At 39.7% G+C, this 72,089-nt stretch overlaps 2 protein-coding genes and 1 long non-coding RNA gene across 7 annotated transcripts in view; 1 reads left to right on the top strand and 2 right to left on the bottom strand.

Moving 5' to 3' along the window:
* The window catches only part of mprip (myosin phosphatase Rho interacting protein), a 78,542-nt gene extending 75,937 nt beyond the window's left edge, over positions 1 to 2,605 (bottom strand). For 2 of the 5 annotated variants that reach the window (XM_061967170.2, XM_061967169.2), the window contains exon 1: positions 1,681 to 2,605. In XM_061967170.2, coding sequence (XP_061823154.1) covers positions 1,681 to 1,803 — 123 coding nt within the window. In that variant the 5' untranslated portion in view covers positions 1,804 to 2,605. The remainder of the gene's footprint in view (positions 1 to 1,680) is intronic. The other 3 variants (XM_061967173.2, XM_061967172.2, XM_061967174.2) reach the window with 2 other exon arrangements.
* A 7,439-nt stretch (positions 2,606 to 10,044) lies between these two features.
* Positions 10,045 to 28,775, bottom strand: LOC133610076 (uncharacterized). The gene is made up of 3 exons (XR_009815834.1): positions 28,640 to 28,775; positions 28,372 to 28,534; positions 10,045 to 10,633 (listed from the first exon to the last, which is right to left on the bottom strand). It is a non-coding gene; the product is annotated as an uncharacterized lncRNA (long non-coding RNA).
* On the top strand, positions 12,494 to 29,691 carry dhrs7cb (dehydrogenase/reductase (SDR family) member 7Cb). The gene is made up of 7 exons (XM_061966134.1): positions 12,494 to 12,657; positions 15,879 to 16,035; positions 18,479 to 18,591; positions 21,555 to 21,765; positions 21,826 to 21,918; positions 28,379 to 28,540; positions 28,824 to 29,691. The coding sequence occupies exons 2-7, from the start codon at positions 15,882 to 15,884 to the stop codon at positions 29,030 to 29,032; spliced, it is 942 nt and encodes a 313-aa protein (XP_061822118.1). The 5' UTR covers positions 12,494 to 12,657; positions 15,879 to 15,881; the 3' UTR covers positions 29,033 to 29,691.
* The last annotated feature ends 42,398 nt before the right edge of the window (positions 29,692 to 72,089 follow it).

Here is a 72,089-nt window from a genome sequence, read left to right on the forward strand (position 1 = left end):
TCACTATTTTTTTCATACAGTGTTGATGTGGAAATGTTTGCCTCGGCATTTTGATGGTGTGGGCGTGTGGCACCGAACCGAGATGATGACATGCGGAGTAAGCACTCTTCATTCTTTAGCAGGTGACTTTTCAAATGATGCTACATATTAGCAGTAATGCTACTTTTTATAGCAACGCTTTTGCCCCACACTTGACAAATTACTGTTGTCTTTTCAACATATTTCCACTTGAAGCCAAACCACCGCCAGACGATGGACCCCCTGCTGTTTTTGGGGGGAATTAATGATTCCTTAATTTGTTACCAGATTCGCACCTTCTTTCGCTCGTATTACCGCTAGCATCACAGCAAACGTTAGCCATGCTGCTACCTCTCTGCTGCGCGAGGGCGTATACTGTGACGTATGACGTATGTAGAAGTTGCGCTTGCTGTCTGTGAGAAGGAGACACAAGAAAGAGTGGGAAGAGCCTGTCGTGTAATGCCAGCAGCTAAAAGCAACTGCGTGAGAACGTGTACTCCGATATCACGATATAGTCATTTTCTATATCGCACAGACACAAACCCGCAATATATCGCGCATATCGATATATCGCCCAGTCCTAGCTCGAAGAAGGCATTGCAAACTCCTTCAAGATAGCAAAAAATAATAAACCAATCAGGATCGCCGGGCGGGATTTCATAGATGTGACGTAGCACCGAAGCGACTGTTTGATTCAAACAACAATGGCACCTAGCCCTCGCTGCGTCGTGTGCTGACATTGATTCTGCTATTGCAACTGTTTTGTCGAATCTATCGAATATTAATTATTTAAAAGATGAACAGAGAACGGTTGTGAAGGCATTTATTGGTGGCAAGGATGTTTTGGCTCTTCTTCCAACCGGGTTTGGATTTCCCAGCGTCGCTCTCATCAGCGTCAGGGGTTTATTACGATGTGAGTGGTTGAAGTAGCACGTCATTCAAGATAATGGACAAGTGGTTTTATCCAATCGCATACAATTGTTTTTTACAAGGCCCCGCCTTCTGAAATACATCTCCTATTGAGAAGTCCCCGATCCTTGTGTGGAGTTCAGCAAACTACAAGGATATGGCGAGAGTCAGGTTAACATCATGAAGCCCTAATGTCAAAAAGCTACAGATACTTTTAAAATATAACCAAGCGTTTACCCTTAGACTAGGAGAGTAGAGAACGCTGACGTTGCCTTTTTGGCACTTGAACCTCCTTTAAGGGCCCATCCTGCATGGCTTCATCATCTGGGATCAATTAGAGGACACACCAAAGACGAAACTAATGACCAGAGAGTGGCTCAAAAACAAGCCTTCCCTGATGGCTGCTGCAACAACAAAAATCTCTCTCCGTTCACTCATTTTGCCGGAAACCCCACTATATTATACCTTACAACGTATGATTGTACAGCGTACGCTCTTGAAACCCTATTGAAATGCAAACACACAAATAAAAACAAGTGATCACTGAACCCCAAATAGGGACGACAATGAAAAGTGTGCCCTAAACTGGATATGTCACATTAAAAAATATAATAAAAATAATAATCTAATATAGATACATAAATCACGCTACAATGTGAATGGCAATGCAATTAAAGAAAATGGTTTTGTCTTCATATAGAGCAATATATTCAAAGTAACAATGTCAAAACAAAGGAGTTAATAGTAAGGTACCTGTGTCAAATCCTGATCCGTCAGCAGATGCAACTCCCTTGGTTTGAAGCAGTTCTGACATTTGCTTTTGTTGAAAAAGTTGGCCTGGAATTTCCTACAGGAGTTTTCTTTAGCGGCAGACATGATCTTTCACCTCGTAGACTGTGTCGGATGTTCTCTGGGTGACTTTAAGCAGCAGTGCGATTGTAATCCTGCTGTTTACTTGTGTCTCTTCGTCTACTCCGACTTGGAAAAAGAACCGTCGCCCCGATGCATTTTCCAAAACAAAATAAAACAAAGTGTTCCTTTCTTAAAACCCCCTCTGTCTGTTTGATTGCACCCGATTCCCTTTCCTCGTGAAATAATTAGCCGCCATTAAGTCAGCCTTCCCATCACTCAATCGGCAAGGACTGCTTCCCCAGTTTATGGCCACACACGCCACCACAAAGCAGGGGGAGATGTGGCTAATATCCTGTTAGCTCCAACGCGATAACGTGATGGCGTAAAGCGCACAAACAATGTTAGCACACTGTTATCGCCCTCAAACTTGCAGGTGGTAATGTCCAGCGGGAGAGCATTGACTTCGGCGTGAAGAAGTGGAATAAAAAAGGCATGGAGTTCAGACAGGAGGCTGTTATCCCAGTCGCAGCAGTTGCTCCATGCTAGGCTAACAGTTAGCCAGCCAGCTCGCACATATGCTAACGCTAAAGAAATCCTCTTCTTGCTGGCGTTTAAAAAAAAAAAAATAATAATAAGACGGACCTAAACACCAAAGTACTCCGGTGCTTTTTTACCCCCCTCCAACAGATGAATACTCTGCATGTGGAGAGAGCACCGCGCGGCCGGTCACTCGTCGCTATTTAAGTGTTTAAAGATTCGCTTCCATAACCAGCAGCGATAGGTTTATTTTCTTCTTTTCCCAAGCCAGCAGCCAGAGGGAGAGGAGCAACCTGGCTGAAGAGAGCGGAATGCCAGGAAGTCTCGCGAGAACTGCTCAACGTCGCCACCCAGAGACCCAGCATGAATACCGGCGTTCCAAAATGAGACGAACATAATTAAAACAATTATAATAGTAATGATGATACAAAAACAAAATCATGAAATGGAATGAGTTTGAAATTAAATGAGTTTATTTCGGTCATAGAATCAACCATTTTGTGTGATCAATGTACATGTTTGATTGAAACTTTTATTAGTAGATTGCACAGTACAGTACATATTCCGTACAATTGACCACTCAATGGTAACACCCGAATAAGTTTTTCAACTTGTTTAAGTCGGGGTCCACGTTAATCAATTCATGGTACAAATATATACTATCATCATAATACAGTCATCACACAAGTTAATCATCAATTATTTACATTCAATTATTTACATTATTTACAATTCGGGGGGTGGAATGTGGAGGGGGTCGGGGCGGTTGGGTAGGTTTGGTTGATATCAGCACTTCAGTCATCAACAATTGCATCATCTGAGAAATGGACATTGAAACAGTGTAGGTTTGACTTGGTAGGATATGTACAGCGAGCAGTGAACATAGTGAGTTCAGAAAGCATAAGAACAAGTATAAACATTTGATTATTTACAGTTGCCCGCCTTCCGCCCGATTGTAGCTGAGATGGGCTCCAGCGCCCCCCGCGACCCCGGAGGGAATAAGCGGTAGAAAATGGATGAATGGATATTTACAGTTGATTATTTACAATCAGGGGAAGTGGGATGTGGTGGGGGGAGGGTGTTAGTCTAGGGTTGTAGTTGCCTGGAGTTGTTCTTTTAGTGCGGTTTTGAAGGAGGATAGAGATGCACTTTCTTTTACACCTGTTGGGAGTGCATTCCAAATTGATGTGGCATAGAAGGAGAATGAGTGTGATCAGATTATACATATTAAAGGCCTACTGAAATGCGATTTTCTTATTTAAACGGGGATAGCAGGTCCATTCTATGTGTCATACTTGATCATTTCGCGATATTGCCATATTTTTGCTGAAAGGATTTAGTAGAGAACATCGACGATAAAGTTCACAACTTTTGGTCGCTGATAAAAAAGCCTTGCCTGTACCGGAAGTAGCAGACGATATGCGCGTGACGTCACCGGTTGTGGAGCTCCTCACATCCGCACATTGTTTACAATCATGGCCACCAGCAGCGAGAGCGATTCGGACCGAGAAAGCGACGATTTCCCCATTAATTTGAGCGAGGATGAAAGATTTGTGGATGAGGAAATTGAGAGTGAAGGACTTGAGGGCAGTGGGAGCGATTCAGATAGGGAAAATGCTGTGAGAGGCGGGTGGGACCTGATATTCAACAGGGAATGACTAAAACAGTAAATAAACACAAGACATATATATACTCTATTAGCCACAACACAACCAGGCTTATATTTAATATGCCACAAATTAATCCCGCATAACAAACACCTCCCCCCTCCCGTCCATATAACCCGCTAATACAACTCAAACACCTGTACAACACACTCAATCCCACAGCCCAAAGTACCGTTCACCTCCCCAAAGTTCATACAGCACATATATTTCCCCAAAGTCCCCAAAGTTACGTACGTGACATACACATAGCGGCACTCACGTACGGGCAAGTGATCAAATGTTTGGAAGCGTACTGATGGTACCGTGTCTGCATATCCAACTCAAAGTCCTCCTGGTAAGAGTCTCTGTTGTCCCAGTTCTCCACAGGCCAATGGTAAAGATTGACTGTCATCTTTCGGGAATGTAAACAATGAAACACCGGCCGTGTTTGTGTTGCTGAAGTCGGCCGCAATACACCGCTTCCCTCCTACAGCTTTCTTCTTTGCTGTCTCCATTGTTCATTGAACAAATTGCAAAAGATTCACCAACACAGATGTCCAGAATACTGTGGAATTTTGCGATGAAAACAGACTTTAACAATCATACACGTACACACACAAAAAGAAAAAGGAATAGGCTGAAGCCAAGGTTTGTATTCGCCTATCCTATACATTCACTGAAAATTAGATTGCCTGGAACATCAACAATCAAAAATCAATGGGGTGAAAGTAATCGTTGCTATATTTTATAATTTTCCATTATTTCACTTTTCAATGCTTTCTTAAACCTTAACAAAGAACTACATTACTTCAACTCATCACTGAGCTTGTTCCACCATTTAACTCCTAAAACTGAAATACATTTGTATTTTATATTTGTTCTTACTTTACCATCCATCCATTTTCTACCGCTTGTCCCTTTTGGGGTTGCGGGGGGTTGCTGGAGCCTATCTCAGCTGCATTCGGGTGGAAGGCGGGGTACACCCTGGACAAGTCGCCACCTCATCGCAGGGCCAACACATATAGACAGACAACATTCACACACTAGGGCCAATTTAGTGTTGCCAATCAACCTATCCCCAGGTGCATGTTTTTTTGGAGGTGGGAGGAAGCCGGAGTACCCGGAGGGAACCCACGCAGTCACGGGAAGAACATGCAAACTCCACACAGCAAGATCCCGAGCCCGGGATTGAACTCACGACCTTCGTATTGTGAGGCACATGCACTAACCTCTGTTCCACTGTGCTTACTTTACATATTTCAAAAATCAATATCCACCGTAAATTATAGTTTTCTCCTCTCGATTTAAATAACCTAAGAATACAAGCTGGAAGGCTGTTGTTCTTTACTCGAAAACACAAATTCCATTGTTTTTAAAAACACAATATCTCAAAATTTTAACGCATTTTTACTTATGAATAATGGATTGGTAGGTTCATAGTAGCACGCTTTGTGTATTATTCTAATTACCCTTTTTTGAAGTTTAATTATTGGGTCTATGTTTGTTTTATAAACATTTCCCCAAACTTCAACACAACATGTTAAATATGGAATAATAAAACAATAATATAACATATTCAGACATTATTATTCAGCATGTGTTTTAGTTTATAACTAAAACACAATGGATTTGGATATTTTTCCCTTTATGTATTCAATCTGCTGTTTCCAACATAATTTATGATCAATTATTGTTCCCAAGAACTTAGTTTCATATACTCTATCAATTTCCACTTGATTTAATTTTAATTGTGCTTCACAATTTGTCCTTGCACCACTAAACACCATACATTTAGATTTCTTATCATTTAATGATAATTTATTAATATCAAACCATTTTTTTAGCTGAAGCAACTCAACCTCTATTATCGTCAACACTTCCTTCAAGTCTTCTCCTGAACAATGTACATGTGTATCATCTGCAAACAGAATACATTTCAATTTATTAGATACTGAACAAATATCATTTAAATAAAGTATGAATAACTTAGGTCCCAATACCAAGCCTTGTGGAACCCTACAAGTTACTCTTCTTGGCTGTGATTTAGTCTTATTAATTTCCACATATTGAGATCTATTACTTAAATAACTACTTAACCACTGTTGTGAAACACCTCTTCTGCCATAGTTTTCCAATTTTTGCTGAAGTAAGGAATGATCGATTGTGTCAAAAGCTTTACATAAGTCAATAAATACACCAGATAAAAATAATGATGATAGTTGAATTAGCTAACCGTAGTTGTCTCAATGTGGGTTAAATAAAATATATAATTATTATTATTAATAATTAATTATTAATAATAATACATACAATTCAAGTAGTGTAACAGGAATTCAATTGCAATCAAAAAATTAAAGTTTGTTTTGCCTCTTTTATGTTTTTCAGTTCATTTTATGGCAGAAAATGTATTTGTGGAAACTATTTAAAATTATTAATTAATTAATTAATTAAACTTGTCATTATATTAGTGGCTTTTAATATAATGATTAGAATAATCAGTATTATCAGACCGATGCTCGATGGCTGGATGGCGTCCTAATGTGTTAAGAATAAATAAAAATAAATATTACAACCACACAATCTCACAAAATCCAATATAGGGGACTGTGAATACAGTACTGTAATACTGTATATTACAGTATTTTCAATTGTGTGTTATTTATTTGCTGTGCAAAATCTGTGCCCTGTGTACAGCAATAAAAATATGTATGTATACTGTGTATATATATATATATATACATATATATATATATATATATATATATATATATATATATATATATATATACTGTATGTATATATATATATATATATATATATATATATATATATATATATATATATATATATATATATATATATATATACTGTATGTATATATATATATATATATATATATGTATATATATATATATATATATATATATATATATATATATATATATATATATATATATATATATATATATATACACAGTATGCATACATATATTTATTGCTGTACACAGGGCACAGATTTTGCACAGCAAATAAATAACACACAATTGAAAAGACTGTAATATACAGTATTACAGTACTGTATTCACAGTCCCCTATATTGGATTTTGTGAGATTGTGTGGTTGTAATATTTATTTTTATTTATTCTTAACACATTAGGACGCCATCCAGCCATCGAGCATCGGTCTGATAATATTGATTATTCTAATCATTATATTAAAATACTGTATGTATATATATATATGTATATATATATATATATATATATATATATATATATATATATATATATATATATACTGTATGTATATATATATATATATATATATATATATGTATATATATATATATATATATATATATATATATATATATATATATATATATATATATATATATATATATACTGTATGTATGTATATATATATACATATATATATATATATATATATATATATATATATATATATATATATATATATATATATATATATAATTGTATTGATTTCAGCCTTTCATTGTTCACTTTTTGTCTTGTTTGTTGTTGTCCCATGCATGTTGTATGTAAATTTTACACTGCACTCGTGGAAATTCCCCATATTGAGATAAATAAAGTCGATCCTGTATCAATATTCCTGTGTTTCATACATAGAAATAAATACATTCGTTCTTCTTGTACTGCCTATCCTATTCAGTGTTAAAAGCATATCCCAGAAAACTTGGAAGGAGAAGCGGAGTACACCCTGAACTGGTTGCCAGTCAATCTCACGGAACAGATTCCATTCCCAGATTCCTTATTAACAGGGAACAACCATTCCCATTCCCACTTTGGAAAAAGTATTCACCCCACTTGAATTTTTCAGCCTTTTATTGCTTGTATAAATAAATGTGTGGCCAGTTAAATTGAGGTTTGTTGACAATATATATTTTTCTCAAAAAGCACCTTCATGTCAAAGTGAAAATTGATTTTTCTATTTGCTGTCGATGAATTGGAAATACATAATCTAAAATAAGTTCTATATCCTTTAAAGCGGCTCACCTAATTAATCAGATATTCAGGTAGTTGATGCCTGCAGTGTCACAATCAGTGACAGAAACATCTGCATCTGGGAGGTTCAGTCTGTGGTTTATTAGTATTCCTGCTACAATTCCAACGTTAAGACATAAATACATGTTTGGAATTTGTTCGAGTGAGAAAGAAGGTTCTTTGGTCTGATAAGACAACGATTTAGCTTTATGACCATACGACTAATAGACGCTGTTTGGCAAACACAAAACACTGCACATCAATGTTAAGATATGCAAAATGTAGTATGAACACAATGTTTTTTCCCCCAATATCTTTATGGCAAGTTTACCAATATCAAATAACAAATTAATTACTGTATTGCTGAAACATGTACTGTATATATAATAATTAAAAAGTAATGCAACATTTTTGGACGAAAATAACCTTTCTGTTGATACCACTGTTATAACATTTTGAATGTATTACCATCAGGTCAACCTCAAATAATAGTCTTCTTAGTTCTGAATAAACAAATGAGCTGCAGGAATATGTTGTGATTGTGGGGCGGCAAGGCTCAGATGGTCATCCAGATACTGGACGTTTCCTGGTACGACTCCAGCTTCTGCCATGCTAGTCACTGCTGTTGTGTCCTTGGGCTAGACACTTCACCCACCTTGTTCCCAGTGCAACCCGCATGTTCACAATGTTTGTGGCATGCACGACTCCCTTGATAAAAAGATAGTTCCTGGTACGTTTAAAAAAAAAGAAAAGTTAAAACCGATATGCAATTTGAATTTAAATAGTTAATAGGACAAGTTACCGGTACATCAATGTAAAATAGTTGCTTTAACTTGAAAATGTAATTTATAAGATGTAGAAAGCAATGTTTATTTTTCTTACAGGAAAGTTACATGAGTCAATACACAAAGTAAATGAAAAGTTGAATCAACTTGATAACTATCAGAAGAATGTTGAGATAACATCATTGCATTTCACTTAACATTCTTCTATTAGTTATCGGCTTCTTTGTCAGACCAAAGGCATCGCTAAAGTTGAGTTGAATTGCAATTTCAAAGGAACGGGTGAACTTACTAAATATGTTTTACATATATATTCAGTATTAGCTTACTTTACTTTGTGTGTTGTGTGACAACACACAAAGCTAATGCACTAGTGCCAGTGTATCATCACCATCACGTGTTAAAAGCCGTATAAAAGGGGGCAAGATATAATGCTTAAAACACATTGGAAAGTTAGCGCTCTCCAAGGATCTGCGCAAAAGTTGCCAACAGTTCCTTTAATTGACACCGATTTGTAAGAATCTGTTTTCATCCATCCATCCATCCATCCATCTTCTTCCGCTTATCCGAGGTCGGGTCGCGGGGGCAGCAGCTTAAGCAGGGAAGCCCAGACTTCCCTCTCCCCAGCCACTTCGTCCAGCTCCTCCCGGGGGATCCCGAGGCGTTCCCAGGCCAGCCGGGAGAGATAGTCTTCCCAGCGTGTCCTGGTTCTTCCCCGTGGCCTCCTACCGGTCGGACGTGCCCGAAACACCTTCCTAGGGAGGCGTTCGGGTGGCATGCTGACCAGATGCCCGAACCACCTCATCTGGCTCCTCTCGATGTGGAGGAGCAGCGGCTTTACTTTGAGCTCCCCCCGAATGACAGAGCTTCTCACCCTATCTCTAAGGGAGAGCCCCGCCACTCGGCGGAGGAAACTCATTTCGGCCGCTTGTACCCGTGATCTTGTCCTTTCGGTCATGACCCAAAGCTCATGACCATGAACCATCTGTTTTCACTTTAACATCAAAGTAGCCTTTTTTTTTGTGCTAATTTTGGTCAAAAATGCCACATTGAATTGACTATTTTACAGTACAGTATACAGTAAAAGCAATACAAGACTGAAACATCCAAATGGGATGAGTACTTTTGCAAGTCACTGTATCAATGAAAAGGAGTGGGATTAAATAAGTGTAAACTTCTTCTCACTCCTTTTCAAATATGTAAAGAGAAAGAAAAAAAGAAAGTCCATTGCTCATTTTGTTTATTTTTTCTTTTTATTCTCCACTGTTTTCATTTTGTTATAATGGCTGTTAAGGCTATAGCCCTGTATTGGATCAGACTTGCTCTTGTTTTTTTGCATATTTGAAATGAAATATATCAAATCAAATGAATCAATGAATCAATCAAAGTTTAGTTATATAGCCCTTAATCACAAATGTCTCAAAGGGCTGCACAAGCCACAACGACATCCTCGGCTCAGATCCCCCATCAGGGCAAGAAAAAACTCAACCCAATGGGAACAACGAGAGACCTTGGAAGGGACCTCAGAAGTGAGGATCCCCATCTGGATGACCGGTGCAATGGATGTTGAGTGGATACGGTTAATGATGTGAGAGTCCAGTCCATAGTGGGGCGAGCAGTGGATCCTCTTGCAAGTAGACACAGAGACGTCACGGACTGATGCATAAGGAGTGGTCCACCCTGGGTCCCGACTTCATGTGCAAGTCCAGTCCATTGGTAGACCAGCAGGGGATCATCTTGAATGGAGACAAGCGCAAACACGTCACCAACTGATGCAAAGAGGAGTGGTCCATCCTGGGTCCCGACTTGGAACAGCTGGCGCGTCCTCCTCTGTGGAGGCTGATCCGTGGTCACCTGATAACCTCTCCACGCAGGAGAGGGGGGCAGAGCAGAAAAAAGAGACAGCAGATCAACTGGTCTAAAAAGGGGTCTATTTAAAGGCGTACTGAAACCCACTACTACCGACCACGCAGTCTGATAGTTTATATATCAATGATGAAATCTTAACATTGCAACACATGCCAATACGGCCGGGTTAGTTTACTAAAGTGCAATTTTAAATTTCGCGCAACATATCCTGCTGAAAACGTCTCGGTATGATGACGTCAGCGCGTGACGTCGCGGATTGTAGCGGACATTTTGAGACAGCATGGTGGCCAGCTATTAAGTCTCTGCTTTCATCGCAAAATTCCACAGTATTCTGGACATCTGTGTTGGTGATCTTTTGCAATGTGTTCAATGAACAATGGAGACAGCAAAGAAGAAAGCTGTAGGAGGGAAGCGGTGTATTGCGGCCGACTTCAGCAACACAAACACGGCCGGTGTTTCATTGTTTACATTCCCGAAAGATGACAGTCAAGCCTTACCTATGGCCTGTGGAGAACTGGGACAACAGAGACTCTTACCAGGAGGACTTTGAGTTGGATACGCAGACACGGTACCGTGAGTACGCTTCCAAACATTTGATCGCTTGCCCGTACGTGCGTGCCGCTATGTCCATGTCACGTACGCAACTTTGGGGACTTTGGGGAAATATATGTGCTGTATGAACGTTGGAGAGGTGAACGGTACTTTGGGCTGTGGGATTGAGTGTGTTGTGCAGGTGTTTGAGTTGTATTGGCGGGTTATATGGACGGGAGGGGGGGAGGTGTTTGTTATGCAGGATTAATTTGTGGCATATTAAATATAAGCCTGGTTGTGTTGTGGCTAATAGAGTATATATAAGTCTTGTGTTTATTTACTGTTTTAGTCATTCCCAGCTGAATATCAGGTCCCACCCGCCTCTCACAGCATCTTCCCTATCTGAATTGCTCCCACTGCTCTCTAGTCCTTCACTCTCACTTTCCTCATCCACGAATCTTTCATCCTCGCTCAAATGAATGGGGAAATCGTCGCTTTCTCGGTCCGAATCGCTCTCGCTGCTAATGGCCATGATTGTAAACAATGTGCGGATGTGAGGAGCTCCACAACCTGTGACTTCACGCTACTCGTCTGCTACTTCCGGTACAGGCAAGGCTTTTTTATCAGCGACCAAAAGTTTCAAACTTTATCGTCGATGTTCTCTACTAAATCCTTTCAGCAAAAATATGGCAATATCACGAAATGATCAAGTATGACACATAGAATTGACCTGCTATCCCCGTTTAAATAAGAACATCGCATTTCAGTAGTAGCCTTTAAAGGCAAGAGTATACAAATGAGTTTTAAGATGATGATATGGGTAACTTAGAACAGTGATTTCCAACCACCTTGCCGTGGCATATTAGTGTTCTATGAGAGACCATCAGTGTGCCATGGGAAATTATCTAATTTCACTTATTTGTCTATAAGGCCCAATTACGTTTACATCTTTTGTGTTGGATCTTGCATTATTACGCATGGGTACTTAATGTTAATGCCAGAAGTGTATATATCTTGCCAGAATAAGAAAATAAATACACATTAATTATGACAGTAGTGTTCTGTTTATCTAATGGCTTTGGCTTGTTCCTCTCTGAGTCAATATGTCCCTTGGTCATGTTTTTAACAAGTAACAAGTGAACCAGATGATACAACTGGTTCACTTGAAAACAGCTGCAGGTAAACTAATCATGGGAGCGTTCTCCATGCTGGCAACAGTCGAGCATGCTTCAGAGAGCTGCAGTGCACCAGGCAGTATGTGTGTATTCCTGGCCGAATCAGGCGCAGGCTATTATAAGCGACTGGTTTTACTGGACACCCGTGGGCCAGAGAGACAAGCAATGGCTATGTGAATGGACGGTGGATGTAGAGGGAGGAGAAAGGCCGCTGTTACCTAACTAAACCTGGAAAAAAACTGCTGCCAGTCCGGCAGAAGGATTAGCTTCCTCCGACGTGCTGTAAGGGGACCAAGAATAACAAGGATTACAGGTGTGTGTGTTGCCAACGCATGTGCATTCACAAACTGACTAACCCACTGGGCCTAATATTATATCAATCCAAATATGGAGCTGAGGTTGGCATTTGATGTCAGGAGTCGTTATGCGTGTTGGGATGAATTAAAACATTAGTTGGGCTAGTTAAGGAAACTTGATGATTACCAAATTATTGCAATGTTTGCAAAAGTGAGCTTGAGGCTCCTCTTGGGATATCCAATGATTGTATTTAGGCGATGGCACAGGGGCATGGCCAGAATATATTTAGCTGTTCTCCTTACACACACTTGAAATGGTAAGTGCACTGACATGTGGCTCAAAATTGACGCATAGAGCAATATTTAGCAACATTTAGGGACACATTTTCGATGGTACAAGCTATTACCTTATTATGTCTTTCTATCCAGCCTTTTCTAATGATGGCAAATCTAAAGCTTTGCCATGTTCACTATGTTTGACTAAAACACTAAAATATATTTCTAGCTCTAATTTAAATAAGATAAATGTGTACAATATGAAGATAATGTAAAGCTCCAGTAGCTGTAACGAGACAGTAAATTTGATTTAATCATTCCTAAACACATACTGTAGACCAGCAGTGAGACCCCGGAGGCAATATTTCGCCAGAAGCTTGCTTTTATTCGGCCTTAGCATATTTTGAATATAAAATAGTCATTATTAATGAGCTATTGTATAAGGCCTGATATACTAAAGCAGGGGTGTCCAAACTTTTTCCACTGAGGGCCGCACAATGAAAAAATGAAAGCATTCTGGTGCCATTTTGATATATTTAATTTTCAAAACCACATATATTGTACCCATTAGGGCTCCCCTCAATTTTGATGAGTGTCAAAGGTTCTGGGGACTCAAAAGGGTCTGAGTCATTAGTGTTAAAAATAAGTTATATATTAATATTTTTTTACTTTTAACGCCTGAATATCTATGATCAACTTTAGGTCTATCCATCGACATACTGTAAAGTAAAACTTCTTTGTATCTTTAATGCCATTTTTTGTCAAAGAAAACTATATTTTTTAACCCCTCCCCCCATGTTTTAAAGTGGAATATTTGGTATGAAGTAATTATAGCCTTAAATAGGTTCATTATTGTTTTTAAAAAAAAAAGGTCTTGGGTATCCATAGGGCCCCCAGTCATAAACGTGTTGAAAATAAGATAATACATCAGTATATATTATTTTTACTTTCAACACTTAAATCTCTAGATCAACTTCAATTCTAGCTGTCATTTATACGTTTTCCTAATTCTTAGTTTTCTTATGTTTTATGCCCTTTTTGTCAAAGAAAACCTTGTTTTATTTATATGGCAAACACAAAAAACATGCTGTATTTCCCCCCAAAAGTGGAATATTTAACATGAAGTAATTAGAGCCTTGAATAGGTCAATAATTGGTAACATTAATTTTAATTAACTATCATCTTTTGACAGTTTTCAAGTAAAAACTGCCTGCATGGCAGCTTTCTATTATTATAGTCAATACTGCAACATTTTGTCATTACACCGGCTTGCTCTTTTATTCCATGTTTTTTTTCCGGTAATAGTATGTTGAAAATGTGCCGTGGGCCGCAAAAAAACAGCTGTATTTTGGACACCACTGTACTAAAGGTAAATTAAATTGATTTGTTTTGGTGTCTACTATTATATTTTTAATGGTATTGTGTTTTTTATATATTATATTATTATTAATATAATATATCTCCTATGTAAAAATACATATTGCACTATGGATACTTTTAGATTCAGGATGCGCAGTTTTGTGTCTTATTTACGTGCCTCCACTTCGACAGCGTTTTCTCCCTGTCAGCCATTTTGTAAGTTTTACGCTTCCATAGCCAATCACTAGAGGATGCATGTGCATGTACGAGCCAGTCTGCCCCACAACAAGAGGATAGCGACAAAGAAGGAGCTTATTCACTACAGCGCTGACTACAATGGCGGACTCACGCAAAGCACTTTGGGTAAATATTTCCCCCGATATCCGACGTCCCAATTGGGGGTAATGTCACTAATGGGACAAATTCTAAACGGCTCGTTTGGAGGAAGTATGAGCCACGGTTTGATTGAACATTTTCGGGACTTATGCAGATCCCAAATATACAAAAACAGGTACCAGTAGGTAAAAAAAAGTAGGTTTTGCATCATAGGTCCCATTTAAATAGGACGGTCTGCACTCCTTTTGCATTACTTGTTATCATTTGTACACGCGGTCTTAGTAGATCACCCGCAACACTCCCACTATACTTTTTATTTTTATCTTCATACAGTGATTCTCATACTGTGGTACATGTAAGCCAAAGAATCATCACTTGATCAAACTTCAGTGTTTTATTTTCCTATATTCAAACACAGCGTTACAGTTCAAACTGTGTAATGTTGCAGTGGCCAAAAAGGTTAAGTATACTTGTTAAATAAAACCTCGGCCTTGTTATTAATGAAAACTCAGGCCTACTTCGCTACTGTATTTTAATGTTGGTCATTATGGTGGTACTTGTAGAGCCAAGTGTTTTCTGGGGTGGTACTTGGTGAAAAATGTTTGAGAACCTATGTCTTAGTAGATAGTATTGTCTTATTAGATATTGCACTAATTCGCTTTGTCACTTATAACACAGAGTAAATATGTTTATGTTTAGATAGATTAGCACATATTGACCTGTTGGATTGGTTTTAGCATCTGCAATTTACAAAATCCTTCTTTTTTTGTGTGCCCTGTAATGAACGCCTATCTACTGTATGTAATGTAGGTCAAGATATGTTTGGGTATCTGGACATCCATTTATCCATCCATCCATTTTCTATATCGCTTATCCTCATTAGGGTCTGGAGCCTATCTCAGCTGACTTTAGGCGAGAACCTTAGACTGGTCGGTTATCTGACGTAACATCAACAACTAACTGTGTTATAGGTAACTAAACGCATTTATATAATATCTATTAACTTTCTTTCTAGTTGTCTCATTAATAGGTAAATTCAGAATTCATTTAATCTTTACAACATGCTGAGCACCAATACAAAACAAACTGAACAGGACACTCCTGGCCTAGAGGGTATTTTCATGTTACACATCAAAAGGAGTGGTAATGGATGTTGATAGTAGATAAGTGGCACGCCTTCTTAGACCTAAACGGGATCAGAAGTGTACTGTCAGCGCATGTTGTTGTTTCCTTTGCTCACACTGATCCTTTGCTCCCTACTCTGCAGAAAATGGCACTCCCGTCAGTGATGATATTGCCCCTGTTGATTGTTGTGGCGGCAGGGGTGTACTACATCTACAATGAGGTCATGCATTACATGGCCAAGTCTCTGGTGCGAAACAAGGTGGTGGTCATCACTGATGCTGTGTCCGGTGTGGGAAATGGTAAAGTATTTTTATATCATACACTGTAAATAAAAAACAGGCATTGTAAATTCACAGTAAATTACTGGCTAAAAATTGCATTACTTTTTGAGTAAAATTTACTTTAATTGACTGAGAAATATCTTAACAGCAATTTACTGTAACTGCAGAGCTTTTTGATTTTACAGTTAATTACAATAAAGTTACAACCAAATGCTGTAACTTCACAGTTGTAATTTTACAGTTAATTACAATATAATTACCACTGTATATGCTGTAAATTAAACATTGTGGTTTTATAGTTAAATACTCTTTAACAGCATACTGCCACCTACTGTACAAAAGTGTTTATGGAACTCATTAAAAGACAAGTCAGTTTGAATTTACAGTAAGTTGTTGTGATGTTAAAGAGGACTATGATTACAGTATTTTTGCTGTGAAAAAACAGGTAATTGCAGTGAAATATTAGTGTATCAAATTTTTATAGTTATTTCTTGTAATGTCACAGTGCATTTTGATTATTATATATATATATATATATATATATATATATATATATATATATATATATATATATATATATATATATATATATATATATATATATATATATAATACTGTACTGTGAAATAATATTATTAAATGTTGTGGAATCCTGGTAAAATGTTACAGTTTTTTTCAATGATTTATCTCCAATAGCAGTATGTTCAATAAAAAAAAAAGATAATGAGTCATGCAAAGTGGTGATTAGTTTTAGGAAGAGCAGGAAGGACGTAAAAGAAAAAGGGTGAAAAGTTTATAAGCCTTTTTTTAAATTACTGTCCTATATGTCTGTTGATTATAGGACGGTAACGGATAAGTATTAGATAGGGTTATTGTTACATCCTTGTAACTGTTTTGGACATGACGTTTGCTTTTTTTCTGTGAGTGGTAGTTTAGTTTTTGTCCTGCGTTTTTATTTTGTAAGTTTAACTTCCTCGTGCCGTGCACAGGCTTTCACACCTGCTACCTGATTTGCAATCGGGACACATCTGTGCCCGCTTGCCAATCAGTCTGTTATTTCAGGATCAATAGCTATGTGCACATGGACACATGTTTTCGAATTAAAAGCTTAGCCGGAATACAAATGCTTAATGTAAACACGCCATTTGGAATATTCTGACCCGATCACACACGTTCGGATCAAAATTTCATTGAGATCGAGACGGATGGTTTTGAAATGATTCTTACTGTGCTTGTCTTTGATGTAAGCTGTACTTTGGTACTTTGTTGCTCTAAAACCGAGACTAGAAAAAACAAAAGTATCTTCTTAAATGTCATGTGTCGATGTAGCAATAAAAGGCGTGATCCAGTTGTCGTCTTAACGAACTGTTTTATTCACGACCTTACAGCTAGGCTAAGTGCTAACTGCAAGCATCAGGGGCGTACAGAGAATGTCGTTACATGAAGACGCCAACCCATACATATCGCAACATAAATGGCACAGACCACCTCCACTTCAAAAAGAGAGATAAAACAAAAGTAGTGAACAGAAGAAAACAATTGATAAATAAATACCATGATAACGTATGCACAAAGCCATGTTAGTTTACAGTGGAAGTCACTGCTTTTTCAGCACTGGTCCAAAAGATGGTGCCATAGCACAAACGATGAGACACTTTTCCTATTACGGTGCGCATGTCAAAGTAAAGTATTCCGATTTAAGGTGTGATGCATAAAAATTTACATCATAATCGGATCATTTTTTCAGGGTTCATGTACACAGGAACATTCTAATCCGAATTATGATCAGATTAAATTAATTTTGTCCATGTGCATGTGGCTATTGTCTGATGCTGTGTTCTATATACCTGGGAAGTGGGAATTTGGAGCTGCCTTGTCTGAATACAAACAATTTATGGGAAAATATGTACTCTTTGTGCCACCTTCAAACACGGTGGATGAAGAGAAAACACAGACGCTAAGGCTAGCGATGTACAGCGTATATGCCCACATGAAATAAATGTAGTTTACACTACAGTGACGTCACCATATTTTAACGTACAATACATTGTGTATGGCTGATTTACTGCAAAAAAAAGTAATCAGAAATGCAAATAATGGATATTGTAGAAGTGGACATCATTGTTTTCATCTGGAGCAGCCGCACCACTAGAACAAAAGTGGTTCAAAATGGCCACTTGCTGCCTGCAGCTTGATTCCTATTGGCCCGCAACATATTCTACAGATACAATTCACACGGCCCACATCAGAATTCTACACATAAGCTGAAAATGGCTGAAATGACAGTCCAAAAATGTAAACCAAGTATTTGAATGGAAGGCCAGTACCTAAGTCGTTGTTTGCCCCAAAGAACAGTTTCAATGGCGTGGGTGTGTGCTGTGACCGAGTGCGAGAATGACCATTTTTGTATACTGTGCTCTCAGCATTATTGTTTTCTCAATGTCTGACTGTTGTCTTTCAGAGTGTGCTCATCTCTTCCATAAGGGCGGAGCAAGGCTCATCCTGTGTGGGACTAACTGGGATAAGCTGGAGTCTTTGTATGACTCTTTAACAAATGATGCAGACCCGAGTGAGGTGAGGGGAAAAGTAGTTATAATTAGGGACCGCAATGTCCCTTTGGGACAGAGGACCCTATTGTTATTGTAAGGTTTTATTATTATTATTCCGCCGCCTCTTTGAGCTGTAATTTGACCCCCTTAACATGCTTCAAAACTCACCATATTTGACACACACATCAGGCCTGGCAAAAATTGCGATCTAATAAAAAAACCCAACCCCAAAACTCAAAATTGCGCTCTAGCGCCCCCTAGGAAGAAAGCACAGACACAACTGCTCCTAGGAAGAAAACTCAGACAAAACTGCCTGTAACTTCCAGTAGGAATGTCTTAGAGACATGAAACAAAAACCTCTATGTAGGTCTCACTGAGATATATATATATTGACAACCCCCAGCAAAAATCAACAGGAAGTTTGCAATTCCCCCTTCAAAACAAAAGTTTTGTAAAAACCGGTCACCTTTTTTCAAACATTATCTCCTCTGAGCGCGTTTGTCGTGTCGGCATCAAACCAGCACAGGAGAGAGATTGAACCCTTCTGATTAAAAGTTGACCAAAGAGTTTTAATTACTGCTCCGGTTTGGATTTTATGTCCCGTCAAAGTCGGTCCCGTCCATCGTTGCTTGCAGCTTTAATTTAAATTAATTTCAATAAAACCAGGGGCATTGCCAGCATTGACATAAGTAATGTGAAAGTATTGTGTAAGTTAACCGCTCCTGCGCTTGTATGCATCATCATCCTCTCCACTGTCTCCATTTCCACGCTAATCACTGCCGAGCCTGGACAACACAATAGCAGGACATCCTCTGTGACAGTGCTTGATGTCAAGTCAATACAATCCACATATTCACAGGCCACAGGAAGAAAGTAAGCAAGTAAAACGTGTTCATATGATGTGCAGGAAAAGCATAAAATACATTACAACTTAAAAAGTACAAAGAGGCTAAACACGTCTTATTTTGAATATGATTGAATCAGATAACGGTAGTATTATTCCATTTGGAATTTCATTCATGTAATTTAGTTGGATTTGAGGCAGGAAAGTAACAGCTGAAAATGGACTTATTTAATAAAAGGGGCTGTTTGCAAATACTGTAGCTCAAAGTTGCATCTTTCAAACCAAAAAATATATAACGTCACCACCAACTAGCTTATGTTACCATTGGTGGTTTAACAGAACATATACTATTTGAAAATATCTATACTTTTCGCAATTCCTAATTATATTGAAAACATTTTTTTAATAAGCAATTGATCTAATGCCATCTGCAATGGAGGTCAGCTCTGTCAATCACTACACTGCATGGCCTTGTGTGTATGCATAAATTACATGAATTACAAAATAACTTCTCTGTGGCCTTCCATCTTAAAAGTAAATGTGTTTAAACAAATGTGCTACCTTGATGCTAATTTACTTGGACCCCGACAAGTTGAAAAACTTATTCGGGTGTTACCATTTAGTGGTCAATTGTACGGAATATGTACAATATGTATAAACTAACACCCTCCCCGGATTGTTAATAATCAAATGTAAACAATCAAATGTAGATACTTTTCTTATGCCTTCTGATCTCTCTCTCTCTCTCTCTATGTCCACTACTTGCTGTACATATCCTACCAAGTCAGACCTACACTGTTTCAATATCCATTTCTCTGTTCTCAATTGTTGATGACTGATGATAACAACCAAACCTACCCCCCCACACCCTGAATTGTAAATAAAGTAAATAATTCAATGTATACACCCTGATGATTATCTTGTGTGATGACTGTATTATGATGATAGTATATATGATAGTATATATCTGTATCATGAATCAATTTAAGTGGACTCCGACTTAAACAAGTTGAAAAACTTATTCGGGTGTTACCATTTAGTGGTCAATTGTACGGAATATGTACTTCACTGTGCAACCTACTAATAAAAGTCTCAATCAATCAATCAATCAATACTATACTGTGCAATCTACTAATAAAAGTTTCAATCAATCAATCAATACTTTGGATTCACTATATAGATACTACTGGTTAACATTGTTGATTATATGGAGATTTCAACACCTGCAAATTGGACACTCAAACTTGGACTATGGATGCACATTACAATCAAACAGTTGAGTGTAAAATGTACAATACTTACAGGCATACACTTTGCAGGGCTCAACATGACTGACACATTCAGCTAAAAGGCTAGGACTACTTCCTGGCTACAGCAACACAGCGTAGTCTATACAGTATTGCCCCAGAGGTCAGTTCAAAACTTGGGAGTGTAAATATTTTTGCAGCAAATCGCTAAAAACACTAGAGTGCTCCTGTTGTACAGAGGAACTTGGACCGCTGAAAACACATTGGCAGATCCTTGCATTGGCATTTTCAGATTGTCAGCAAACATTAGAGCCAAACCTGTGATTTACATAACTTAGACCTTTCTCAAGTTCTTGTAATGTGATTTATGTAACTAAGGTCTTGCTGTAGCTTGTTTACTTCAGATGCCATCAGTGGTCATATGTTCAACTTCTTTAGTTACACTAGTAGTGTTCCTCAAAGTTCCATTTAAGGTCCTCTCTTTTTTATCATTTGGGCTGTTCAACTAGTGGCCTGTGAGTTCAGTTCAAAAAACTTGTGAGAGACTCACATTTTTGCAGCAGATTCTTAAAAACACTAGAGTGTTACCATAGAGATGATCTTTGACTATCTTTTTTGCGAATGCTCCTTAAAAACAGCAGAGTGCTCCTGCAACTGACTAAATAAATAGACCAAAATCAAATAGGACGCTGGTTGTCCAGAATATACAAAATAAAACACATAGTGAAGGGAAGTCTGGTCCTCGGTCCTCATGGCCTTCTGTAAATGTGGCACCCAAAACAAACTAGTTGAATATCCCTGATCTACAAACATGTTGTGTTGTTTAGGTCCTAATGATTGAGTCTCATGTCCTGGTAGATATACACTTTAAAGTCCCCACACTGTGTGTCTTCACAGACATTTGCCCCCAAACTGATAATCCTGGACTTCAGTGACATGGAAAGCATGGAGGATGTGGTGGCAGAAGTGGTGGACTGTTATGGTTGTGTGGATGTGTTAATTTGTAACAGCAGCATGAAGCTCAAGGCTCCAGTGCAGAGTGTCTCTCTGGAACTGGACAAAAACATCATGGACGCCAACTACTTTGGTCCGACCACTTTGACAAAAGGTGAGTTTGAAGCAACGACCTTTGGTCTAACCAGATTTAAAACAATGAATATCACCACAGGGATTCTTCCAACGATGATTCCGAGGAGATCAGGGCAAATTATTCTGGTCAACAGCATCCAAGGCAGACTGGCTGTGCCTTTCAGAAGTTCATGTGAGTTATCAACAGTACTGAATGCTTTGCAATTGTGACAATTGACGCAACACAAGATAGAATCTGACTGCATCATGAAATCATGAAATTAGTGAGCATACTCTTATCACATTTTGAATGTTATAATCACTTCTTCAATGCGTACATTTGATCAATCTCATAGTACTACAGTATGTCTATACATTACTTTTTAGTACTGTCAAATGATTGATTTTTCACAGTTGTTTTACTTGAAGGCACATCATTTATTTGCTCAAAACTTGGTAACATTTTATTTAAAGTCCAGTCAGGGTTTATTTTGAATTGAGATTTGCCTTACTCATCTTTGCACTGACTTATACATTCACCTGATCAATGACTGTATAAAAAGCCGCGCCAACTTTCAGGTGAACTATCTTCCGTTAAGGAACATTTATCATAAAAATGAAATGCGATAATCCGAACATACACTGTACATGCTTATTGCAATAATCGTTTTTGATGAACCACATTAGTTAATTTGTTATTTTTCACAGTCCTAATTTTTAAATGAAGTAATACAAAATATTTGGTCTTGTGTTTGTTTTTTGTTCCAGACTGAGCCATTGCTACAAGTTTTGGATACGTAGGTTTGAAATTTAGTGGAGACACCAAATTTTGATAAACATTCGTTTCCAAATAACTAAAATAACTGCAAGACCGGAGCCTAATCTAATACCTTTGCGATTTTGGTGATATAGTACAAAATTCACATATTAAAAAGATTTCACAGCAAAGTTTTTATAGACAAAATTCATTAAAGTGCATCCGGAAAATATTCACAGCGCTTCACTTTTTTCACATTTCATTTTTGTCTTCAGAATTTTACAGACAATACTCCATAATGTCAATTAGAATTTTTTTTTTTCATCCATCCATCCATTTTTTACCGCTTGTCCCTAAAAATGTATTAAAAATAAAAAAGTTAAAAAATCACATGTAAATAAGTATTCACAGCCTTTGTTCAATACTTTGTTGATGCACCTTTGGCAGCAATTACAGCCTCAAGTCTTTTTGAATACGATGCCACAAGCTATGCACATCTATCTTGGGGTAGTTCGGCCCAGTCCTCTTTGCAGCACCCCTCAAGCTCCACCAGGTTGGATGGGAAGTTTTGGTTTTCATCCAGGATGTCTCTGTACATCCTGGATGTCAATCAAATACGTTTTAAACCAACGTATTTGATTGACATCACGTGTGCCGTGCTGCTGTGATCGTGACGCTAATGGGAAAAAGGATACGTTTGTTTAAAGTTCCTGCTACAAATATTAGTCTCATCTACAATTCATGTCTGCAGTTGTTTTTATGCTGTAAAGTTCATATTTTATCTCATTATTCAGCTATAAATGTCCCTGCTGTTCAGCAATGTTTGCGAGTGATATCAAGATTCAGTATATGCTGTTGAGCCTACGAGAGATTTATTCATCGAGTTTATTATATTATATTTTCCTAATGCTAACAAATATCACCAAAGATGCTATAATGTGGTCATCCGTGTCACATAAAACATTTGGCTTTCCTGCACAACAGCAACTAAGCTTTTAGTTTCTGGTATGAAAATGGACAACACAAATACGGTGGATTGGACAAACAATCACAATATTTATTATGAGAACTTAACATGACGTTAGTTTATTTGCACAAACAGGTCTTCGTAGCTATATTTAGGCATAGCAACAACAAAAGAACACAAAATATAATGCCATCTCTTGTCCTTTCTTTACGCTTAGTTCTGCTGTCAAACACTACTAATATATTAGTGAATAAACTCGATTGCATCACAGAAAGTTTCTCAAACAAATCAAATGATCGAACAAACATTTTACAAAGTGATCGCTGAAAAAAACGCAAGCACACATCAAAACACATTTATTTAATTTGTTTTAATCAGACCCTTATGTCATCCAGCAGATACAAAATAAAGAAATTGTATTGCTGAATAGAACACTATTCCTAAAGTTTTTATTTCTGACAATTCATAGATATTGAAAAGCATACGCAGGACGGAGATGCAGCGCGATCGCCTCCTTTCCACAGCCATTTCTGCGCAACTGCCAGTTTGCCCGCACATTTTAGACATGCTAAATAAAGACGCAAAACGTCTCCAGCCGAACAGTTTTAGTCTTGATAAATCACACTGCATGTGCTGCATGGTTATATTTGCATTTACTCCTCTCAGTATTGTGGGCGTTCGGACAATCATCATACATCGTACTGCATATTCATGAAGACAGACACACTAAATGGATTGTGCTCCTTATTCTGCTCACTAAAAAATTAATGAATCATTTTTGGCGTGCGATATCGAGTTTGCAAAAGTTCTAATACACATCAGGCCTGTTGTGTTTAGAACAAGTATGCTACTGTGGAATGACAGATTGTCAATATAGAACAACCTACAAAACCCAAAACCAGTGAAGTTGGCACGTTGTGTAATTCGTAAATAAAAACAGAATACAATGATTTGCGAATCCTTTTTAACCTATATTCAATTGAATACACTGCAAATACAAATACATTTTTTTTTTTCAAATAATCATTAACTTAGAATTTAATGACAGCAACACATTGCAAAAAAGTTGGCACAGGGACATTTTTACCACTGTGTTACATGGCCTTTCCTTTTAACAACACTCAGTAAACGTTTGGGAACTGAGAAAACCAATTTTTGAAGCTTTTCAGATGGAATTCTTTCCCATTCTTGCTTGATGTACAGCTTAAGTTGTTCAACAGTCCGGGGTCTCCGTTGTCATATTTTAGGCTTCATAATGCGCCACACATTTTCAATGGGAGTCAGGTCTGGACTACAGGCAGGCCAGTCTAGTACCCACACTCTTTTACTAGTGATGGGTCCGGCAACACCGATGCATCGGCGCATGCGTCGAGCTCATAGAGTAAAACCCTGTGTCGGTGCGCGTACCGCTTTTAGAAAGTCACGTGACCGACCATGAGCTGTTTTGGTCACGTGACCGATACCCGAACTGTGTCGCACTGACGCCTCCTCTGTGCCCTGTGAGCGGCTCTTTTCTACAGCCGGAGAAATAATAACTAAGAAGAGAAATCGTCTAAAATGTAATACGTCGGAAAAACTTTTTTTTTTTTTTTTTTTTTTATAAAAATGTGTACAAAAATAAAATTAAAACAATTCCCAGTCCACAATCATCCACAACATGTTCTCTTAGATTTCCATGTTATGATACATGTTCACATTATTTATTGACAATCTAAAAAAGATAAAAATATATTTTTATTTAAATGAAGATATGAAATAATCCTAAATGAAATACAATGACTTGGTTTATATTATTGTATATACTAGGGCAGGGGTCACCAATGCGGTGCCCGCGGGCACCAGGTAGCCCGTAAGGACCAGATCAGTCGCCCGCTCGCCTGTTCTAAAAATAGCTCAAAGAGCAGCACTTACTAGTGAGCTACCTCTATTTTTTAAATTTTATTTATTTACTAGCAAGCTGGTCTCGCTTTGCTCGACATTTTTAATTCTAAAAGAGACAAAACTCAAATAGAATTTGAAAATCCAAGAAAATATTTTAAAGACTTGGTCTTCACTTGGAATAAGCGGTAGAAAATGGATGGATGGATGGGTCTTCACTTGTTTAAATAAATTAATATATTTTTTACTTTGCTTCTTATTACTTTTAGAAATACAATTTTAGAGAAAAAATACCATCTTAAAAATTATTTTAGGATTTTTAAACAAATATACCTTTTTACCTTTTAAATTTCTTCCTCTTCTTTCCTGACAATTTAAATCAATGTTCAAGTACATTTTTTTTATTTTTTATTGTAAAGAATAATAAATATTTTAGCTTCTGGTTTTTCGACGAAGAATATTTGTGAAATATTTCTTCAAACTTACTATGATTAAAATTAAAAAAAAATATTCTGGCAAATCTAGAAAATCTGTAGAATCAAATTTAAATCTTATTTCAAAGTATTTTGAATTTCTTTTAAAATTGTTGTTCTGGAAAATCTAGAAGAAATACTGATTTGTCTTTGTTAGAAATATAGCTTGGTCCAATTTGTTAAATATTCTGACAAAGTGCAGATTGGATTTGAACCAATTCAAAACATGTCATAAAAATTCTAAAATGTATCTTAAACAGGAAAAATTACTAATGATGTTCCATAAATTATTTTTTTTATTTTTTCAAAAAGATTCAAATTAGCTAGTTTTTCTCTTCTTTTTGTCGGTTGAATTTTGAATTTTAAAGAGTCGAAATTGAAGATAAACTATGTTTCAAAATTTTATTTTAATTTTTTCCGTGTTTTCTCCTCTTTTAAACCGTTCAATTAAGTGTTTTTTTCATCAATTATTCTCTACAAAACCCTTCCGTAAAAGGAAAAAAAAATGTCCGACGGAATGACAGACAGAAATACCCATTTTTTATATATATACACATTTATTTATTTAGCTATTCTTGTTTGAATCACACTTACGTGTAACTTACAAATGACAATATATTTATTTATTTAAGTGTGTATCAAACTGGTAGTCCTTCGCATTAATCAGTACCCAAGAAGTAGTTTTTGGTTTCAAAAAGGTTGGTGACCCCTGTACTAGGGCATAAAATCTGTCAGTTGAGTCGGTCCATAGGTTGCCTGTAGGGATTTTTAATGTCCAGCAGATGTCAGTATTTAGTGACACAGTATCGACACAGTATCAATACAGTTTTGCAATGTTTCGAAACGCTTCATGACGCCTCATCAACCCATCACTATCTTTTACTATGAAGCCATGTTGATGTAACACGTGGCTTAGCATTGTCTTGCTGAAATAAGCAGGGGCGTCCATGGTAACGTTGCTTGGATGGCAACATATGTTGCTCCAAAACCTGTATGTTGTCACAAGGTGTTGTTGACGAACCCCAAGATGCAGAGATGAGGGCAGGCTTGGTACAGGAAAACATGGTTTTAATGTTCAAAAATAAGAAAAGGAAAACACGAACCAGAAACCAGGATGCAGGAACAGGAGTCAGGATCCAGGGAATAGCTTAACGCACACAGCTAGCAACGACAGCATACAGCAAACAACGACATGACACGACATTACTCCAACACCGAGTGGAGGACAAAGCAGGTTTAAATAGTAGCTGGCTGATTGACACCAGGTGTGGCCCGGTGCCAATCAGCCACAGCTGAGGGGAAAAAGCACTCAGGGAGACAATCAGGAAATAACCAAAATAAGAGTGTTGACAGGAAACAAAGACAGGAACTAAAGACAAACGCAGAGGAAAAACTAAGACATAGTCAAACTGTCAGGGACAAGCCTGACATATGTACATTTCAGCATTAATGGTGCCTTCACAGATGTGTAAATTACCCATGCCTTGGGCACTAATACAACCCCATACCATCACAGATGCTGGCTTTTCAACTTCGCGCCTATAACAGTCCGGATGGTTATTTTCCTCTTTGTTCCGGAGGACACGACGTCCACAGTTTCCAAAAACAATTTGAAATGTAGACTCTTCAGACCACAGAACACTTTCCACAGTCCATCTTAGATGAGCTCTGGCCCAGCGAAGTCGGCGGCATTTCTGGGTGTTGTTGATAAATGGCTTTCGCTTTGCATAGTAGAGTTTTAACTTGCACTTACAGATGTAGTGACGAACTGTAGTTACTGAAAGTGGTTTTCTGAAGTGTTCCTGAGGGCATGTGGTGATATCCTTTACAAACTAATGTCGGTTTCTGATGCAGTACCGCCTGATTTTTCCAGATTCTCTGAACCTTTTGATGATATTACGATATTATTCCTTGCAATAGCTTGTTGAGAAATGTTGTTCTTAAACTGTTCGACAATTTGCCCACGCATTTGTTCACAAAGTGGTGACCCTCACCCCATCCTTGTTTGTGAATGACTGAGCATTTCATGGAAGCTGCTTTTATACCCAATCGTGGCGCCCACCTGTTCCCAATTAGCCTGTTCACCTGTGGGATGTTCCAAATAAGTGTTTGATGAGCATTCCTTAACTTTCTCAGTCTTATTTTTTGAAACATGTCGCAGGCATCAAATTCCAAATGAGCTAATATTTGCAAAAAATAACAAAGTTTTCCAGTTCGAACGTTAAGTATCTTGTCTTTGCAATCTATTCAATTGAATAAAGGTTGAAAAGGATTTGCAAATCATATTTACGGTTCACACAACGTGCCAACTTCACCGGTTTTGGGGTTTGTATAAAAGGGTGCATAAGGGTGAAAAGGTCAAAGAGCTATTGTCACTAACTCGCATGCCCTTATGGGTTTTTGAAAAAAGAAAATCTTAAAATTCTGACAGCACACACACAATGTCATCACAATTTCATGTGGCTTTTACAACTGCTCCTGTTTATAGGGTTCTGTAGACGGAAGTCACAAAACAGCGTGTATGCGGTCTTTGTGTTTTGTGCAATAAAGCAAGTGTGTTTGTGCTCTCACCGATCAGATGCAGCCTCCAAACATGCAGCCCAGGCCTTCTTCGACTGCCTCCGGGCCGAGGTGGAGGAGTACGGGATCACCGTGAGCACCATCAGTCACACTTTCATCGACGCAGCAGCCCTGCACGCTCCTGAGTCGCCTTCCCCCAAACCAAACAGCTTCGCTGCATGTGAGTAGAAAAACTGGTTGCTGTGTGAGTCATGCAAGCATATTCATATAGTTGAAGAGGATAGTAATGATAGATAATAATTGCTTTCAAATACATTACACTATGCGGTTGGTTGGGGCCACAAACGCAGTAATAAATGGCATTTGGAGGCTTGGATGGATTAATTTGATGAATCAAACACTAGTAATATTGAAAAGTGAAATGGACCACAAACAACATCTCGTTTAGAGCCACAGAAAGCTTGATTACTGATGTACAATAAATATGTTTTGCTCCTCCACAGTCATTGCCGGCCAGCTGACTCATGGGGTGCGTCCGTCCGTCCTGGCCAATGAGATTATGCGAACAGTGAACAGGAAGAGGAAGGAGGTTGTGCTGGCCCACCCCATCCCCAGGGTGGCCCTCTACCTCCGATCCCTCCTACCCTCTTTCCTCTTTGCTGTGCTGGCTGCTGGAGTCAAGGACTCTGTTGTGGCTGAGCAGATGCAGTAGGAGAGACGCTGAAGAAAAGGACTAAAAAAAAGATGCGGGCGTAGACTTTATGACACTGTATGCAAAAATTGAAACAATTTTAGTTGGGTATGACCATCAGTTGGATAGAGGTTAACATTTAACATTTAACATGGTTAAATATTTCTCATGGTATAGGCTCCAGCGCCCCCCGCAACCCCAAAGGGAATAAGAGGTAGAAAATGGATGGATGGAAATATTTCTCATTAACCACAATTAATTAATATATTATGAATTTATGGCCCTGTTAGTCGGGTATGATTATCGGTTGGATAAAAGAGACATGATGCTTTGGATTTACACTTTTTAACAATTATTCGTATTATAATATAATGATTGTTATACATCAATTAATCGCAATTATTATATAGTACCATTATTGTCAAGTTATGGGTATGTTATCCCCTCTCCTTTATTTTAAAGAGAAAAGTTCATTTTCCAGTTGCCATTTTAGAGCAGCAACACATTTTGCCCCAGTCCTTAATCAATATTAAACATTATGATCCCCCAACACAAAACAAAAGACAGAAATGTAACGGAAATAAATAAATAAATACTGATTTTTTTGGTGATCAAGTTCCTTACTTGTTTGTTTAGTTGTGATCTGACTGTTTTGAATGTATGGGCAGATATTTAGGACATTGGCATTTATGTTTTGTTACCCGGCACAATTTACTGAAATTGGATAAATAATGGGGAAGCGTTCTATTTTAGTTTTCAATTATAATATGATATTTGGGATAAATGTGTAAGTGCCACTTAATTTTGGGCCATTTGTTATGTGAGTCTTGTAGAATTTGCATGTCAGTTGCATCCTATTTGCTCTCTCTCTCTCTATATATATATATACACAAACCCCGTTTCCATATGAGTTGGGAAATTGTGTTGGATGTAAATATTAACGGAATACAATGATTTTCAAATCATTTTCAACCCATATTCAATCGAATGCACTACAAAGACAAGATATTTGATGTTCAAACTCATAAACTTTATTTTTTTTGCAAATAATAATTAACTTAGAATTTCATGGCTGCAACACGTGCCAAAGTAGTTGGGAGAGGGCATGTTCACCACTGTGTTACATGGCCTTTCCTTTTAACAATACTCAGTAAACGTTTGGGAACTGAGGAGACACATTTTTTAAGCTTCTCAGGTGGAATTCTTTCCCATTCTTGCTTGTACAGCTTAAGTTGTGGTATTTTAGGCTTCATAATGCACCACACATTTTCAATGGGAGACAGGTCTGGACTACAGGCAGGCTAAGTTTGATGAGCATTCCTCAACTTTATCAGTATTTATTGCCACCTTTCCCAACTTCTTTGTCACGTGTTGCTGGCATCAAATTCTAAAGTTAATGATTATTTGCAAAAAAAAAAAAATGTTTATCAGTTTGAACATCAAATATGTTGTCTTTGTAGCATATTCAACTGAATATGGGTTGAAAATGATTTGCAAATCATTGTATTCCGTTTATATTTACATCTAACACAATTTCCCAACTCATATGGAAACGGGGTTTGTATATCAACAACCCGTGTATATTGACAAAGTCAACAAGTCTCAGTCCACCGTGTTATACTTCAAGACTTCAAAGTCGACTAAAACAATTTCCCAACTCATATGGAAACGGGGTTTGAATATATATACATATATACATATATACATATATATATATATATATATATATATATATATATATATATATATATATATATATATATATATATATATATATATACACATATACATATATATATATATATATATATATATATATATATATATGTACATGTATATTTTATTTATATATATATAAATTGTATTTATATATAAATAAAATAAACAAAAATATAAATATTGGATTTGTATATATATATATATATACATACATAATTTTTTGTTTTTTTTGTTTTAGAGCAAATAGGATGCAACTGACTTGCAAATTCTATTTGACTCACATAAAACATTTAAATCCAGGCAAGAGTATTATTGTTATTAATACACGCACACACACACACACACACACACACACACACACACACACACACACACACACACACACACACACACACACACACACACACACACACACACACACACACACACACATATATATATAATAACAATAATACTCTTGCCTGGATTTAAATTGCTATCCTCAATATTGTACTGTAATTTGATTTCTCAAGCATGTACTTTTCAGTAACGCCTCTAGATGGCAGCAACACATTGTCCTAATGAAGCTGCCTGCTTTCATTGAGGGGTTTGTTTTATTTGGGAGTAAATGATGATGTTTTTGTCTCATTTTAATCCAAATGCTTAGTTTGCAATGAAATTATTCCAGTTATAAAAATCCTAGCATGTGCAAACATTTACACAGATACTAGATTTCTAAAGATTTATTTGCATTCATGAGTCCACAAAATGCACTGTGATACTATGTTTGATGGCGTCACATTAGTAATATGAAATAACATTAAGGAGATTGATGCTTTACAGGATGTCTGACTGCTGGGATGAGGACGGACGGCACACGTCTTGTGTGTGCTCGTGTGTTTGTGTGTGTGTGCGTGTGTGTGTGTAAGTGTGTGTTCGTTAAGTGTGTATATCTGGACATCAAGTCCAGCTGGTAAGCGAGAGGCTGTCCGACAGGTCAGTGTCCTCTGGGGAGTTCAGCATCCTTTGTCTCCAGGGCCCCCGAACAGGAATGTGTGTCTGATGTCCACATGAATAAATGACATTTCCATGTGTCAGACAGGAAAGATGTCTTAAGAGTACTCAGCTGGACTCTCCAAATTGGCTTTATTTATTTATTTTTGCTTTGTCACATTTGCATGTCACGCATAACCCGCCGGATCATACATGTTTCATTGCAGGATGAGGGTCAGCCCACGCATGAATCACACAAAGTCCACACAAAAGGAAATAAAGAGCATGTTGAATGATATATATATATATATATATATATATATATATATATATATATATATATATATATATATATATATATACATATACAGGTAAAAGCCAGTAAATTAGAATATTTTGAAAAACTTGATTTATTTCAGTAATTGCATTCAAAAGGTGTAACTTGTACATTATATTTATTCATTGCACACAGACTGATGCATTCAAATGTTTATTTCATTTTTTTTGATGATTTGAAGTGGCAACAAATGAAAATCCAAAATTCCGTGTGTCACAAAATTAGAATATTACTTAAGGCTAATACAAAAAAGGGATTTTTAGAAATGTTGGCCAACTGAAAAGTATGAAAATGAAAAATATGTGCATGTACAATACTCAATACTTGGTTGGAGCTCCTTTTGCCTCAATTACTGCGTTAATGCGGCGTGGCATGGAGTCGATGAGTTTCTGGCACTGCTCAGGTGTTATGAGAGCCCAGGTTGCTCTGATAGTGGCTTTCAACTCTTCTGCGTTTTTGGGTCTGGCATTCTGCATCTTCCTTTTCACAATACCCCACAGATTTTTTATGGGGCTAAGGTCAGGGGAGTTGGCGGGCCAATTTAGAACAGAAATACCATGGTCCGTAAACCAGGCACGGGTAGATTTTGCGCTGTGTGCAGGCGCCAAGTCCTGTTGGAACTTGAAAACTCCATCTCCATAGAGCAGGTCAGCAGCAGGAAGCATGAAGTGCTCTAAAACTTGCTGGTAGACGGCTGCGTTGACCCTGGATCTCAGCAAACAGAGTGGACCGACACCAGCAGATGACATGGCACCCCAAACCATCACTGATGGTGGAAACTTTACACTAGACTTCAGGCAACGTGGATCCTGTGCCTCTCCTGTCTTCCTCCAGACTCTGGGACCTCGATTTCCAAAGGGAATGCAAAATTTGCTTTCGTCAGAAAACATGACTTTGGACCACTCAGCAGCAGTCCAGCTGGTGTCGGTCCACTCTGTTTCCTGAGATCCAGGGTCAACGCAGCCGTCTACCAGCAAGTTTTAGAGCACTTCATGCTTCCTGCTGCTGACCTGCTCTATGGAGATGGAGATTTCAAGTTCCAACAGGACTTGGCGCCTGCACACAGCGCAAAATCCACCCGTGCCTGGTTTACGGACCATGGTATTTCTGTTCTAAATTGGCCCGCCAACTCCCCTGACCTTAGCCCCATAGAAAATCTGTGGGGTATTGTGAAAAGTTAGATGCAGAATGCCAGACCCAAAAACGCAGAAGAGTTGAAGGCCACTATCAGAGCAACCTGGGCTCTCATAACACCTGAGCAGTGCCAGAAACTCATCGACTCCATGCCACGCCGCATTAACGCAGTAATTGAGGCAAAAGGAGCTCCAACCAAGTATTGAGTATTGTACATGCTCATATTTTTCATTTTCATACTTTTCAGTTGGCCAACATTTCTAAAAATCCCTTTTTTGTATTAGCCTTAAGTAATATTCTAATTTTGTGACACACGGAATTTTGGATTTTCATTTGTTGCCACTTCAAATCATCAAAATTAAATGAAATAAACATTTGAATGCATCAGTCTGTGTGCAATGAATAAATATAATGTACAAGTTACACCTTTTGAATGCAATTACTGAAATAAATCAAGTTTTTCAAAATATTCTAATTTACTGGCTTTTACCTGTATATATATATATATATATATATATATATATATATATATATATATATATATATATATATATATATATATATCAGACAAATGTATCAGTGCGCAGTGCAGTCATTTACTTGAATTATTTCAGTCTAATCATTTTTCCTAATCTCAGCTCTCTGATGAGCAATATGTCAGTGAGGCCCAAACACGGCAAGAATAATCGTGCGCAAGCAATATTGAAAGTGATGCATCCTGGATGTGCGTCATGACTTATATATGAGAATTGCCTCACAGGCACGTCTGCAGCTCCGAAATGGTCTTTCCATGAGCGAGGTGATCACCCTTATCAATTTTTAAAGCCCAGGTTATTGACACTAACCTGACTTATGGAGGTGATGTAGAGGCCATGGTAATGATTCACTAATCATGCACATACAACACCAGAGGGGCCACTTCTTACTTTAAATTATTACTTGATGGCGGGGTTTATTGCTCCAAGTAGAGAATGCAATTTAATTTAAAAATTACGTAAATTACTTCCGGCAATGCTGAAGTGTGGACACGGAGCTGGAACGCTGTGAAACGACGGGAAACGTGGGAAATTCCTGCAATGTTGAGTTGAGTTTGAGTTTATTTTGAACATGCAAGCATACAACATGATACATCACAATTTCCAGTTTTTCCATTCAACATGTTCGAAAAGGAGTAGTAAGAGGGAGAGTTTATTTATTCCAACCCCCTTTCCTGTACATAGCAGTTGCTAAACCTTTTGTTCACTTCCCGTTCTCAATTTATTCACAATATACTCCATAAGTAATAACAATAACAATAAATAATAGGCTGTGTGAACTGGACTGGTTTGAATCGGTCTTTAAATGTGTGAGTAGTAAGAGTTGTCACTTTGAAAGAAAATTTGTGGCACAGAAAATGTAAAATTTAAAGGACGTTTTTGTAACGTGGAAAATTGTTAGCCCGAATTTCAATCCATCCATCCAGCCATTTTCTACCGCTTGTCCCAATCAGGGTCGCGGGGATGCTGGAGCCAATCTCAGCTGCATTCAGGCGGTAGGCGGGGTACACCCTGGACAAGTCGCCATCTCATCGCAGGGCCAACACAGATAGACTGACAACATTCACACACTAGGGCCCATTTAGTGTTGCCAATCAACCTATCCCCAGGTGCATGTCTTTGGAGGTGGGAGGAAGCCGGAGTACCCGGAGGGAACACACACAGTCACGAGGAGAACATGGAAACACCACACAGAAAGATCCCGAGCGCAGGATCGAACCCAGCACCTTCGTATTGTGAGGCAGACGCACTAACCCCTTTTTCCACCGTGCTGCCCGCCCAAATGTCAAGTTAAAGTTAAAGTTAAAATACCAATGATTGTCACACACACACTAGGTGTGGTGAAATTTGTCCTCTGCATTTGACCCATCCCCTTGTTCACCCCCTGGGAGGTGAGGGGAGCAGTAAGCAGCAGCGGTGGCCGCGCCCGACAATCATTTTTGGTGATTTAACCTCCAATTCCAACCCTTGATGCTGAGTGCCAAGTAGGTAGGTAATGGGTCCCATTTTTATAGTCTTTGGTATGACTCGGCCGGGGTTTGAACTCACAAACTACCGATCTCAGGGCGGACACTCTAACCACAAGGCCACTGAGTAGGTAGAACATCCTAGTAAAACCTGGAAAATTGAGAATTTGGGAAAAATTAGAACTTGGGGAACGTGAAGGTGATAAAAGCGTTGAATGAGGTGAATATGTTGACTCTGGAATGGTTGTAGGAACAGTTGTCTATTACATAGTAAATTCTTGTCACAGAAATTGTCATGATGCCTCATGACATTTGGGCTTCTGTTTACTGTGTTTGGTGTTTATTTCAATTTCTGTGCATTTCATGCTCCTTCTTCCCTTTTTTGTTTCCAAGTCGGTGACTTGACTCCCCTGCCGGACGGCCAATTAGTGAGGGTTACAGCCAGTGTCTCCCTGTATGCGGATGCCGGTTCATTGTTTGCTGCATGCCACAGTGTATTTGCGTTATTCCTGAGTTCCTGCATTACCTCTGTTGCTTTTGCCTGCTGTTCCTAATAAAGGGACCATCTCACCTGCACTTTGTCTCTGCATCCTGGGGTCATGCCAACAATTGCAATGTGCTAACGTGACAGAAACTGTTGTATTAAGGATAATTGGGAATTTTTGTAATGTGAAAAATTTTCTTCCCAAATGTCCTGAATGAGCTGAATGTATTAAAAGGTGCAAGTGGTTGATCAATTAATAAATAAACATTTTAAATAAAAAAGAGGAAGTTTGACACCGAAAATGTGTAGTTACAGAAAAATGAGAACTTTCCGTATATGCCAAGAAAATGCCAAATGTGCTAAACATTTAGATGCTGAACACATAGATTTGGGAATGGCTTGAATGAGGTGACAAATGTGGAAATAGTCGTGAATTTGTGTCACAGAAAATGTGGATTGAAGCAAAAAATTTTGAATTTTTGACCACTCCTCTTGACAAAATTGGTGCAGTTCAGCTAAATGTGTTGGTTTTCTGACATGGACTTGTTTCTTCAGCATTGTCCACATGTTTAAGTCAGGACTTTGGGAAGGCCATTCTAAAACTTTAATTCTAGCCTGATTTAGCCATTCCTTTACCACTTTTGACGTGTGTTTGGGGTCATTGTCCTGTTGGAACACCCAACTGCGCCCAAGACCCAACCTCCGGGCTGATGATTTCAGGTTGTCCTGAAGAATTTGGAGGTAATCCTCCTTTTTCATTGTCCCATTTAAAGCACCAGTTCCATTGGCAGCAAAACAGGCCCAGAGCATAATACTACCACCACCATGCTTAACGGTAGGAATGGTGTTCCTGGGATTAAAGGCCTCACCTTTTCTCCTCCAAACATAATGCTGGGTATTGTGGCCAAACAGCTCAATTTTTGTTTCATCTGACATCACATGGACAAAGATAAGACCTTCTGGAGGAAAGTTCTGTGGTCCAATCACTCTATCACAAAAAAATAGAGTTGTAGAAAGTATTGGAAACTTAATGACATTACGGAAAGTATTATTCCAACTCATGGTTTTTACTCTTTTACATGTTTTTATATTTTTGCTTTCCAGCGTTCCTCAGAGGGAGCCTTTTGTATCAGGGGTTATCGGCCGTGCTGTGGGGGAGTTTTGTGTCAGCGTCCTGGTGGCCGTGGTCTGATGGCTTCTGTGATAGTGTTTACTCACCTGGCTCCTCTGTGCTCAGTCATGCATTCATGTGTTCATGTGTGCATATGTGTGTGTGTGTGTGTGTGTGTGTGTGTGTGTGTGTGTGTGTGTGTGTGTGTGCGATGATGGGGGATCTGGGTCATCAGGGTACTGTTTTTAAGTTTGTAAAGCACTTTGTGTTGCGTTTCTTTTATGTATGAAAAGCGCTTTATAAATAAGTTTGATTGATTGATTGATGTGCAGCAAACAGTGTGCAAGCTATCGGAGTACCCAAGGGGCCTTGATCTTCCCGCTAAAAACTGATAGGAGCAAACAATCAAGCTATGCAATAGAATCTATCCATGTACTTTGTCAACGAAGATTTGTCGAGTGATATCAAGGATTATACCTCGGTCGCCTTCCCAGACATGTCAAACTATCTTGTGCTCCAGACATCATTCTACACCACAAAACAGATGGAAACTTGAAAAAGCATGGAGGTCTACAACTTCTTTGTGTGTGGCTGAGTTAAGGAAACTGGTGTCAAGACTCTCCTGGATAAAATATGCATTGTTTTTGCCAGGGTAAGGTTGCATTTCATGATTTAACTTTGCGTCTAAAGCCATGTTTGTTGCTGTTGTTGCACACGTTGTTTACGAATATGCATGTTTCCCCTGTCTTTATCAAAATATAACTATAGATGTCAACATTGTGTATGTGCTGAAAGCTTCATTTATGATTGCTGCCTTTGGTAAAAGCTTAAATCTTTTAAGTTTTGCTCACATTTGCTTTCTTTTATTTAGGCTCGTCAAATTGGTGCTTTTCGAAACACTCGTAGCAAAAATGTGTTTTAAGAAATACAAATAATATCAAGATAATACTTAAATGGGAAATAATAAACATTAAAATTATATCAAACAAACCTTTTACAAAGTGATCCTTGCAAACTTGTGCGTTTTTCAATTCGATCTGCTCCCTTGGGCTGGGGTGTGTACCACTTTTTTTGTTGTTTTGTTGTTTTTCGTAAAATCTTGCAGTCTTTCGACCTTCTTGATTACCTTAGGAGGAACTCAGAAGCAAGTTTTATCCTAGTCCTGTTTTGAACAATCCCAACAGCCTGAAACAAAGCGGGCATAGGGCATTTTTCTTCAAGAAAGGCAAATGATAAATAAATAAATAAATAAATGGGTTATACTTGTATAGCGCTTTTCTACCTTCAAGGTACTCAAAGCGCTTTGACAGTATTTCCACATTCACCCATTCACACACACACATTCACACACTGATGCCGTCCAGAATGCTATGAGAACAGACGCTTACTCACCCACCAATTCGAGTCTCTCATATTTAATAAACCGGAGGTGAATACAACCGATGGAAGCTTTTTTTAACCTGTAACCTGTTTTGAAAAGGTTTTATCATATTTTTTTTATTCCAAATTATATTGCAAGTATTGAGAATCATGGCGAATCAATATTGGATTTAAATCGAATCGTCACCCCTACAATCAGAATCAAATCGAATCGTGAGTTGTGGTGAGATTCACATCCCTTCCTTGAAGGTTTAATGACAACATTGTCTTGAAAGACGTCACATTCTTTGTTAGCAATAGAAGTTCTCTAATCCCTCAGTCTTGCTTGGTTTGAAAGATTATCCATATTTAATCTGCAAGGGGACGTTCGCCTTAATCTCTCAAACATTCCAGCATGCATTGCTTCTCATGTTTCTTCACCTCAGGCACCGTTTCTCACAGCCATAGAAGAAAACTGCCAACTACAGGTTAGACATTTTTAATGATGGCTATGATAAACCTTTAATGTTTTCTCTTCGTGGACAGAAAAGCTATTGTACTGTTTCTGCTGCTCCCCAAAACCAAGATGGAACATGGAGATCATTATTTTGATGGCGGATGTTGAAAAAAAAAATTAGATCTGTGTACATTTCTGGTAATAAGCTTTATAGTTAGTCAGATTAACAACAAAAGTACTTCGAAATCCACTTATCTCAATGCCCAATGGACTGGCTGACTGATGTTGACATAAGCAGTTGTAGACATATCTGAAATCGAAACGAGTAACCATTGCTTGCACATTTATTTTTGTTAGAGCCATTCCAAGACAGAAAAAGAGTTGCCGAGTTGCTTTGAAGTGTGTTTTGCTGTAAAGTAGTTGCTGTTTTGCAGAGGTGCATTCCCTCTGTTACATTTACTTAAGTCGCTTTTTCGATACATTGTACTTGTCACAGCAGTTTTAATGCAACATAGTTTTTACATTTACTAAGAAACATAACATTTTCTTTGTTACATTGACTTTCATCCTGATCCCTATATTTATTTATATTATCATTGTATTTATTGATGAACTATTGATTACTGCTCGCAAAGACCCGTTCTGTTTCACCAATCCAATGTAAGCACTAGTGACGTTTGATTCTATTACACCAATCAAACGGAGCTTGGCAGTCACATGACTGCACTAAAACCACACTCTGTAAAAAGGAACACGACGTCAGACAAGGTAGCACAATTCTTCAATGTTCATTTACAAACTATGAAGAATATGTGTACGTATGTGTAAATGTGGGTGTTTTTTTGTTTTAGCTGCACATATGCTAACAATAGTCCTGTTATAACATCATAAGTAGGGATGATGTTTGATAAGAAATTATCGAGTTCGAGCCTATTATCGAATCCTCTTATCGAACCGATTCCTTATCGATTCTCTTATCGAGTCCAGATAGGTTGTTGTATATGGAAAAAAACACACAATATTTGGTTTAACAAATGCTCACTTTTATTATATAAGAAAAAAATAAAATCTAATAAATAAATAAATATTGACTCGTTACCCCCCCCAAAAAAATAATAAAAAAAAATAAATATTGACTGTTGTTACGTAAGTATATTAAGTGGGATTTTTCAGAAAAACAAATATATACAGTAACACAAAAACAACCTGTCTCTGTGATCACTATAGGTGTATAAATAATAATATAGCGTTAAATAAAATCAGTCCCTTGGGCACAAAACTCAAAATAATACAGCTCTCCAAAAAGTGCACTTCTGCTGCTATTTGACATAACTGTTTGTTATGATGCTTTATTTCTTTATTGAAAGAAAATTCTATGAAAAGAAAAGTTGTTTGCAAATGTGGTTACAATGCTAAAAAATGAAAAGTCAAAGCTAAAAAAAGAAATACACTTTATTGAGTTAACATTATTTCTTTATAGAGGGAAAGATGTGATGTTATGAGCTAGGGAATATAACAACTACACTACCCAGCATGCAACGGGAGTGACGAGCAAGCGCGGTAGCCCCGAAAAGTGTTGTTGCATGTCGTCACCCGGCAGCTAAGAATGAGGTTATGAGCACGCTGTGAAAGTCATACTTGCCAACCCTCCCGGATTTTCCGGGAGACTCCCGAAATTCAGCGCCTCTCCCGAAAACCTCCCGGGACAAATTTTCTCCTGAAAATCTCCCGAAATTCAGGCGGAGCTGGAGGCCACGCCCCCTCCAGCTTCATGCGGACCTGAGTGACGTGTTGACAGCCTGTTCTCACGTCCGCTTTCCCACAATATAAAGCATGCCTGCCCAATCACGTTATAACTGTAGAATGATCGAGGGCGAGTTCTTGGTTTCTTATGTGGGTTTATTGTTAGGCAGTTTCATTAACGTCCTCCCAGCGCGGTAACAACACACAACAACAGCAGTCAAGTTTTCGTCTACCGTAAAGCAGTTCGTCTGCCGTAAACAGCAATGTTGTGACACTTTTAAACAGGACAATACTGCCATCTACTGTACATGCATATGTGACCCACCCATAATGTGTCACATTTTTGTGTTGATTTATTTATTTTATTTTGTGGTTTGAATTCGTTTTTGGAGCTGTCATTACACATTTATCAGTATTCACATTGGTCAGTAGGGGGCAGTAGGGCGTTTCTTCCCAATTGAATGCTATCACCTGCAGATCGGAAGTGTCTTGTCATACTGATGAGCGCGACCAGTCTGTGAACAATTGAAACGTCCTGTGTGCTTTTTCCTCCTGTATAACAGGTTAGTTTTGGTGAATCAACTCACTGAATAATATCCATGTGATCTTTATAAGTTTAAGTACACATTCTGATGGTGGAGCCTAACTATAAAGTGTTTGTGAGTTGTAGTTTGTATTTGTGAATGAATCCAGTGCACAGCTGCAGTAATCAATACAAAATGGCGACGTGAGTGCGCAATGTTTATATAGGAACTTCTGATCCTAATTCAGACTCCCAAATTAGAGCTCCCGTTTTCTTATTGATTTTATAATGTATATTTGTATAATGTGTGTGTTCTGAAATAGTGACAGAGAATAAAACAAGGATGGACAATTCAATCCTTAACTCAACAATGAGTAGATGAGTGTTGTGTGTGTGTATATGTGTAAATAAATGAACACTGAAATTCAAGTATTTATTTTATTTATTTATATATATACAGTATATATATATATATATATATATATATATATATATATATATATATATATATATATATATATATATATATATATAGATAGCTAGAATTCACTGAAAGTCAAGTATTTCTTATATATATATCTTAACCACGCCCCCGACCACGCCCCCCGCCCCCGCCCCCACCCCCACCCCCACCTCCCGAAATCGGAGGTCTCAAGGTTGGCAAGTATGGTGAAAGTAAACGTGAAGAACTCGGCCAACACGCCTCGTCTGCATTATTTATAATTAGACAGACAACACATATACAGTGTGATTTTGTTTTGTTTACAAGGAAAGAAAAACAAAAGTTCAAAAAAGGGATATCATGTCATATATGTTGTATATATATGTATGTGCTGCGGTTGCTTTAAGAACATTGCGACAGCTGCCGTAAAGGAGGTGCGTTGCTAGCCTGGTTGCTATGTTTCCGATTGGTCGTAAAAGTGTTCGTCATGTGTTTGTACCCTGCTCAAATCTCTCAGTAAAGTTATTCATTGGATTATACCTTTTGTTTTGAACTTTATTACACCTTGGAGCGCTTTTCCGGTTCATTGTTTTTCCTGCTTTCCCTATCTGCGCCTAATGACTGAGCTACGTGACGTCATTTCTTGTGATGTCTCAAAGGGCATTTCTGGTCGGGACGGGATTCGTTCCCAGGGATTCGAATAAAGAACCAACTCTTTTTCTTTACTATAGTGGTCTCGATAACGGGTACCGGTTCTCAAAAAGGGATTAGAGTCCGAGGACTCGGTTCTTTTCTTATCGAACAACCGGGAAAACCGGTTTCGAGTATCATCCCTAATCATAAGTGACTTTAAAATGTGCGTATTTTGTAGTACAACCTTTCTTCTTCTTGTCTCTCATAATGATTGCGAACAATAGGCAAAATTCCAAAAAAAAGTGCAGTTCCCCTTTAACAATTGGTTTTGCACGTTCACGTTAATCAAGTGGTGTCCGAATTCTCCGTAAGGCAAGGGGGAAGGGCCAAGAGTTAGTGCCGCACAACCCTCCAAACAAAGTGAGCTCGGGGGACTTCCCTGGGCTATCGATGGAGAGAGGAGAAATTTCCAACAAATGTAAGTAATAAGCTTAATTATTGATTTTCATAATAATGACATTCATGGTTTTGTTCAGATGTTCATCCGTTGCTACTCCACGTAGACATTGGCCATTCTTAAATTGTTTGTTGTATTTTTTTATCGCTTGTTAAAATGATCAAGTTCCAGTATATTTTGCTAAAATAGCTGTAACTATATTATTAGATTTATCAAGAAGAAAGAAGGAACTGCACAGCTACATAAGCCATGTTTTTAATTGTTTATTGTATGTTTTCATCGCTTGTTGCAACAAGCCAACAACGCGGTTGAAACGTATTGTTTCTGAATACTGTTTTGTTTGTTTTCTGCCTCATCAGTAATGCAACATCAGAATCGGAATCAGAATCAGAAATACTTTATTAATCCCAAAGGGGAAATTAAAATGTTCAGCACAATCCCATTCAAGATCAGACAAACATTACAGGGAGACAGAACAGGATCGCTGACAGGTCTGCCAACTTCCGGCGCCCCTTACAAAAAAGGTGAGATACAGGTATACAATTGGGGGGGGGGGGGGGGATCGGTCTAAGCCTGGGCCCCTCATAGCTATAGCACACATCCCTCTTACATATGTGTAAGAGAGAAACATCAAACATCAAAGAACACAAAGGACATTAGAGACATTAAAAGAGCAGAGCTGATGCAACCAGCCACTTCTACATACAGCTATGAATAAAAAGTAAAAGAAACATATACACTGTGGTGGCCTCTGCGGTGTTCCACGCCATCGTCTGCTGGGGTGGAGGGAGCATGGCCAGATACAGGAGCAGACCCAACAAAGCAACCAAGAGAGCCGACTCCACTCTCGGCCGCCCACTAACTCAACCAGTGTCCAGTCCGCATGGATGGGCGAGGATACGTCCAAGGACACTGAGATGAGATACCTGCTCATTCAGCCAAGACACTCTTAAGCTCAGTGCTAGCTCCGCAGCCCTGTCTCTTCATCCCCATCTCCTCCAGTGTCTCCAAACGGACTCTGGTGTGGCAGAGACCCAGCAGCTGGTCTCCATGGCCAAAAGGCTCCCGGGAGGCAGATCCAGAAGTTCACAAAAAAGCACCGCAGAAGTCACGAAAGTGCCACCCCTTGTCACACAGTCCCAAAGGGTCCCGAACCAAAAGGCAAAAGAATATATATATATATATATATATATATATATATATATATATATATATATATATATATATATATATATATATATATATATATATATATGTCTTAATAAGGTTATCCAAAAAATAGTGCTCGATACCGTAGTAGAGCGCAATATATGTATGTGTGGGAAAAAAATCACAAGACTATTTCATCTCTACAGGCCTGTTTCATGAGGGGGGTACCCTCAATCGTCAGGAGATTTTAATGGGAGCATTCGCATACCATGGTTTATATAGGGCACAGAGTGGGTGGGTACAGGCTGGCCTAGGGGCGTGGTGATTGGCTCATGTGTTACCTAGGAGGTGTTTCCGTCTATGGCGGCATGTTGTTACAATTTCGCTGCGCTTGTTGAGGGATGACAGGTCTGGACGGTAAATAATAAACAGTTTCTCTTTCAAGCATAGGTTGCATCTTTTATTACCACTATTGTAAGGTGTGCTGGATGCAAGAATTTGCCATGTTATTGAATATTCAACATTATTGTCTTTGAGGTCCCAGATGTGTTTGCTGAGTTCTGTGGTATTTCGCAGGTTTTTGTTCCTGAAAGAAGCCTTGTGATTGTTCCATCTGGTTTTGAATTCACCCTCGGTTAATCCTACATATGTGTCGGATGTGTTAATGTCCTTGCGTATTACCTTAGATTGGTAGACAACTGATGTTTGTAAGCACCCCCCGTTGAGGGGGCAATCAGGTTTCTTTCGACAGTTACATGCTTTGTTGGTTTTGGAGTCGCTCTGACTGGGGGTCGACGGCTCATTTGCAATTGTTTTGTTGTGGTTTGAGATGATTTGTCGTATATTGTTCATGCAGCTGTAGCTCAATTTAATGTTGTTCTTGTTGAATACTTTTCTTAGGTTGTTGTCTTTGGGAAAGTGTTTGTCAATCAGATTGAGGAATTTGTGTCCAATGTTCGTTGAGACGTTTTTGCTGTATGGGGGGTTTTACCAGATGATGCCGTTTCGTTTTCTGTTCTTTTTTGGCTGGTTTCCTGGCGTGGGTTCATAATACCAAGAAGAATACCAAGAAGCGCATATGCCAAATTTTCAAAGAGAACGGCCTACGAATCACGATTGAAGCCAACAAGCAAACCGTCAACTTCCTTGACGTCACTTTCAACCTGAGAAATAACAGCTACCAACCATTCACGAAACCCAACACAATACTCCGCTCCAAATTGACATTTGTTGAGCACTGTACGACGATCAGAAATGGAAAAATTCAACATCGACTACTCCACGAAGAACATTCCCATACCCGCGCAGAATGACTACAAGCTAAGGCTCATAGAAAAGACGGAACACTTCCTAAGAAGGATGCGGTGGAAAGCACATTTTTTCCTCCACCCTGAAACAAAAGGAATGCAAAAGGAAACTTACGGATTCAAATCTACCAAGAACCCACCCACAGTTGAGGAACTAAAGGATTTTGAGAACGACATGCTCAAAATGATACAATCAGTCAAATTCAAGCCAATCCGCAACCCACTCCTCACCAAGCTGAAAAATGACGAGGAGCGCATCAAGAAAGCAAACAACCTCATCATAGCTGCCGATAAAACCACAAACTTCTACAGAATGGACATACCAGAACACCACACCTTACTGGACAGAAGCATCACCAAATCATACAAAAAAGCGCAACCCAACACCTTACAGAACATCCACCTGGAAAATAAAAGGATCGCGGCTGAACTGGACATTGAGGACAGGGTGGACGCCACAGCCAACAAGGAAGCCTTCATCACATTGAAGGACCACAAACCCAACTTCGCAAATAACCCAACATGCCGACTAATAAACCCAACTAAATCTGAAATAGGAAAAATCAGCAAAATAATCCTGGACAGAGTCAACACAAAAATCAAGGACAAAACACCACTCAAACAATGGAGAAATACAGCAGCAGTAATCAAATGGTTCAACAACATCCAAGACAAACAACAGCACAACTTTATCTCCTTTGATATCGAGGAATTTTACCCTTCCATCACGCAAGACCTACTGACTCAAGCACTAGACTTCGCCTCAGGCTACGACTCAATCACAGGCAACGAAAGAAACATCATCATCCACGCAAAAAACTCCATTCTCATCCACAACAGTACACCATGGCAAAAAAAGAACAATGCAACATTTGACGTCACTATGGGAAGTTTTGACGGAGCAGAAACGTGTGAACTCGTTGGGAGTTTCCTCCTCTCCCAGCTCGCTAGCCTCAATCTGAACCTTGGTATTTACCGTGATGACGGACTGGCAGTGTGTCGCGCCTCGCCAAGGAGCAGCGAGAATACCAAGAAGCGCATATGCCAAATTTTCAAAGAGAACGGCCTACGGATCACGATTGAAGCCAACAAGCAAACCGTCAACTTCCTTGACGTCACTTTCAACCTGAGAAATAACAGCTACCAACCATTCACGAAACACAACACAACACTCCAATACGTGCACCATGACAGCAACCACCCACCCACCACCACGAAAAGAATACCTACCGGAATCAATAAAAGGCTATCGATGCTGTCATCTAGCAAAGCTGAATTTGACCAAGCAACCCCCCCGTACCAAAAAGCCCTTGATGAAAGCGGATACAATTTCACCCTCACCTATGAACCCACGCCAGGAAACCATCCAAAAAAGAACAGAAAACGAAACGGCATCATCTGGTACAACCCCCCATACAGCAAAAACGTCTCAACGAACATTGGACACAAATTCCTCAATCTGATTGACAAACACTTCCCCAAAGACAACAACCTAAGAAAAGTATTCAACAAGAACAACATTAAATTGAGCTACAGCTGCATGAACAATATACGACAAATCATCTCAAACCACAACAAAACAATTGCAAATGAGCCGTCGACCCCCAGTCAGAGCGACTCCAAAACCAACAAAGCATGTAACTGTCGAAAGAAACCTGATTGCCCCCGCAACGGGGGGTGCTTACAAACATCAGTTGTCTACCAATCTAAGGTAATACGCAAGGACATTAACACATCCGACACATATGTAGGATTAACCGAGGGTGAATTCAAAACCAGATGGAACAATCACAAGGCTTCTTTCAGGAACAAAAACCTGCAAAATACCACAGAACTCAGCAAACACATCTGGGACCTCAAAGACAATAATGTTGAATATTCAATAACATGGCAAATTCTTGCATCCAGCACACCTTACAATAGTGGTAATAAAAGATGCAACCTATGCTTGAAAGAGAAACTGTTTATTATTTACCGTCCAGACCTGTCATCCCTCAACAAGCACAGCGAAATTGTAACAACATGCCGCCATAGACGGAAACACCTCCTAGGTAACACATGAGCCAATCACCACGCCCCTAAGCCAGCCTGTACCCACCCACTCTGTGCCCTATATAAACCATGGTATGCGAATGCTCCCATTAAAATCTCCTGACGATTGAGGGTACCCCCCCTCATGAAACAGGCCTGTAGAGATGAAATAGTCTTGTGATTTTTTTCCCACACATACATATATATATATATATATATATATATATATATATATATATATATATATATATATATATATATATATATATATATATATAATAACACATGAAAACAAGAGGGAAACACAAAAGGATGACACAAGAGCACAGAGCTCCTGCCAACAGTAGCCACTACAGCGGCACCATCTTGGGAAAAAAAATAAAAATAATCACAATTTCACAAACATGATCCATGTTTGTGAAAAGTCTGTACGTTACATTCACCCTTTGCCATCGGGTTGTGTCTGAAAACACACGTGAGACCAAGGTGTAACTGCGCAACTATCTGATGCATTTTTTTCTAAGGGCACACGCGTCAATGATCCATTTCATGAACCACGTCTGTTTTCTTCTTGATGTAGAACAGGGGTGCCCACACTTTTTCTGCAGGCGATCTACACTATATTGCCAAAAGTATTTGGCCACCCATCCAAATGGGCCCAGGTGTATAAAATCAAGCACTTAGGCATGGAGACTGTTTCTACAAACATTTGTGAAAGAATGAGCCGCTCTCAGTAATTTCCAGCGTGGAACTGTCATAGGATGCCACCTGTGCAACAAATCCAGTCGTGAAATTTCCTCGCTCCTAAATATTCCAAAGTCAACTGTTGGCTTTATTATAAGAAAATGGAAGAGTTTGGGAACAACAGCAACTCAGCCACGAAGTGGTAGGCCACATAAACTGACAGAGAGGGGTCAGCGAATGCTGAAGCGCATAGTGCAAAGAGGTCGCTGACTTTCTGCACAGTCCGTTGCTACAGAGTTAAAAACTTCATGTGACCTTCCAATTAGCCCACGTACAGTACGCAGAGAGCTTCATGGAATGGGTTTCCATGGCCGAGCAGCTGCATCTAGGCCATACATCACCAAGTCCAATGCAAAGCGTGGGATACAGTGGTGTAAAGCACTGGACTGTGGAGACACGTTCTCTGGAGTGATGAATCACGCTTTTTCATCAGGCAATCTGATGGATGAGTCTGGGTTTGGAGGTTGCCAGGAGAACGCTACATTTCACACTACATTGTGCAGTGTGAAATTTGGTGGAGGAGGAATTATTGTGTGGGGTTGTTTTCAGGAGTTGGGCTTGGCACCTTAGTTCCAGTGAAAGGAACTTTGAATGCTCCAGAATACCAAAACATTTTGGACAGCTCCATGCTCCCAACATTGTGGTAACAGTTTGGAGCGGGCCCCTTCCTCTTCCAACAGGACTGTGCACCAGTGCACAAAACAAGGTCCATAAAGACTTGACTGGCCTGCACAGAGTCCTAACCTGAACACCTTTGAAATGAATTAGAACGGAGACTGAGAGCCAGGCCTTCTCGACCAACATCAGTGTGTGACCTCACCAATGCGCTTTTGGAAGAATGGTCGAAAATTCCTATAAACACACTTTGCAACCTTGTGGACAGCCTTCCCAGAAGAATATAAGTTAGTGTATTACCTGATTCTGATGACTTACATTGATTGGAATCAGACAGTAGTGCTGATAACGTCCACATTTTCAAATTGAGGAGAAAAAAAGTCCTCCTTTCAGAAGTCCAATACCACATGAAAGTGGTTGGTTTTTGGCATCTTATTTGTCCAGCTTCCATACTCCTTTACAAGAAATACATTGGTGGCAAACTCCGTAGCTTGCTAGCTTGTGCACGCTAGCTTTCTGAGACTCTTATTTTGTTAGCGCTGGCAGGGGAATGGTTAAAAAGAAGGGGGTAGAGGGAGAATTTTGGTAACCTAACCCCGGCCGAGTCATACCAAAGACTATAAAATGGGACCCATTGTCTCCCTGCTTGGCACTCAGCATCAAGGGTTGGAATTGGGGGTTAAATCCCCAAAAATGATTCCCGAGCGCGGCCACTGCTGCTGCTCACTGCTCCCCTCACCTCCCAGGGTGTGGAACATGGGGATGGGTCAAATGCAGAGGGTAATTTCACCACACCTATAGTGTGTGTGTGACTGTCAGTGGTACTTTAAATTTAAACTTTAACTTAATTAACTAATTATTTGGATTTGTACTTTTCACTTTTACCTGAGTCATATTACGCTGAGGTGATGGTATTTTAACTTAAGTACAATTTTTGGCTACTCTATCCACCTTTGTTTTTTGTTGAATGTCTTGACGACAAAGACAATAAAGCTTTTGTGCAATTTCGAAATATTTTTCTCCGTGGCTAGCAATGTAAAAAAAAAAAAACGGTATACAATTAGGTTGATGTTTCCATGCTTTTATTTTGAAGCTTAATTTGCACTGAATGGTATGTCACTGTGTGCAGGTGTTAATGCTGTATAACTAGACAGGAGTTATGTCGCTGTTGTTGTTTCACGCTGATTGGCAATAACGATGAAGTTAACCATAATACACGTGTCCAGATATACGATTTTTCACAGAAATGACTATCTCGTCGACTTTGAAGTCTTGAAGTATAACACGGTGGACTGAGACTTGATGACTTTGTCAATATACACGGGTTGTTGATATACAAACCCCGTTTCCATATGAGTTGGGAAATTGTGTTAGATGTAAATATAAACTGAATACAATGATTTGCAAATCCTTTTCAACCCATATTAAATTGAATATGCTACAAAGACAACATATTTGATGTTCAAACTGATAAACATTTTTTTTTTTGCAAATAATCATTAACTTTAGAATTTGATGCCAGCAACACGTGACAAAGAAGTTGGGAAAGGTGGCAATAAATACTGATAAAGTTGAGGAATGCTCATCAAACACTTATTTGGAACATCCCACAGGTGAACAGGCAAATTGGGAACAGGTGGGTGCCATGATTGGGTTTAAAAGTAGATTCCATGAAATGCTCAGTCATTCACAAACAAGGATGGGGCGAGGGTCACCACTTTGTCCACAATTGCGTGAGCAAATTGTTAAACAGTTTAAGAAAAACCTTTCTCAACCAGCTATTGCAAGGAATTTAGGGATTTCACCATCTACGGTCCGTAATTTCATCAAAGGGTTCAGAGAATCTGGAGAAATCACTGCACGTAAGCAGCTAAGCCCGTGACCTTCGATCCCTCAGGCTGTACTGCATCAACAAGCGACATCAGTGTGTAAAGGATATCACCACATGGGCTCAGGAACACTTCAGAAACCCACTGTCAGTAACTACAGTTGGTCGCTACATCTGTAAGTGCAAGTTAAAACTCTCCTTTGCAAGGCAAAAACCGTTTATCAACAACACCCAGAAACGCCGTCGGCTTCGCTGGGCCTGAGCTCATCTAAGATGGACTGATACAAAGTGGAAAAGTGTTCTGTGGTCTGACGAGTCCACATTTCAAATTGTTTTTGGAAACTGTGGACGTCGTGTCCTCCGGACCAAAGAGGAAAAGAACCATCCGGATTGTTATAGGCGCAAAGTTGAAAAGCCAGAATCTGTGATGGTATGGGGGTGTATTAGTGCCCAAGACATGGGTAACTTACACATCTGTGAAGGCGCCATTAATGCTGAAAGGTACATACAGGTTTTGGAGCAACATATGTTGCCATCCAAGCAACGTTACCATGGACGCCCCTGCTTATTTCAGCAAGACAATGCCAAGCCACGTGTTACATCAACGTGGCTTCATAGTAAAAGAGTGCGGGTACTAGACTGGCCTGCCTGTAGTCCAGACCTGTCTCCCATTGAAAATGTTTGGCGTATTATGATGCCTAAAATACCACTAAGGAGACCCCCGGTCTGTTGAACAACTTAAGCTGTACATCAAGCAAGATTGGGAAGTAATTCCACCTGAGAAGCTTAAAAAAATGTGTCTCCTCAGTTCCCAAACGTTTACTGAGTGTTGTTAAAAGGAAAGGCCATGTAACACAGTGGTGAACATGCCCTTTCCCAACTACTTTGGCACGTGTTGCAGCCATGAAATTCTAAGCTAATTATTATTTGCAAAAAAAAAAAGTTTATGTGTTTGAACATAAAATATCTTGTCTTTGTAGCATATTCAACTGAATATGGGTTGAAAAGGATTTGCAAATCATTGTATTCCGTTTATATTTACATCTAACACAATTTCCCAAGTCATATGGAAACGGGGTTTGTAAGATGGACCGACTTAAGCGGGTTCCACTTGCTGCTGGTTAGAATGCCATCATGTCAGAGGCAATATTGATTGGTCCAAGTCTAACTGGAGATGTTAATAATTTGGTGTTTCAGTATTGATCGTCCTCTTATTATAAGTCCCTATATTGGGCGGTAACTCAATGTTCAGTGTCAGGCACTGGTCTTTATTGCTACTCTTGTAAATAACATATTCAAAATTGTATTTTATACCTACCATGAACTTAATGGTTTTTCTTCCATTGTATTTTGCTATTGACAATGGAAGCCATTTGATTGTTTGTTCAGATAGTATGTGTAAAATGGAATGATGACTAAGACGGGTAATAAGTAGGGCTGGGCGATATGGACGAAAAAGTATATCTCGATATATTTTTACTTAAACTTGATATTCAATATATATCTCGATATATTTTCCAGTGAAAGTACACATATAAAGATATACATTTTTGAGCAAAATTCACTGAAATTGAAGTGAATGACAACTGTACTGAAAACAGTCAGTGGCACTTTTATTAACCCAGTTAGTCAAGATGGGTATTAACAGCACAGAAAAAAACCTGTTTAAGTAGCACAAAATTAAATAACATAAATAAAATAGAAAAATATTATTTCTACGTAAAATAAATAACATAGCTGTGCAAATAATACAAAATGTAGCCCATGAGAGGGAGTGGCGAGTGGGGGAGAATCAAGGAACACAACAAATAAGCCGTGTTTGGTCATTTTAACGTGAAATAAATTATATCGATATTACGATATTTTCTTTATTCCTATCTTGTTTAGAAATATATCGATATATCTTACAAACTCAATATATCCCCCAGCCGTAGTAATACGTATCATTGTTTTTATCCGACTAACGCAAACTAATTTCAATTATTGTTGTCATAGCCATATAATTCCATTTGCGGTTCCTTTGTTGTCATCAATGGTTGTCATTTTTTGTGATCACTTCATCTCTTTAGTTCAGGGGTATATAAACTTTTACGCGTACAGAAAAACGCAAGAATTGGACTCATTTTGTAATTTGTAAATTATAGGTGGATAAATGTGTGATTTATAATGAACAAAACATCAACATATTAGCATTGTTCTAAAGGTAACCAAGCAAATTATTATATCCATCCATCCATCCATTTTCTACCGCTTATTCCCTTTTAGGGTCACGGGGGGCGCTGGGGCCTATCTCAGCTACAATCGAGCGGAAGGCGGTGTACACCCTGGACAAGTCGCCACCTCATCGCAGAGCAAATTATTATAATATCATGTAATATGCCTTACTAATGATACATTAATAATTATTTATAATGTTATAATATATAATATTAATAGATTTAGGATTTGGATTTTATTTTTTAGAACTGCAGATGGCGTACTGTTTTAAAAAAAATGATCTGATCTATCACATCTGATCTATCTCAACAACAGTTGCAGAAGTCGCTATGTGTAACATAGTCTGATAGTCTCATATCATCACTTTGAATATGATAACTAATGCAACTTGTGATTTATTGGTACATCTAGGGCCATCATTTTTTATTGTATTCCATCCATCTTCTTCTGCTTATCCGAGGTCGGGTCGCGGTGGCAGCAGCCTAAGCAGGGAAGCCCAGACTTCCCTCTGCCCAGCCACTATTGTATTCCTCCAACCCATATACATACCCTTTTTTTAACTGAATAAACAGACTACCGCTTTGGGCAAAATTGTTATTGGCAGAATAAGAAATAGATTTTGTGGACTAACTGCTGAGTTGTCTGTGGTTTATTCATAAACTGTGGGGGTCGAAGCAATATTGTCATGGGTGGTGAAAATCATTATTAACTCAAGACCGTCTGGACAAATCAAATTAGTTCTCGCCTTAAAATGACATTGCATCTCATGTTCTTATTCATGAGAGGAAACCTATTTAGAAACAAAGACGTCTAGCTTCTCATGTTGTAAAATGTTGCATTCGGATATGTATTAAAATCCAATGACAAAACATTGAATAAAAAAAACAATATTATACTAATATACTAAAATCAACAAATCACATTAAAAGAAGGAATTATTTATGTGCATTATGTAAAAATGTTGTGTGTGTATGTTTGATGTTATTTAGATTGGATAATTATTTTTGAGTGCCCAGACTTTGAGCCAACACTTGGTCCAAGTTAATTGAAGATTACCACTGATAGTAACACCGTGCAACATGATATCTGTGTTGCCAATTTGCTCATCTCCAGCGTACTGTGTTTTGATGAGCCATCCCTCTTTGTGCCTATTATATGCGAGCTATGTGAATCCAAATGCAGCATTATTGGCACTGAGCAATTAGTGTGGGGCATTAGGTGTGCTGCAATGTTCAGAGGAAAACAAACAGGAGTTGCATCAATGTAATCCTATCCGGATTGAACATTTTTCAGATCCAGACTGGTTTTATTTGAACATACACTATATTGCCAAAAGTATTTGGCCACCCATCTAAACGATCGGAATCAGGTGTACTAATCACTTGGCCCGGCCACAGGTGTATAAAATCAAGCACTTAGGCATGGAGACTTTCTACAAACATTTGTGAAAGAAAGGGCCACTCTCATGAACCCAGTGATTTCCAGCGTGGAACTGTCATAGGATTCCACCTGTGCAACAAATCCAGTCGTGAAATTTCCTCGCTCCTAAATATTCTGGGTTTGGAGGTTGCCAGGAGAATGGTACATTTCGGACTGTATTGTGCCGAATGTGAAATTTGGTGGAGGAGGAATTATGGTGTGGGGTTGTTTTTCAGGAGTTGGGTTTGGCCCCATAGTTCCAGTGAAAGGAACTTTGAATGCTCCAGGATACAAAAACATTTTGACAATTCCATGCTCCCAACCTTGTGGGAACAGTTTGGAGCGGGCCCCTTTCTCTTCCAACAGGACTGTGCACCAGTGTACATAGCAAGGTCCAAAAAGACATGGATGACAGAGTCTGGTGTGGATGAACTTGACTGGCCTGCACAGAGTCCTGACCTAAACCTGACAGAACACCTTTGGGATGAATTAGAACGGAGACTGAGAGCCAGGCCTTCTCAACCAACATCAGTGTGTGACCTCACCAATGCGCTTTTGGAAGAATGGTCAAAAATTCCTATAAACACACTCCGCAACCTTGTGGACAGCCTTCCCAGAAGAGTTGAAGCTGTAATAGCTGCAAAAGGTGGACCGACATCATATTGAACCCTATGGGTTAGGAATGGGACGACACTTCAAGTTCATATGTGAGTCTAGGCAGGTGGCCAAATACTTTTGGCAATATCGTGTATATGTGATGCATCACATTTTTACATTTTCTTTACAACTTGTCCAAAAAGGAGTAGGACAAAGCAGGGCTGGATGGAAGATGGAGAACATATTCTCAAAACATTAAAACCTGTGCCCCCCCCCCCCAGCTCCCACTGCCCCTATTCAGGTAAAAAAAAACATAGTAGAAGCCTCCTCCTGCTCCTCATCTAAATGAGAGGGGTGGGGACATTGTCTAAAACACGGGGGGAGGGGATGCAGCTAATGAAACAGAAGGGGCACTGGTTTTAGTTTGGGATTTTTAAGCCAGCTGGATGCTGGGCGCCTTGACCCCAGTTCAGCTCCTCACCTCAGCGGCCTTCTTAGGCCGCCACAGCCTGACCTAGGGAGGCGCCACGAGTGTTAGCAGCTTTTCAAAGGACTTGATTGGATTTTGTGCGAGAGGAAAATAACTTGAATTCAAGGAGAAGTGCCACTCGCTTCACAATGAATGAGAACCCTGACGTGTGAGCCAGCATAACTATAAACTTGTAGAGCAGGGGTGTCAAACGTCAGGCCCGCGAACAGGTTTTATCCGGCCCACGGGATGAGTTTGCAAAGTATAAAAATGAGCCGAAATTTTCGAATGGAAGAAACTGCTGTTCTAAATATGTCCACTAGATGTCACAATAACAATTCATTGTATCTATGTAGATAATGCTACATATGTAAAAAAATAAATAAACCACATGATGTTATTCGAGGAAAATGAGCAAACTACATAAATAACATCCTGTAATTTGATTTTTGTATTACTTTTTTATCTTGATACATTGAAAATGAACACCAATGAGTTGACTGGTGAAGTTATCGTGCCGTGATTTTACCAGTCCGGCCCACTTGGGAGTAGATTTTTCTCCATGTGGCCCCCGATTTAAAATGAGTTTGACACCCCTGTTGTAGAGGATAATATCTGAGTGCTGGGGGAGAATAACTTTAATATAAGCACTTCTGGGGAAAACACAGTTAATCACAGTTAGTCAATCAATCTAATTGAGCACAAATGTGCACAAGTGTTTCTTTATATTAATTTAATTCAACCTCCAAAGCTGAACACACTAGAATTGGTCAAATTAATGACTCTTACATTAATTTCGGGGAATGTGTGCCTCGAAAGTGCCTGGTAGAATCGGCTGTCGAGGATCAAAAGGTGAGAGGCGGTCCCGGTGTTACGATGTTTCATGTTACACAACGTGTCGTGGTCATGAGGTCCCCCTCAAAATGATTTATTTACATCAATATGTAACGTGGAGGTCGCATGGTGATGCACGGATTGTTCTTCCAAGCGATGCAGCAGGAACTCCGGAGACAAAGGTGCAGGTAGGAAATGATTTATTTCTATGAATCTAAGTCTAAGTCTAAATCATTCAAAAGAAATACAAAAATGAACAAAACAACGGGAAGCTAACAGAATATCCCACAAGGAAAACAAAGCATATGCACTAGAAAACGCAAAAGGCAGAGCTTAGTTCAGGAATCCAGAGTAACACACGTAACCGTTGCATGAGAGCAAACAAAAGCACCAGACTGAGTGAAGCGACAGGCAGTACTAAATAGCTCTCTGATTAGTGCCCGGGAACAGGTGAGCGTGCCAAACACTAATCAGAGGCAGGTGAAAACAATCAGCACCCATGAAAACCAAGAAACACAAAACAGGGGTGCTGAAACAGAATTTAAAACACAAGTGAATGAATTACAACCTAAATAAATGGAAACAAACTATGATCCGGGCATTGGATCATAACACAATACTTCAAAAGTGAAGTGAAATTAAACACAAAATGCTCGGAAACGGAATAATTGCTGATCAACATTGGCTGCGTGCCCAATAGGGGTGTCAAAAGAAATCGATTTTCGAATGAAGCAATTACAAAAAAATAATAAAAAATCGATTAAAAAAAATATGTCCTGTCCAGCCACTCAGGCATAATAATCATATTGTTGATGTAGATGATCATATCTGCTGTACAGATTTATTTTACAAAAGAGAAGTGTTGTGGATACTTCTCTTGTTGCCTTATTTTTTATTTGGACTTTATTAAATGTTTGAGAACATGAATTATGATGAACATCTTGAACCCCCTTTTTTTTTTTATTGAGACAAAGATGTACTAATATGATCCACTTCAAGAAACTCTTCAAACTTAAAGTGTTTACAAAGTACAAAGAAGAAGAACCATGATAAACATTCTGAATATATTTCATCTATCCATTCATTCTTTCTCAAAATAATCTTATTTATCTCATCATATGAAATATAACTTACTTCACCAATTATTATTTATTTATTTTTATTGTGATTACTTATGGAGTATATTGTGAATAAATTGAGAACAGGAAGTGAACAAAAGTTTTAGCAACTGTTATGTAAAAGAGAAGAGGTAGGATTAAATAAGCTCTGCTTCTTCCTACTCCTTTGGAACATGTTGAAAAGAGAAACTGGAAATTGTGATGTATCATGTTGTATGCTTGCATGTTCAAAATAAACTCAAACTCAAAGATTATTTATGTATTTGTTTGCTTACTATGGTGTATTATTTATTTGTTGACTGTTCTGTTACAGAGAACAAGGAAACTGGATAAAATTGCTTTGGTATGAAAAGGGGTAGGATTAAATAAGCTCTGCTTCCTCCTACTCCTTTTCGGACATGCTGTAATGAAACTGGAAATGTGTGATGCATTTCATTGTATCGTATGCATGTTTGAAATAAACTGAAACTGAACTGGACTGAAAATGTTATTTAACCAAAACAGTTTTCTTTTATGTAATATAAACATTTTTCACCGCTGTTTATCTTTTTTATGGAGGAATGCAGGAAATCATGGGACTGGCACCCAATGTTATTAAAAAAGTAAAAATTTTGAATCGAGAATAAATTCTGAATCGAATCGTTACCCCCAAGAATCTAATCGAATCGGGTGGTACCCAAAGATTCATAGCCCTAATGCCCAGTCAAAGCTGCTCAAATGCTGCCATCAAGGATAAAGGTGGTGTCTTTAAGATCTGCTACTATGAAATGGACAGTAATAACATTTGGAATTTCCGGGCTACAGAACGCACCTGAATATAAGCCGCACCCACCTAACACATTTTATTTGAGATGATTTCTGTCGGATTACGTTTTTCAGCAAAAACATTCTCTTAAATAATACAGCCATCCATCTATGTTCTACCGCTTGTCCCTTTTTGGGGTCGCAGGGGGTGCTGGAGCCTATCTCAGCTGCATTCGGGCGGAAGGCGTCGTACACCCTGGACAAGTCGCCACCTCATCACAGGGCCAACACAGATAGTACATGCTTTTCTTATTTAATACAGAGCACTACATCAATTAAAAAAAAATAAAAAATTAAATGTACTTGTTTTATAACCATGATTTTCTGTTCCTGTGGGAAACTGCACTATTGTTACTTATAAATGTATTTAAATTGGAAGAACAAATGGAAACTAAAAATGTGCTTCGGACAGTAAGAGAAAATACTCTTGTACTACTTTATAGGTTATGTAGCCTACTAAAAAAATGTTTTCATTCATCAATGCCACTGGGCAAAACATTGTACTTTAAAAGTAAGTCACTAAAGCATGATATAACAGTACTACAGTATATTCTTGCACAAAATAAAAGGCAGCATGTATCGTTATACATCGTATCTTGTGCTTTGTACGGTGACACATAGAATCATTGTCACCAGGGGATACATTAGGATAAAATTGCCTCTGTAAAAACACCCATCACACAATATATCCTCTCAAATTGGATTCTCAGCAATTATCGTAAATTATTGTAAAAAACAAAAAACAAATAAAAAATGATGTTATCTGATATTAGCTCGAAGAAATACCAATATAGCCCCACTATTCGTGGGAGCGGGCATTGTAAACAGTCCAGTTCAGGGGGTGAAGAGGGGGCTCATGGATAGTAGAAGGGGTGTTTGGAGAATAAAATAGAAGATTTGGTCGGTATGGAGAAAGGCACACACATGGATGCAGAAAAGGACAGAAGCAGGAATTCTAATTATTCGTCAAGAAGACTTTTATTGTCATGTATGGAGAGCAACTTTCTTTATGGACTTGTTAAAAGATCCAGTGTGGGGGTGCGTCTGCATGTGTGTGTGTGTGTGTGCGTGTGTGTGTGTGTGTGTGTGTGTGTGTGTGTGTGTGTGTGTGTGTGTGTGTCGGATCAGTGGCTATGAAATGAAAGTCTACTTACTGGGACTCAAGCAAATTAAGTTGGTCTTGCTGACGTACTCCCAGATTTTGTATTTGTATTAGATGGTTTTCAACAGGATAAGAGATTTCCAGAGTATGTGCAGTTCCATCCTTGTTTGTGGGTCTGCATGCACTTTTTCAGTAAAAAAACATTCTTCATTGGCCATTTACTGCATATCCAGTTGCTTTCATAATGTTTCTAGGGTCATTATCCATTTGCACTTTAGGCTCTATTCTCCTGTTTGCACTTGAAGTTACGCACGTTGCTCTTATTAATTTTCACCCCTAATGCCGCAACGAAGGCGGGCTCATTAAAGGGGAAGTGCCCTTTTTTGTCATTTTGCCTATCGTTCACAATCAATATGAGAGACATGACGACGGATGGATAAAAAAAATGCATTTTAAAATATCAAATAAACAAAAATAAAAGTTTGCTTACAGCGTCCACTATTCCGCTCATACAATCCAATAAAAGACCATTCAAAAAGCGCCAACTATACTCCATTTACATTTTGTGACTTGAATATTAACCATGTATTAGTAATATTGTTATTATAAGCGCTAACGCAGACAAACTATTTATAGGGGTGCCGTGATCACTTCCGTGTGTGCCTATGTTTACAACATCGAGTGGTCTGCTGCTTCTTTGCTTCCTTGCTCCCTGTAAGTTTATTGTAGATCATAAATCATGCACCTCACCTGGACAGAAGAAGTCTGAGTAGGTATTCCGACAAGTTGGTACACTTTTACAGTCATTTAGGACTCGGAAATGGCCGGAAGGACACAAAAAGACGCTTGGTCCTGTCTCAATGGATGGTTAGTTTTCAGATTTCTCAAAATGAAGCGATCAGAATAGATTTGATATTTTTCTGGAAGAGTTTTTTATCATGTGTACATGTGGCGTACACTGCATCCAAACTTCAAGTGCAATATAATGTTTCACCTTGTTGGAGCAAAAGTACTAAAGTTGATGGGAAAAATACGTGCAAGGTCAGATTTGACAGAAAAGGCACACATTTGACCATAAAAAAAATAGTTTGCCTTAAATGGGGGCTTCCCTGTCAAATTGTTTGTGTGTATTCTCCCATCGACTTTAGTACTTTCGTTCTTGCGCGCTTTGTAGGCTGCAATAAGTAGAGAATAGGGCCCTTTGTGCGTAGAGACCTGCTACAAAAAAAGAGACAACTGTACGAAAGAATAACATTGTATTACTTATTTATGTCTACTCTGTTATTCGTACATCACCACATTACTATTTGATGAATTTGGGTTTTAGACTATACATTAAACCAGTGGTTCTCAAACTCTTTTCACCAAGTACCACCTCAGAAAACACTTGACTCTACAAGTACCACCATAATGACCAACATTAAAAGACAGCAGCATAGTAGGCCTAAGTATTTGTTAAAACATTAAAACATTACATTAACATTAAAAACAGCTTGAACAGTAACACTGTGTTTGAATATAGAAAAATAGATCACTGTACCAATCAAGTGATTCTTTGGTGTACCACGCGAGCCACAATTTGGGAATCACTGCATTATACATTGGGTCACACAATGGTGTGCTAAGCTCCGGGGACTTTAGGATCGATGGAGGCCCAGCAGGCTTCATCTTCACTGCTAACGGGAAATTACGGCAAACCACTGCGGCCTCTGTGGGACTATTGGAGTATGTAGATAATGGCCAGGCTGACTTTGTTTGGCTTAGATCATATAACTGAAAGTAAAAACAACAGTGTAAATACACTACGTAACGAGTTACTCGCCATTAACGGATTAGTATTTTGTCTCGGTTTGTCTTAAAACTGTTTCTATCTTTAAAAAAAAAAAGTAACTAGTATGCCTGTGATTAATATATTTTGATCAGTCGTTGTTTCTCCTTGTTCATTCATGTGCAGTATTTAATACTATTCAGAGTGGTGCCCTCATTAGCCCACCACCTTTAACTGATGTGGTTCAAACAAACAAAAGTCTTATGGGGAGTGTGTGTGTGTGTGTGTGTGTGTGTGTGTGTGTGTGTGTGTGTGTGTGTGTGTGTGTGTGTGTGTGTGTGTGTGTGTGTGTGTGTATATAATACAATGAGAAGTGTCTGTCTGTGATTGTTCATTCTGTGAGAGTATAGCATATGTCACAGCTCAGTCAGACAGGATTCAATGCCAACACACACTGGCACACACACACACTTACTTGCTTATGGCAGTCCATCGATGTCGATGATGACGTTGCTCCAAACGAAGTATTGGATTGGTTATTGTTGTGCCTTTCGCCTGTGCATAGCCAGGTGGCTGCTCAGGCCTATGCGTGATCCACAGACTTTGTCACAGGAGGGGCAGGGGAAGGCAACAGTGGTCGCTGGTGCTGTGGCACGTTGGTGTCTTTGTGCACGCCGCTGTGCTCTCCGCTCTGTGAACTTCTCCTGAAGATGAGTGATTCCCTGGTGGCAGGTAGAGCTCCAGGTCTGGCGGTCAACAGCCAGGGACTCCAGTGCTGGTGGTTTGATGTCACACTTTTTCAGGAGAGTTTTAATGTGGTCCTTGTACCGTTTTTTCTGGCCCCCGGCAGACCTTTGACCGACTGAAAGCTGGCCATACAATATCTGACGGGGTAGGCGGTGGGCTGGCATACGGATCACATGTCCGACCCATCTTAGGTGTTTTTGGCCAAGGAGTGCTGTGATGCTGGGTGTGTTGGTCCGGTCATGAATTTCAGTGTAGAGCACCCTGTCTTCCCAGGTCAGACCTAAGATCCTTTGGAGGCAGCGGATGTGGAAGGCCTCGAGACTCTGGATGTGCCTCTGGTAGGGTGTCCAGGTTTCAGAACTATAGAGCAGCGTGGAGAGGCAGACTGCCTTATAAACGGCTGTCTTGGTGGAGATGGTTAGATTCCTATTTAGGAAAACCCTGGACCGTAGCCTTCCAAAGGCAGCAGAGGCCAGACCAATACGGGCCTGGACGTCATCGTCAATGGTGCAGGATGGCGACAGGGTGCTACCGAGGTAGGTGAAGTGGGGGACGGTGGCTAATGGGTGCCCGTCAAGGGTGAAGATCGGCGTATTTGGCTGGGGAGTGAACTCCTGCACGAGTATTTGTGTTTTCTTGGTGTTTATCTGAAGACCAATGGCACTGTAGATGGAGGCTACCACATTCAGTGCACGCTGGAGAGACTCTGGTGAGTGTGCAAGTACAGCGCAGTCATCTGCATACTGTAGTTCCAGAATATGCTGGGTGGTGAGTTTAGTGGTGGCTTGGAGGTGACGGATGTTAAAAAGGTTACCATCCAGCCGGTATTGTATCTGAATCCCATCTGTGGGGTCCAGGTGTTTATGGGACAGGAGGGTGACAGTGGAAATGAACATGTTGAATATGGTTGGGGCAAGGACACACCCTTGCTTGACCCCCACATCCACACTGAAAAATGGGGATTGTTGGCCGCCGTTGCTCACACAGGCCTGCATGCCATCATGTAGCTGTCGCAGTAGGTTGCAGAACTTTGCTGGTACACCTAGTTTTCCAAGTACTTCCCACAACAAGTCCCGGTTTACTGTGTCGAAGGCCTTGGACAGGTCAATGAATGCCATGTACAGGTCTTTGCGGTGTTCTCTGCATTTTTCCTGTACCTGTCTGGCAACAAAGATCATGTCTGCGGTGCTCCGATCACGTCTAAAGCCGCATTGAGATTCGGGCAGGATGTTTTCGGTTACATGAGTTGCTACTCGATGTAACATGATCCTTGCTAGCACCTTCCCAGCTGCGGATAGTAGGAAGATACCTCTGCTGTTGCCGCAGTCTGCTTTGTCGCCTTTGCGCTTATAGATTGTTATGATGTTAGCATCCTTCCAATCTTGCGGGATGACTTCAGACGACCAGATGGCAGTGATCAGCTGGTGCATTCTGCGGTGCAGGAGATATCCACCGTGCTTCAAGATTTCTCCCGGGATCTCGTCAAGGCCTGGGCTCTTGTTGTTTTTTAGACCCTTGATGGCCTTGAGTACCTCTGAGAAGCTGGGAGAGGAGTCCAGCGAGTCTACAGGGGGCAGGCATGGGAGGTCAGAGAGTATGTCTGTCTGTACAGGGTTCGTGGTGTTCAGCAGTACCCTGAAGTGCTCAGCCCATCTGTCCAGGATCTGTTGTTTGTCCTTGTAGAGAGTGGTGCCGTCAGCTGATCTAACTGGGGTGATGTTCTTCCTCTGTGGGCCATAGATGGACTTGATGGAGTCGTAGAAGGCATGAGAGTTGTTGGTGTCTGCGTGATGTTGTATTTCGCGGGCCTTCTGGGTCCACCAGTCATTCTCCATGGCTCTGAGGGTGCGCTGGGTTTCACTTCTGAGGCGGATGAGCTGAGCCTTTAGGACGGTGGATTGAGGGTTTGATATGTGAGCTGCAAGGGCCTTGTGTTTTGCCTGAAGCAGGTCATAGATTCCTGGCGCACTATTGTCAAACCAGTCTTGATGTCGCCTTCTGGTGTACCCTATAGACTCCACGGCCGCCTGGTGGAGGGCAGTGCGTAGGGTGCTCCAGGTAGGTCCAGTGTCCAGATCTGGTGGCACTTCAGGAATCTTGAACAGCTGATCTGCTACCTTTTTCCTGAGCTGGTTGACGGAGTGCATGGACTTCAGTGCATCGCAGTTGAGCCTCTTGGAAGGTGGTGTTTTTCTCTGTTGAGGACGTATTTCCAAGTCAATCTTTGTTCTGATCAGGCGGTGGTCAGTCCAACAGTCAGCTCCACGCATGGCCCTAGTGATGCGCACCTCCTTCCTGTCTGCTTGGCGGGTGATGATGTAATCTAGGAGATGCCAGTGTTTAGAGCGAGGGTGTTGCCAGGATGTTTTGTACTTGTTCTTCAGTTGGAACAAGGTGTTTGTGATGACCAGTTGATGCTCAGAACATAGAGTGAGAAGACGGAGACCATTGTTGTTGAGCTTGCCAACACCGTGCCGACCCATCACTTCCCTCCACAGTACACTGTCCGAGCCCACTCTTGCGTTAAAATCCCCTAGAAGGATGAGCTTGTCAGTGAGTGGTGTTTTGCTGATGGCGGAGTGCAGGGAGGCATAGAACTCTTCCCTACATTGAGGGTCGGCAATCAGTGTTGGGGCATAGGCGCTGATGAGGGTGCAGTAACGGTTATTGGTGAGGGGAATCCTCCAGGTCATCAACCTTTCGCTAATGCCAACTGGAGATTCGGGAAGCTTCTGAAGTAGGGAGGTCCGCACAGCGAAGCCTACACCATGGAGGCGGCGGGAGCCTTCCGGAAGCCCTTTCCAGAAGAAAGTGTATCCTTCTCCCACCTCGGCTATGGAGTCCTCCCCATGGAAGCGGGTCTCGCTGAGGGCCGCAATGTCGATGTTATACCTCTTCAGTTCGTGCGCCACCAACGCTGTTCTTCTGCGGGGACGAGATGAATCATCACGCACATCCAAAAGCGTGCGGACGTTCCAAGTCGCTAGTGTGAGTGTCAGTCGGGTTTTATTCTTGTGTTTTCGACCGCATGGGGGGATGACCCGGCAGCTGCGGTAGGCTGCCCGGGAGTGGAGGAACAGACCATTTTTAGGCCACATTTTCTAGGCCCTTCCCATCTCAGGGTGAGCAGGGTGGGGCTGCTCAGTCACGTGGGGAGCTGCCGAAGAGACACGCTGTTCCGTCCCGTACCTCAGCGACCGTCTATCCCACGCCGCCTGCGTGCAGAGTTGGGCTAGATACTCCCAGTCACATCCTGACCTGTATCTGCCACCCTTCTCCATCGCCGCAGGACTTGGAGGGGAGGGGATGGGGTGGGAAAGGGGATGGGTGTGTTTGGAGCAGGCCTGCGCAAGGAGTAGATTAGAGTGAAGGAAGTGGTGCGCAGTCACTACCCTCACTACCTTGGCTCCCCCCTACGTCTTCCAGTGGCATGAGGAGCTCATGACGACCTTCTGCAGGAAGGAGTTGCAGAAGACTGCCAGCACACCGGTCTGTTGATGGCTGCCTGATGCAGGTCTTCACAACAGATTTGTCGTTAGGGGTTTACTCCCGTAGCCAAACACACACGGTGCACCCAGTAGGCAGTGAGGCACCCTTAACCTTCATCCGCCTTTACTGCCGGGGGGGGACGCGCCATCCTCCGCCAGTTCCGCCGTTGAGGTGTTTTGGATCGCGCTTCGTCTGGAACCTCCCCCTCGACCTTACCGCCATGGTTGAACCTACCAGGAGCCGAGGCTCCCGACGGCATCGCTCTTAGGTTCATTGGAACACACAAGGCTCTCCACCACGACAAGGTGGCGACCCATGGAGAACACACACACACACACACACACACACACACACACACACACACACACACACACACACACACACATACACACACACACACACACACACACACACACACACATACATATACCGGTACTCGCACTCACACACAAAGGGGATTATTTTCATACACGGTAGTTTAAAGGGGAACTTTTTTCGTTCACAATCATTATGACAATGTATTTTTTTAATGCATTCCAACTGGTAAATAAATGCGAGTAAAAGTCTGCTTACAATGGAGCCTATGTGAGCCTCTTTATTCCACGTACAAAGCCCTTCAAAATATCCAAACACTATCATCAAGGTTTTATGTACACACTGTAAGTATATATGCAATGTACTAACATAATGACATGTAATATTTACGTATTATGCTCATTTTAAGCATACAGATTCGCATTCGCTTTTCCTGTCAAGACCTGTTGTGTGGTGTCTGACATTTTTCTTGTTTTTTCTTTATTTTCTGTATTTGTTTCCTGTCCAGCGCTCTTATTTCTGTTCACTTCCTGTCTGGTTTCACCATTCTGGCCTGAGCACTTTTTCCTTCAGCTGTCCCTGATTGGGACGTGAAACCAAGCGTATTTTGGTGCTTTTTTTTTGCCATTTCGTGGACTAAATTGGATCCCAAAGTCAACCAGCTTGTTGGATTATGTACTCATCCTTCAACTGTCAAGGTGAGAGGCATTATTTATGATCTAGAACAGTGCTATCCAAACTACGGCCCACCGGCCAAATGTGGCCTGCCAGCGTCTTTAATTTGGCCCGCGAGACAGCACGAGTTAATTAAGCACTTTGGTCGGTCGTGGTGTTTTCATATTACATGCTAATAGCCAGTGGTCTGATGGCTGACGCTGTGACGCCAATCTGGTGGCCATTGAGAGTAACAAAAGTTAGTGACTATTCGTTATACTTTCACGCAAATTCAGCACAGCTATTAATTATGTCACAATTAGAGATGTCCGATGATATAGGCCTGCCGATATTATCGGCCGATAAATGCGTTAAAATGTAATATCGGAAATCATCGGTATCGTTTTTTTTATTATCGGTATCGTTTTTTTTTTTTTTTTGTTTTTTTTTAATTATTAAATCAACATAAAAAACACAAGATACACTTACAATTAGTGCACCAACCCCAAAAAAACTCCCTCCCCCATTTACACTCATTCACACAAAAGGGTTGTTTCTTTCTGTTATTAATATTCTGGTTCCTACATTATATATCAATATATATCAATACAGTCTGCAAGGGATACAGTCCGTAAGCACACATGATTGTGCGTGCTGCTGGTCCACTAATAGTACTAACCTTTAACAGTTAATTTTACTAATTTTCATTAATTACTAGTTTCTATGTAACTGTTTTTATATTGTTTTACTTTCTTTTTTATTCAAGAAAATGTTTTTAATTTATTCATCTTATTTTATTTTATTTTTATTTTTTTAAAAGTACCGTATTTTTCGGAGTATAAGTCGCACCGGAGTATAAGTCGCACCTGCTGAAAATGCATAATAAAGAAGGAAAAAAACATATATAAGTTGCACTGGAGCCCGGCCAAACTATGAAAAAAACTGCAACTTATAGTCCGAAAAATACGGTACCTTATCTTCATCATACCTGGTTGTCCAAATTAGGCATAATAATGTGTTAATTCCACAAATGTATATATCGGGTGATATTGGTATCGGTTGATATCGGTATCGGTAATTAAAGAGTTGGACAATATCGGAATATCGGATTTCGGCAAAAAGCCATTATCGGACATCCCTAGTCACAATATAAACAACCTTCTGGAGTCATGCAGCAGAAAAGAGAATGCCTCCAGCACAAAAAATTGACAAATATGGTCACACATCACAACCTGCTTACTAAACTTTGTGGATATTTAAAAAAAACAAAAACTTCCTATCCCCTTAAAAAACAAAAACAAAATTACATTCATTTAAATCCATTACAGTGCATGATGGGAAAAATGCAAAACAAATATCGACACTTATCTATGTTTGGCACATTTTAGCTGCTTGACATTTCTGACTGATTACAAAACTTTAACAAGGTCAAGCCCAATGTGACCCCCCAGTCAAAAATTTTGGACACCACTGATCTAGAATAAACTTTTACCGGCTCCGAGGCGAGAAAGCATCCCACCAGCCGATGATGTCAATATAGCTAACCAAGCTAATTAGCTCTTTTTGATCACGAGTCGCTATAAATCTACTTCTGCGTTATAGCTTATAATAAAATAATAACTAATTATCGCGATCTGGTGAGCGTGGCTTGCAGCGTGACCCCAAGGATGCAGAGAAAGCAGATGGCTTGCAAGTAAAACTAATTCAACAGTCCAGGAAGCTGGGGACAAACAGAAACAGCACACTAAGCGTCAGTCTCAAAAGTACAATGATCCAGCAGCGAAGGAGGGACCCAGGTGGAACTAAATCTAAACTTTAAATCTTTAAATCTTTAAACTTTAAATCTAAACTTTATCTCCTTTGATATCGAGGAATTTTACCCTTCCATCACGCAAGACCTACTGACTCAAGCACTAGACTTCGCCTCAGACTACGACTCAATCACAGGCAACGAAAGAAACATCATCATCCACGCAAAAAACTCCATTCTCATCCACAACAGTACACCATGGCAAAAAAAGAACAATGCAACATTTGACGTCACTATGGGAAGTTTTGACGGAGCAGAAACGTGTGAACTCGTTGGGAGTTTCCTCCTCTCCCAGCTCGCTAGCCTCAATCTGAACCTTGGTATTTACCGTGATGACGGACTGGCAGTGTGTCGCGTCTCGCCAAGGAGCAGCGAGAATACCAAGAAGCGCATATGCCAAATTTTCAAAGAGAACGGCCTACGGATCACGATTGAAGCCAACAAGCAAACCGTCAACTTCCTTGACGTCACTTTCAACCTGAGAAATAACAGCTACCAACCATTCACGAAACCCAACACAACACTCCAATACGTGCACCATGACAGCAACCACCCACCCACCACCACGAAAAGAATACCTACCGGAATCAATAAAAGGCTATCGATGCTGTCATCTAGCAAAGCTGAATTTGACCAAGCAACCCCCCCGTACCAAAAAGCCCTTGATGAAAGCGGATACAATTTCACCCTCACCTATGAACCCACGCCAGGAAACCAGCCAAAAAAGAACAGAAAACGAAACGACATCATCTGGTACAACCCCCCATACAGCAAAAACGTCTCAACTAACATTGGACACAAATTCCTCAATCTGATTGACAAACACTTTCCCAAAGACAACACCCTAAGAAAAGTATTCAACAAGAACAACATTAAATTGAGCTACAGCTGCATGAACAATATATGACAAATCATCTCAAACCACAACAAAACAATTGCAAATGAGCCGTCGGCCCCCAGACAGAGCGACTCCAAAACCAACAAAGGCTGTAACTGTCGAAAGAAACCTGATTGCCCTCTCAACGGGGGGTGCTTACAAACATCAGTTGTCTACCAATCTAAGGTAATACGCAAGGACATTAACACATCCGACACATATGTAGGATTAACCGAGGGAGAATTCAAAACCAGATGGAACAATCACAAGGCTTCTTTCAGGAACCAAAACCTGCGAAATACCACAGAACTCAGCAAACACATTTGGGACCTCAAAGACAATAATGTTGAATATTCAATAACATGGCAAATTCTTGCATCCAGCACACCTTACAATAGTGGTAATAAAAGATGCAACCTATGCTTGAAAGAGAAACTGTTTATTATTTACCGTCCAGACCTGTCATCCCTCAACAAGCGCAGCGAAATTGTAACAGCATGCCGCCATAGACGGAAACACCTCCTAGGTAACACATGAGCCAATCACCACGCCCCTACGCCAGCCTGTACCCACCCACTCTGTGCCCTATATAAACCATGGTATGCGAATGCTCCCATTAAAATCTCCTGATGATTGAGGGTACCCCCCCTCATGAAACAGGCCTGTAGAGATGAAATAGTCTTGTGATTTTTTTCCCCACACATACATATATTGCGCTCTACTACGGTATCGAGCACTATTTTTTGGATAACCTTATTAAGACATATATATATATATATATATATATATATATATATATTTATATATATATATCCATCCATCCATCTTCAGCCGCTTATCCGGAATCGGGTCGCGAGGACAACAGCTCCAGCAGAGACCCCCAGACTTCCCTCTCCAAAGCAACATTAGCAACTTCATCCTGGGGGATCCCAAAACGTTCCCAGGCCAGAGAGGAGATGTAATCCCCCCATCTGGTCCTTGGCCTGCCCCGGGGTCTCCTCCCAGTGGGACGTGCAACGATGACCTCCCTAGGGAGATGCTCGTGAGGCATCCGCACGAGATGCCCGAACCACCTAAACTGACTCCTTTTCCAAGTGAAGGAGCAGCGGCTCTACTCCGAGTCTCTCTCGGGTGACTGAACTTCTCACCATATCTCTAAGGGAGATGCCATCCACCCTTCTGAGGAAACTAATTTTGGCCGCTTGTATCCGTGATCTTATTCTTTCGGTCATGACCCACACTTCATGACCATAGGTGAGAGTAGGAATGTAGATAGCTCGGTAGACCGAGAGCTGAGCCAGAAGGCAAAGCTCTCGTTTCGTCACAACAGTGCGGCAGAGAGACTGCAATACTGCCCCAGCTGCTCCGATTCTCCAGCTGATTTCCTTCTCCATCTTTCCCTCACTCGTTAACAAGACCCTGAGATACATAAACTCCTCCACCTGGGACAGAGTCTTGTTCTCTACCTGGACTGTACACACCATCGGTTTCCTGCTGAGAACCATGGCCTCAGATTTGGAGATGCTGATCCTCATTCCACCCGCTGAAGACTCGGCTGTGAACCGATCCAGTGAGATGTTGCCATCAGGACCAAATCATCTGCAAACAGCAGTGACGCAACCTGTACCCTCTCCGCCATGGTCACGACTTTTCCCAAGAAATCCTGTCCATGAAAATCACAAACAGGATAGGTGACAGAGCGTAGCCCTGGCAGAGACCAACCCCCACTGGAAACGGATCGTTAGTGAAACCTGGATAATACTCTGTATGATTACACGGTGTAAAATAACTCTGTAATAATCAGTGTTTCGATTAATGACATTATATGATAACGCCGTTACTTTTACTACTAGTAACGAGTAATCTATTAAATTATTTGAATGTACATTACAACGTCGTCAGCGGGACGTTTGATGTAACGTGGCATGCTTTTTTTGATGTGGTTGTATGTCAACAAGACCGCATCAGAAGCACAGAAAGTTCAATGCAGGAAATAATGTACTGTATTTTTTTTACTAATAAAGGCATTAACTAGCACCACACTGAAATGAACCGGATATTAAATACGAAGGGGCAACATCGTCACAACATTTGAGTACACGCACACAAACACACTACTACTTTGAGGGAATAATGAAAAACAAATCAATGATTGAAGTGACAAGTTTGCAATACTACAATACCCGTTTGTTGACGAGGAGAAAAAAGCACACTTAACTCTTTATCAACTTGCGCTAACACAACCTAGTCAACAGATTCAATAGAGCTGCCGTAACTGCCAGCAAACTGATGCTGCTAAGCTGACAAACACAGCTGAGCTAATGCTGCTCTGTCTGTGCGCCGACGTCACACATCACTTAGCAACAGGCACCGCACACACTCTCTAGTCTCGTAGAACGTCTCAACTGCATATGCTAGATATTTGAAAGTTTTTTTTAAGTAACGCGATGAAATTTGTTTCATCAAAGAGGACTTTAATTCAAGTAAATTACATACTTTTTTGGCAAAGTAACGTGTAACTTTAATTAATTACTTAATTTTCCAAACACTGTTAATAATACTATGTAAAATAATACTCTTGTGTTGAGTTGCGAGCGTTTGTTGCACCGACGGGTTGTGCAACACTCGTCGCATTGTGTGACGTACACCTCCAAATATATCCTCCAGCTAATGGCGTCGCAGATCATTTAGACCAGGGGTCAGCAACCCGCGGCTCTTTAGCGCCTCCCTAGTGGCTCCCTGGACCACTTTCAGAGATATGTGAAAATGGAAAAAGATGAAGAAAAAAATATATGTTTTGTTTTAATATATTTTCTGTAGGAGAACAAACATGACACAAACCTTCCTAATTGTTAGAAATCACACTGTTTATATTACACATGCTTCACTGATGAGAGTATTTGGCAAGCACCGTTTTGTCCTACTAATGTCAGCGATCCTTGAACTCACCGTAGTTTGTAACTTTTTCCGACGCTGCCACAGAAAAGTTTTTTAAAGTTTAATGCCACTCCTTCTTTGTCTCATTTTGTCCACCAAACATTTTATGCTGTGCGTGAATGAATAAAAGTGAGCTTTGTTGATTTCATTGATTTGCTGGAGTGCTAATCAGGCATATTTGGTCAATACATGACTGCAAGTTATCTCACCCTCTGAGAAGCCTCCAATTTACTAATATTTTCCAATGTTGCAAAAATGTGTAGAATAAAAAATAAAATACAACATTTCTGTCAACGGGGATTTGCGTCAGCCTTTGATAGTAGGCTAATATAGCTAATATAGACACTTACATCATGTGTTGCCTTCATTATAAGACTTATATAAGGCTTTGAATTTTTTGCAGCTCCAGACCGATTTTTTTTTTGTATTTTTGGTCCAATATGGCTCTCTCAACATTTTGGGTTGCCGACCCCTGATTTAGACCTACTGTTGTAATGCATCATTTTATTTGATTTACAAAAACTGTACTTTTCTTTTGAATTACCATCGTTCACTAGCGATGGGAAGCTAACAAGCTAAATAAAGTTGGGATTGCTCACAGTTGAAGTCAATCCCAACTAAAGAAGAAGAGCTGTAAAAGCAGAGGTATCCAAAGCTTGGTGCAGGGGCTATTTGGTCAAGCGGCTTGAATGTTTTTTGGCCCCTCAGCACATTGTAGAAATACATTAAAACGAAAAAAAACTCTGCAAAACTGGAAAAAGTAGATCAAAAGGCATTAAGAAAACACTTACAGATAACCAATAACTAAAAATAATGAAAACTTAGTACTGTTGATGATCACTAAGTCTTGTTATTATATTATAATTATGTCTAA

Source organism: Nerophis lumbriciformis, linkage group LG11 (genome assembly GCF_033978685.3).
Source record: "Nerophis lumbriciformis linkage group LG11, RoL_Nlum_v2.1, whole genome shotgun sequence".
NCBI lineage: Eukaryota > Metazoa > Chordata > Actinopteri > Syngnathiformes > Syngnathidae > Nerophis > Nerophis lumbriciformis.

Bases quoted from the DNA above. Each gene is read 5' to 3' on its own strand.
- dhrs7cb (XM_061966134.1), top strand. From the start codon at position 15,882: ATGGCACTCCCGTCAGTGATGATATTGCCCCTGTTGATTGTTGTGGCG. The intron at 18,592-21,554 runs GTGAGGGGAAAA...GTGTCTTCACAG, and splicing joins ATGATGCAGACCCGAGTGAG to ACATTTGCCCCCAAACTGAT. The intron at 28,541-28,823 runs GTGAGTAGAAAA...GCTCCTCCACAG, and splicing joins ACCAAACAGCTTCGCTGCAT to TCATTGCCGGCCAGCTGACT.